General features: G+C 40.5%; 2 protein-coding genes across 2 annotated transcripts; one reads left to right on the forward strand and one right to left on the reverse strand.

Moving 5' to 3' along the window:
• Positions 1 to 5,233: 5,233 nt before the first annotated feature.
• TEX9 (testis expressed 9) lies at positions 5,234 to 59,531 on the forward strand (the record flags this gene model as incomplete). Its single annotated transcript, XM_082005075.1, has 13 exons — positions 5,234 to 5,299; positions 34,964 to 35,236; positions 35,364 to 35,455; positions 36,423 to 36,486; positions 38,021 to 38,091; positions 41,783 to 41,831; positions 42,811 to 42,896; positions 44,396 to 44,571; positions 48,429 to 48,511; positions 50,918 to 51,091; positions 55,272 to 55,406; positions 55,892 to 56,026; positions 59,197 to 59,531. 13 exons carry the CDS (start codon positions 5,234 to 5,236, stop codon positions 59,272 to 59,274), a joined length of 1,482 nt encoding a protein of 493 aa, XP_081861201.1. The 3' UTR covers positions 59,275 to 59,531.
• Positions 59,532 to 60,522: 991 nt separating this feature from the next.
• Positions 60,523 to 69,160, reverse strand: MNS1 (meiosis specific nuclear structural 1; the record flags this gene model as incomplete). Its single annotated transcript, XM_082005076.1, has 9 exons — positions 60,523 to 60,853; positions 62,448 to 62,573; positions 63,479 to 63,736; positions 65,221 to 65,328; positions 65,407 to 65,623; positions 66,378 to 66,607; positions 67,453 to 67,555; positions 68,536 to 68,663; positions 68,957 to 69,160. 9 exons carry the CDS (start codon positions 69,158 to 69,160, stop codon positions 60,755 to 60,757), a joined length of 1,473 nt encoding a protein of 490 aa, XP_081861202.1. The 3' UTR covers positions 60,523 to 60,754.
• Positions 69,161 to 72,089: the final 2,929 nt, after the last annotated feature.

The following is a 72,089-nucleotide window of genomic DNA, read 5'->3' on the forward strand; positions in this document are numbered from 1 at the left end:
AAGGAAATAAACACACTTCTGATCATACATAGACTGAGACTATACAACGACTGGATCCCACATGCCTGTCAATGATAATCATTAGCTCTTCCTCACAATAGTAATCTTTTATTGAAGAATTATAAGCTTTGTCTCCCACCTCTGTCAATGACTTAACCAGGACAAAGGGGGGAATGGTGGCTGGTGCATTTTGGGCTGGGGGCACAGAAGAACCACAAAGAGTCTGTAATCAGTTACAGGAAATTTTTTCTCCACTCAATTTTGACAGGCCATTTAACAAAACGTATAGGGTGTTTTTTTCTTTGCTCTTATTCCCTGCCTCCCTCTCCCAAGCTACAGCAAATTGAAAAAGAGTAAACGCAGATGGACCGGTCTACAGATTAATCCAACCTGACTCAAAGAAATCTGTGTTTTAAAAAAATACATAAAGGGTGTTGCAGGAATTTCAACTGCAGAAGAAAACTACCAAAAAGGTGTCTGCACCTGCATTTGCGAAGAGCCTGAAACACATACCTCTAGAGCTTCCCTCTTCATTGCCAGGTGTTTTATTAAAAATATCAAGACTGCCAATCATTTTTTCTGCTGATCTGACCACACAAATAAGCAGCAATTCCTATTACGAAAAATTCTTAATGTCATTTCCCAAATTGCAGAATATTTGCTCTGCCAACAGCTAAGTGACGATCTACACTTGCTGACAATGCCTAATGAGGAGTGATGGATGCAAATGCAGGAGGGAGCACAAGTGATGTGTGGTGTAAGAAAGAACAGAGCCTTCCAAACGTTAGAAAATATTGGTGTTACGATCATCTAATCTGTTTTTTTAGCATGATACCAAGAGCCCAAAACTAACAAGAGCACAATTCACCTCCTACTCCCCCTTCAACATGAGACAAAGTGGGCCTTAGGACATACTATTTTGGCACTGCGTGGCCTCGCTCATGTGGTTTTCCAATACAACTTCTGGCTAGAAGAGCAATTTGAGGACAAAAATTATGGATCTGAAACCCACACCCACATCCAGCTGAAATGGCTGCAAAAGCAACAGTTTGTGTTTACCACTCCATGCCGCCTAGTCCTCAGCTCAGTTTACACATGAGATATTGGGGAGGGGGAGGAGAGAAATTAATCTCTTGAGCAGAATTATTACATTCAAATCCTAACAGATGCCTTTAGGACAAAAAGAGCTGAGATGCAGGCAAGGTGAAAGAAGCAGGGGAAGCACCAGATAATTATTTACAACAGTAAACAAGTACTCATTGAAGAATCATCACCAGTTATTCGCAACAGCGGACAAGAAAACAAACCCATCCGTTCCTTTCATGTTCACAGCTACGGACTAGATTTTAGATTAATACAGCAAGCGGAGGGATTACATTGCCCAGAACTGTTGGTCGTCTTCTTTCACACCAGTGAGAGCAGACCCTCAGCCAACACCTTCCTCCCTCGGCCATCTCCGCATCTCAAACCTTGTGCCACACTGTTTTTACATACATACATCGCTGGCTGTCTTCAGCTATGGGATATTATTTGGCAACTTAACATAATATTGAGTAGACTCTATCTTCACCACCATATGTTTGGATACAGAAACATCATATACAAATAACATGTTTGGTAATACAGTACCCTCACCCAAAGAAACTAATTGAAACCCCATTAGTCTATATGCTCAGACAGCTGAGTAGGGAGGTTTTCCCGCCTCAGGCTCTAACGTCTGGACAAAACGCTATTAATAAATACGAAAGCTTTAATGAATCTAAAGGGAAATAAAAACAGGCAGATTAAGGCCCAGTGTCCAGCGAAGACCAAGGCAATTTCCAAACCCGCCCAACCTGACACTAATCAGCCACGCTGGGCTCCCAAAGACGTGTTCTCCCTGTCTAGACTTCTAATCCGTCAATGGGAAAAGACATCTAATATTATTTCTGCCCATTTCATCAACACCGTAGGAACACATCTGACTGCCTCAGCAACTCACATACACAACACGAAACAAAAACAGACGCCACTTTGCTCGATGTGTTCAAGTGGGGCAGACAGGAAAAAATACAGTTAGGCAGTGATGAACTTTAATTATTGTAACCAAACAGCAGTTAAATACCTGTATGTGGTGTTGTAATGCAAATAAATACTTCCTGATTTCTTTTTAAGCACAGCTACGTAACTCTTTTATCTTCCCCTCCTCAGTCCAAACTAATGGTCACTTTATATGCAAAAAAACAACAACAAAAACCCCACAAGAAACAGACTGGACTCCTAACAAGCACATTTTTAAGTCTTCAGTACATACGTTGACCATGTCTGCAATATTAACCAGCAAGATTTAACCTATTGTTTCATTTTAAGGGACTCCACATGCTCACAATTACTTGAGTTACTTTTGTCGAACTACATTTTAATTTAATACACAGAATAAATTAAGTATGAGTTGAGATAATGAAGAACTCATTGTCCCACTCGAGGCCTACATCACACACTATATTTATATTTGTCTGTACAGTGGAAGGACAAGCACAGACTTGTTTATGATCACCAAGTCCAATATTTCAGTAGCTGCTATATTTTGCTATACTACTTTTTTCATTGACAATACAATTTGAAGACTGAAACACTTTAAAAAAAAAAAAACAAAAAAACAACCAAACAACCAACTAAAAACACCCACTATGCACAAACATGTGTAGGAGAAAAGAGGCGGGGGGGAAACAATACATAAGAGTACTAATCTAGATGTGCTAAACCCTTTGAGAAGTAAAGGAGGAATTGAACACGCCAACCTGCCAGCACATACAACTGGCACGGCAGGGGAAGAGGGGAGGAAGAGGAGGGAAGGCAGAAAAGAGGAAGCTCTCTTCTGCTCGTTACACCTAGTCCTGTTAACAACGGAGCACTGCCATTTTCACAAGCAGCCCTCCACAACCTCTCCCACTGTTTATTCAGCACCAGCACACAGCACCTGCTGAACAGAATAGCGGATCCGAGACTGTAACTACAGAAGCAGACTTTCCGCTGTTTACTCCAAGTGTGGTGTGCACAACTTCCCTGGAAATGCTCCTCATCCTGGCTGCTCAAAACCAACCACCACATCTACAAGAAGATGCAAATTAACACTGAACTCCAGTCTCAAATGAAGGGTGCCTGATCGCAATAAAGAAACACAGAATTTCTAGTAGTCCCAGACAAAAGATTTGAAGATATCAAAGAAAAGGTTTTATTATAAAAAAATAACCTTATATTCAGTTACTGCATTTCAACAGTATAACCCGCAGGGAATGGATACTGTCTGAAAGCAGGAGGGAAGTCCCAGCCCGGTGCAGGAAGCAGGCAGCCAGGGAGGAATGCTCGCGCGGAGGTGAGGAACATCTGTGGAAGTACCAGGAGACAGGGCTGCGAGGTGCTGGCAAAACCTCTGCTGGTCACAGGCACTTGGCACCAGGCGAGCCACCCACACCGAGCAAAACGCTGCATTCCTTCGTACCAAACGTGGGCTCAGGCTACTCATCAAGTTTATCTGACTCAAATAAGCAGCTTTCATTCAAAAGGCTAACATCTGCACTCTTTTTCCTTGAAAAGAAAACCCATAATACATGCAGAGGTTTTACTTAGTAGCCATTTTGTCTTCAACTTGGACATGATACTTAATCTGAATGCAATGTAAACATACTCTCCGAGGCTCATTTACAAACAGCACGTTCATGGAAAGAGAAGAAAATATTAAAAAGCTATCACTAAATACCGTAATAAATTAGGAGGGTGTGAAGATTTCATGATCTAAACAGACAGGAAATTCTGCAGTTCGTATTCCTTCTCTAGGTCACATTGCAGAGAAAACCAAAACAAAAGGTAGCAAGTGTGGATTAAGGACAATGAATTATTATTTACTGTTTAAATTTAAAGAAAACCAAACAACCACCAAGCAATAAATGCAATTTCAGTATTCCATAGAATAAAAGAATCTGAAGAAAAAAATTACATTTCGATTCTCTTTCTTGTCCAGCTACCTCAATTCAAGCCATAAAACCTAACTATAATATTAAGTGATATGCAAGCTAGATCAGTATGTTTTTATTAGGATGAGTACATGTATATATACACACACCATATATATATATTTATAAAGGGAAACATTATATATGAGTAACCTATATTTACAACTCCCAGCTTTCACAATACTTTTTCAGCCCCCTCAAGTCAAAAGCAGTTTTTAAAAACATACACAAAACATAACTGCTGCAAGTGACAGCCTCTTGCAGATTTTTTTTTAAAGCAGAATATTTTATTTGCAGGGCAAGCTAAACTCAATTTATCTCTTTCCCCAAAATGCACACAAAATAAAAATTCTTAAGTAAAATGTTGGTTTACTATGAATTTTAATTTTTAGGGAAAAAAAATGCATTCCTGCGCAGGAACTTGCGAACTATCATCACAAGTTTCAGCCAAAATTGCATTTCACTTGCCAGATTGGAAACTCTGAAGAACAGAGGTTTACAGGGAGGCTGGAAAAATGCACCCTTACTGCAACACTCCGCATTCCCTACTGCATCAACCCTCTGTCCTGGGGGTCTCATGTGAACGTTAAAAAAAACAGACGTAAAAACTGAGGGCCGAGTAAGATGCCGACTAATAATTAAAACGCCTTCAGCAGGTGAGACTGGACCCATGCGCCTGAACACAGCCGCGCGGCAATTCCCATTACCGCTGCACACAGGCGGGCAGCGCCGCTAGCCCACCCCGGCGCACGGGAGGCTGCCTCACTCCTGGAAAACAACAAGCACCAGGCACGGCAACAGCCAACAGCCTCCCGACCGCCTAACCGGCACACCTGCCCACGACCACGCGTGTGCTCCGTACGGCCGGCCGCGGTGCGCGTCTGGGGGTGCAGCCCCGCGGTGGGTGGAGGAGGGGTGACGGGACGACGCGCAGGCAGCTCCGCGCGCAGCTCCGCGCTTCCAAGCACAAAGGGGCCGCGCCCCCCCCTTCTGCGCCAGCGCAGCGCCCCCCCCCCCCCCCCCGGCGTACCCGAGCGCCGGCCTGGGGCGCAGCCGACCCGGGCGGCGCGGCGGCGGCAGCGGGGCCTGGCCCTTACCAGATGGAGCTGCGGATCTTGTGCTGCAGCGCGCTGGCCTCGCCGCCCTGCAGCCCCGGCACCAGGGCCGGCAGGGCCCCGCCGGGTGCGGGGGTGCCGGCGAGCCGCCGCGGCGGCTGCCCCTCCGGCTGCTGCTCCTCGGCCATGGGGGCGCGGCAGCGGGGACGCGGAGCGGCGCTGGCCGCACTAGGCCTCTGCCGCAGCCCTCGAGTGAGTTGCCTTCCCCTGTTGCCCGGGGGACATCACGGGCGGAAAGCCGAGCCGCGTCCCGCCGCTACGCCGCAGGATGGCGAGCCCGGCCCGCGGCACGGCGCATGGCGGCCCAGCCTCCGCCGCCGCCCCCGCGCAGGGTCGCTCCGCGCTCCCCCGCCTCGCAGCACCTGGCCCGGCCCGCCCCGCGCCGCTGCCGCCGCTCCTCGCCCCGCGGCCGCCGTGCCCGCCCGGGCGCCGAGTGCGCAGGCTCGGCGCTGCCCGAGCAGACGGGCCGCCCAGCGCCGCCGCCGCCGCCGGGGAGGGGGCCGGGGGCGCGGCCGGCGGCGAGCCGGAGCCGGGACTGGGGGGGGCGGCCCCTCCGATAGCCCCGGGCTGAGGCCTGCGGACCCGCGCCACGGGGTAGTGGGCTCGTCCTGGAGCGGCCCGGCTCTGCGGGGGCGGCCTCCACTGCGCGCCGGCGGCGAAAATAACACATACGTGTATGTGCGTACGTTTTTTGTAGATACATATACGGTAGAGGTGCATGATTTATATAGGGTGCACCGAGCGCATTAGCTGCGCACTGGAGACACGTGAACCCCCTCTCCTGCGGCGGCAGCAGCATTACATCAGCTGGCTGCACCACAGCCGCCCGGTGCCCCTCGGGATGCTGCCTGCATCTTGCCCTGCCTCGCAGTGCTCCCGAAATGCTCCTTTGCTAAAAATAAAATAAAACAAAATTCCTCACTGCTCACACGTCCCTGAGGAAGCCAGACATCAACACGGGGCCGTGGCAGGCCGGGCCGTCCCTTGTCCTCGGCCTTCTTGTGTGTCCCCTGGACATAAATGGGCCGTGGGCCATCGGCCCCACGGGCCTTTACGCTCGGCTTTCTGTGAACAGCAAAGACGGCTCAAGCTGCCCCTGTGTTGCCTCTCTGTTCCCAATCACTCCAATTCTGGTAATCTTCTCATGGGGATTCACAATTTTCGTGCTCAGCCTGCCAGGGCAGAAATTGGCAGGGGGGTGCACGCGCGGGTACCTTTTCTGACAGTGGTACGCAAGGATAGAGGAGTGACTTCCTAGTCTATGCTGATCACAGAAAATGTGGACCTAAAGACGACTAATAATGTAAATACGTACATGGAGACACGACATTGCTAAATTTAGGAGATGAGTATTTGTAAATTACTATGTCACCAACCGAAGCAAGACTTTTCCAAAATAAATCTTCACTTCATTTTCACTGCTTCAAAATCAGAATGGCTCCAAAAAGACAAATGGCTATGACAATGATGGTGATTTTCTTCTTATAAAACCTCTCATCAGAACCACAAAAACTAAGCCATCTTGTTCCTACCTCTTATTAAAAGCACTTTTTTTAAACTTCAGTTGGAAATTTCTGAAGGCCATCCAAAAAAAGAAGAGAAAAACACAAGTAAAAATTGTAATCAGAAGTAAACAGAAAAGTGACCAATTTAAAATCCCTAACTGCTCTGCTTTTTGCAGGAAAACTACATCAATATGCACATAAACTGGCACAGGAACACAAAGGTGAATGTCCTTGGTGATATTTTCTAATTTTGTGGCAATTTCCACTTAATACCAATTGTATCAACACAGCCAGGGTTGCCTCTGTTGAGAACTTTTGTGGACTCTGTGACATCTGCCTGGCCAGAGCTTAACCCATGGGGATCCCAGTTGTAAAAACATTCTGGCCAATGCGTATCTATCAGTCCCAGACTGAACTCGATGGGCTTACACATCGGAATAAAGTTCAACAGATGTGCATCATGTTTGCAGAATCGTAGACTATTACAATAAATTGGAAAAATACACACCATTTCAGTGTTGCTTTCACTATAAACCAGCAGTTGGAAGCCAAACTTATTATTTAGTTCCTCATGAATTTAGTTCCTAGCCATATCAAATTGTAATTACACTTATTTACAGCTGCATGGGTTTCATGGGTATGACCAAAAAAATAAATTAGTCACATCTCTTCTGCAAAATCTGCAGCGCCGGGCACAGGCTGGCACTCCAGACCCACCTCTACCACCCTGTAATCACACCAGGTGTTTTAGGGCAGAATGTGATTCAATTGGCACAGAGTAAGTAGGCCAGACTCCCAGGTTGCATTTTTGTGGTGGAAGTGGTCAGCGGGCCTCAGAAGTACTGTACTCCCATATCTCACCATCAAGTCACCTTTTTTTTTTAAAAAAAACCAACTTTTTTTTCTGTGCTTTTTTGGTGTGAAGCCTTCCAGCTGTAAGCCGGTTTCTATTGCTGGGTTTGAGTAGTAGGCCCAAAACAAGATTGCATAGAGGCCCAGAATGGGTCAGGGTTCTATTTTGTGTAAAGAGATTTCCTTCCTCAGGCCTAGCAGTAAAGAAGAATTTAACATTTTTTCCTAGCATGATACTTTACTTGAAAGAAATGGGGCTGCGTTGCGTAGAGCTACAGCAGAGCCCACACTCTGCTCTCCAAGAGCCTTTTCCATATCTGGCGTGATTTCCCCTCGGTGCTTTCCTCGTGCTCCCTCAGTGCGACTGAGCGTGGAGGTTGGCACAGGTTTGTTACACGCCTGCTTTAATACCGAGTGAGGATTTTTTCCCTTTATGCAGTAGATAGGCCCATGAACGGAGGCCATTTTAGCTGACTTCTACACAACCAGCTGAACTTGCCTTGTGTTTTGTACAGTCTCTGCACCTGTGCAAAATGAGTGAAAGGCGGCATCTTATACGCAGTTTACATGAGTATATAAAACTAAAGCAAAGAATGAATAACTGTGTAAACAAAGAGCTTGTGCTGACAGAATTAACTCGAAGATACCGAGGTGAATTTTCTGACGGCTAAGAAACGAACCTGAACTCCCATGGGCTAACTGGAGACCTCCAGTGAATATCCACTGAGGACTACTACAACCGCCTGCTGAATTTCTTGTACCTAACGGCTCTGAACACCTTTTGTTTGTCACAGAGATTGCGCTCCTGATCAGCACTGTATTAAAAACACAGAAAAAGTAATACAAAGGAGTTAATTTTAAGTCCCATTGCTGTAAACGAAGGCATGTGTGGAAGTTTAAGCATGTCAGAAACCTGACCAGTATTTGCAGGACTGAGATCTTACTTGCTCTTCCCATTTTCCAAAGGTCTGTTTTTATTGAAAAGTGCAGGAGCTAAGCTCAGAGCGGGTAGGCTGAGGGTTTCCAGTCCTCTTCTCCCTCTCTGCAGACAGATTTTGTTCATCTAGAAACTGATGTTGCTGTATTAGCACTAAAATTCTTGTCTTTTCTAACTCAAAAGCACTGGAAGCCTGCTGCGTCAGACGGATATTCACTAGAGGATGATCTTCAAAAGAGAATGAAAGAGACATTTTGGGGAAAGATCTGGCCATCTGCATGAAGACAATCTCCACCATGCAGTCCTGTGACAGGCGGGAGCTAACTCCATTTTGCCAGGTTAATTCCAAAAGCTGTCTTTATTTTTCCTCCATTTCTGGAGCTTAGGATCTGAGGCAAGCCCTCTCTGCGGGGAAAAGTTGTGCTTAAATACTGTCTAACCTATTTTCCAGGATTTTCTCTACTGTACTTTAGCATGGCTTTGTTTTGTTTTTTCTGCCGTTATGAATTGTCTCCGACAGTCGGGGAATATCACATCTCATGCTTTCAAGGACTGCCTCACTGCCCTTTCTCCAGCTAGCAGCCAGCACTGAGGGGAAGGTGCTTTTCCCGCTCTCCTGTCAATAGAGAGGGATCTGCCACCTCTTGTCTAGCACAGGGCCAGAGACCTGCACGCTCAGAGACTAACCTGAGGTGTGAGGCAGGTAAATAATGAAATTGCACTATCTTTATCCTCAAGACAAACATAAAACATATTCTGTGAGGATAATTGACTTTAAAGGCTTGCTAAAAAAAGACACTTTCTAAAAGCTTTAAATGCTGGTTCGGTGAACTCCATTTTGATGCCTTTTTGCAACTCTCCTTCCCTAGGGATGTCTGTCTCCATGTATCCTGAGCTATGCCCAATACATCTCCCTCTGGTTCTGTTTGTTTTGTTATCTCTATTCATGTGTAGCACCTGTAAAATGAAAGTACAATAACTAGTAATTCACCTAAATCAACTTTTATGGTTTCAATTATTTAAAAAAAAAAAGCCAGCTTACCTAGCAAACCTTCAAACTCTCATCATACCAACTGACAGGAGAAATGAGGCTGTGTTCAAACCTGGCAGTGAAAAGGGGCCTATTTTAAATATACTGAAAGCCTGCTTGACCAGAAGTCTGCCAAGCTTTGCTGGGTCTTGCTGCATCTCTTTGGAGCGGGTGCAAGCGTTGTGTGGTGGGCAGTATCGCAACCTGGCAGGTAACAGGAAGCATTAAAAAAATGCTAGGGAAGTCTGAGATAGGCCCCATGATCATGAGTCTTTCTCCAGCAAAAAAAGAGTATTAGCTACCACTCCGACTACTCCTGGAAACAGTTTTCTGGGCAACCACAGCTCCAGTTCTCTGCTTTGCCATCCATTTAGTCATTTATATCTCTGCAAGGCAGTTTTAAGGCACTAATGAAATGGGTTTGCAGCCCTTACTCTGTGCAGATGTGGATGCGAGACAGCAATGGCCCAGGCTCACACAAGCCTGGCTGTAGCTTGCTGTAGTCAGTCAGACGAGCAGAATGGCATTTTGCACGGGTAATACACAGATCATTTGCATTCTGTAAGTCACGCTAACCAGATTAAATTCCCAAGATCCATCCAGGTTCTTTGATGACACAGACAGTTTGAAACTTTTCATTTCTGTAGTCTGCCTCCTTTGTACAGTACAATAAATTTTTGTCTCAATGTTATGTCAAATGGGCTCAGCTGCTGAGCTTGAAAAAGTTATGAGTATGGTGTTCCTATATACTGCATGCTTGTCTTCAAGCTGGAAGAGGTCAATGAGGAAGAAAAAGGCACCAACTGTCTTAGGCACAGCCTTAGAAGGGGACAGTGGGTCATGAAAGTGGTGATTCAGACTGTCCTGTATAAGGCTGGTGAGTAGGAAGGAAGGGCTGTCACAGAAAAAAATACCAAAGTTTGATACTTGACTGAATGAGGATTTAAAAAGAGACATCCTTCCATTTTCAGTGTTGTTGAATATTTGATGCTCCTACAGGTAGCTAGAGGAAAAATATTTTCAGTCAGACCCCTACACAGATGCCCGACCTTGTTAGCTGTCTCTTGTGCTGAGGCTCAGTTTTAGGGAGATTCTGACAGAGTCAAGGCCAAGGAAAGAGAAATAGATACAAGTTTAATGTAACAAAGCAATCAACACTTCAGTCTTTCCTTGTTTTTTTTCCTTTTGAGATCCAGTAGTAAACTGGAAAGGCACAAGCATTCAACACTAAGCCATACCTACCTGCAGAATGGCTCGAGTGCAAGGAGGGGGCCAGTTGCTTTTTGCAAGGGCCTTGCCACCTGCACAGAATCATGACCCAAATAAGCCTCACATGGTAATGCAGTGGCTCCAGGTATCTGATAGCAAAGGATAAATCCCCAAATACAGAGCCATGTGGCACAGGAACATTTCATATGTTGGTCCAAGCTCTGGATTCCCAGAGAAACTATGGATGTCCTTAATCTTACTGCTGCCTAAAGAAATCCTGGAGGATTTCCAAGTCCTACGGCCTCCTAAGAAATTTGTTTGCATTTTCTCCTGTATGCAAATTGGCAAGGCAGGGATCCAGCGATACACAAGTGCTTGTGATTATGGCATTGCCCTTTGATTCCCCATGTTGCGAGCAGGCAGCGTCTTGAAAGATCAAACACCAGCCTGAGGACACATTAAGGATTTTTGTTCTCAGAGAAGTTGCGCCTCAGCAACGGGGGGAAAGGGAAATGCTACCTGCACATTATCACTGTAGAGCAAACAGGTAAACCCACACAACAGTACGATGCCACAGCCCCCCCATTTTGTCTGTTTTCTTTCAGGTCCCTATCCCTGACAAGACAGTGGGGTGTCCTGTCAAAGATCAAAGCAATCACATCTCATCATTATTGGTTTATGTCCATCTGGTTTTAACACTTCAGTTCTTCTTGATCAAAAATCCAGGCCTCCCCCTGCTCATCTTCTGGCTGGCAGCTCCACCACCTCCGAGCACCACGTCAGGACCCTCTTGACCATGAAGGTTTTCACCCCAAGGGCTGCTTCATGGACTCTGCACAACCTGCACAACCTTTCCGCCAGCAGTCCCTGCACCTCCAGCATTGGTGGCTGCTGAAGGCAGCGCTGCCTGTGCCTGGGAGTGGTGCTATCAGTGCCTCGTCAGAACGCAGCAGGAAACGTCTGGCCTGTGCTCCGCGACCATCTGCTAAAACCAGGCCTCCTCTTGGCAGGAGTCCAAGGCAAAGTAAATAGAGTTTCACAGCCAGATTTCAAACAACAAAATAACTTAGAAATATGGCTCACTGCTCCTGGTTTTCAAATTCAAAACATGGAAGTCCCTAGAAGCAAAAGGCCTTTATGGATCCTCAGACCTTTTGGTTGCCAAATGGGTCCATTGCAGCTAACGCTAAGGAGAAAGTGCAGTGATGTAGCAATTTTAGTTAGCTACACCTAATTAGTTCAATTTACGCATTTGCTAATTTTTAAGATTATTTATTTCTCCAGATCAGTGATGGAGAAAAATTAAATTGTCAAACTGGAGACTTCAGCTTGCAATATTTGTATGGAAAACTGTACAGAGAGAGAAGAATTCTGAATCTTGCTACTGCATGACATTTTTCATGGTATAGGAGAGAGAGAAGGACTCAATGAAGTGTGACTGATTTTTTAAAAGAACAGATTGCCATGTCTTTTAAAATAGGTCAAGTTTTTGGCCTAGTTTCCTTTGGAGTGTCCCTTAAAGCAATGGGGTTTGAATATCCATGATAGTGCCATTGCTATTTTGTTTTTAGCCACATCTATGTGTGGCTCTAGCTGTAAGGCAGAAGTGTTCCAGTGTAAGACCATGTGTCTCAAGCAGTATCTCTGAACAAGTTAGACTGAACAGTAAAATCTCAGCAGTGGTCACATTTCATTCTTATGTGTAATGTCATTCTGAAACAAGTGACTAAGAAAAAACAAACTATAAAAAAAGGTGATGGCCAGTGAAGCCAACACCTGCAGACCCAAATCCAGTCAAACTTGATCTATTAAATCTCCAAATCTCAGGAGGGTTAGCACTACTGTTTGCTCTCCATCTTTAAATTGATTAAATTGATTGATTAACTTGATTTAAGTAGAAAGTAGAATTACAATAATGACACTTAGATTGAAGATACACAAAACTACTTACAGGAACAAACCAAGGCCACCTATGTTGAATGGAGATAAAATACAATGGTCAGTTTTCAAAGCAAAAAGAATCTGTATGTGTACATTTAGATTCTAAAAAAGGATGTTCAAGATATTTAAAGAGGAAGGAAATTCTGCATGCAATGTTAATTAATATAGAATAAATACCATCTGTCTTCTATCTACTGAGCAGTCTGGTACATGTATTTATGGATGCATCATTGCTCTATGAACATAGCTTAGGTGTAATACAAATGTATTTACAATGTTACATAGACTTAATTATCAACATAATACATATACCAGTAATTGCAGGTGGACTTAGTGCAGCTATATGAAGTGAGGCAGGACATGAGGAGGATTTCCTCCATCCCAGAGCCCTGGAAAAAGGCCAGATACAAAGCAAGAGTGGTTGTGCTTAAGGGATACAAGGACAGGACTTGTCACTCTACCTACTCTCCCCTGAAGCTGAGGTGGAATCTCAGAACATCCTTATTAAGATGCAGGTTCTTCTCCCCACTAAGCTGATCCAGAAGGGATAGTGCCCTTCAGGCACAACCCATTTAAAATGTACCTTGTTGTGGTGAAAGTCTGGATTGACCTAATGTGCAGCCAGTAATAAACATTAGTTGGCTCACAGTGTTATGCAGTAATAAACATACTGAAGAGCTTGTCAGTGCATGCTTCAGGAAAGAAGTACAATCTGGAACAACAGGGTCTACGCATATGCTTTGAATACAAATCTTTTTCAGGCTGTGGACTTTTTTATGAAAACTGTTCATGATTCCAGTTAAGCTGTGAGTGAAAGCAATGCAAAGGCTTGTCCACTATTCATCCCACTATAAAGTAGAAAGATAAATCAGCCTTTAATAATGGAGACAGTTTTCAGAATATTTTTGTTTTAATGATTAATATTATTTTGCACTGAGATTTGTAGTTGTAACCACCATCATGGACTGGAACCTTTGTTTTGTACCTGATCCTACTCCGCATCCTTTGCTGAAGAACCAGCGTGAGCTGTTACACACATGGTGCTGTGTGCACAGTTTGTGACATAAAAAGGCTCAAGAAGGGAAGAGGATCTTTCTTTTTGCAGAACATCACGAAGTACAGGAAAAGTCATCTAGAGAGCTCCCAAAGATCCTTATTTGTGAACAACTCTTTTTCACATATTACTCCCACTACTTCCTGCGAGACGAGAATATTATGCACACAGATCCGGTTTGAGTTTTCACGCTGGTGGTTCCTCCCAATACTGCTCACACATCAAAACTGCTTTCACTTCATAATAGATCATAAACTCTTCCCATAATAATTCTAAGAATATTATCTTTGTCTGCTACACTCTAAATAATTAACAAAGAGGCCAGGCAGATTTGTGCTGCATTTGATGAGTAGCAGGAAAATATTAGTATCTCTGCAATGATCCCACTTCCAATAGCTGGCAAAGACTTACCCTGCAAAGAATCGCATTGAAAGGTCTTCCTCAGCATGAATGTGTGATTTCAGAATTACTCAGTAAGGACTGGTGGACTAAATCTCATTGATTTATAATCTGAATCAAGTTGGGGAAAACAGTCATATTAGCTATTTGCATTGAATAGGTTTATAAGCATCACAGGGAGTTTTCCTCACCAGCATAGAGCTCAGTGGAGCACGGATATTATTTTTTCTTATTGGGTGAAATATAAGAACTGAAAGACTGTTTATTTATGATACTACACATAGGTCCAGATTCTTAATGCCTTCATCTACCTTTGTAAGGAAGTTCACACTGTGTGGTCCTGAAGTCAGCAGCACATCCAGATTTCAGGTGCAGAACAGAAGCTGAGCGGAATATCTGTTATATAGAACATATAGGATAATTACATTGCATGCTAAAGTAAGGCAACTGGCTCAGCTGCCTGAAGGATGGGATTTTATTCTATTGGGCTGAAGCAATCTTGTGTGGGGTTGGAGCCAAGAACATTGAAAAGAAAATGTTGTTCATAATCCATCTGGCTGAAATCTTATACGTATCCTATCTAGGCACTGGATCTAGCTCAGAGACAAATTTAGGCTATCAGGAAAGGTACCACTGAGATGGGGATGAAGCCAGAGAGCTGTTGAGGGAACCCAGTCCATCAGCAGATAACAACATGTGAACGGGGGTGGGAGGGAAAGGCTGGGTAGCGGTTCCCATGTTGGCTAAGTGTGGCAGTGAATGAGTCAGCAGTGGTGATTATAGTCTTCTTAGTACCCACAGGGATCTTTGTGGTCTTAACCAACATGTTTGAGTTGGATGCTCAACCTAGCAAAAGAACACAATAGCAAATCAGTTTAGATAGGAGAAGAATAGCATCCTTTATCAAGATGCTTTATCAATGTATTAATTAGCTGAACAGTTACAATGTCACTCCTCTTACAAATCAATACTGCATACAGCCAAGAAACAGCCATTCCCATACTATCAGGCTTCTAACATCTCTCTAACAATTCAAAGGAAAAACAGACCAAGGTATAAACTTCAGTACAGGAGAGCACTTCCATGTCCTCTGCTATCTTTAAGTGAACCTAAGAGATGACTGATGTATTTAAATAGCTTTGTAATAAATATTATGTGTGAAATTATGGAAATTTAGATGAAAGCTACTATTTTACAACTGATACCATCTGGGGATAGGAGGAAAGCATGGGGATTATAATAGATAAAATCCTGGACTTTACTGTTTGGGATGGTGCTCAGAGTTTTTAATCAGTTTTAATCAGAATAACCTCTAATGGAGCAGCTCAGTTTACAAACCAGTGCACTTTGCAGCTGGATGTTTTATACCACCATGAGAAGAGTAAAATAAATGAATCAATAGGTCACCTTCCCAATTTGATTTTCCTGAAGCAAATAATTCTCTTTCCTTCACAAAGCAAGGAACAGATATCTTTCAACATCAGGAGGAAAGGAAGTAGGGGCTTTTCATTTTCATGTTAACCCCTAGAATGAGTTGATCACATTTTGTTCATTAAATTTTTCTATGCTGGGGGGGGAGGCATTTGTTTGTTTATTTTCTTAATTTCTTCCCTTTCAGTTTTTAAAAGGTCCTCCCCCAGAATTCTAGCAGATCCCAAGCTCAAAAATCCAACTAACCCCAGTTTAAGAACATTGCTATTTACACAATGCTGTAAGGGCCAATTAACCAAGTGTGACATCAGTCCAGAAGTGAGCCTCTTCTCAGATACAGGCTGTGTCCTGCCCAGGTTCAGGAGGTAGGAGAAATAATGTTTAGTCCTTTTATTAACATAGCAGGCACCCAACTTAGAGCTGTGCCTATTTAGGCTTCTAAAAACAGTTTGCACTGAACATGCCCTCTGGCTTCCTGGCAGGGCTACTCCCATACCAGTAACTTGATATACTCACTCATGGTCACCATAACACCAGCCAAGCACATGGAAATAAGACCATCTTTAGAAAATACCTCAATGGGTTAAAAAAACAGAGGGCACGGCTACCAAAGCCATGTCTGAGATTCTTCCCTCTGCAACACAGAGAGGGGACTCAGTACCTTCAGGCTGTTTGCTACTTGAAGAGAAGAAGGATGATTGTGCAGATAGCAACCTCTTGCACAGAAAATCTGTTTTCAGAATTGCAGCAGTTGACTAGTTTGAGTTGCTTTATTCCTCCAGCACTGAGGTAGTGGAGGGGGCAGAAAGGTATCAGTTCTACTGATGGCATGCGGAATGATTAACTAAATGCTACAAGCCCAGATTCTGCCCTCATTGTACCGGTGCAGCTTATAGCAGATGATACAGTTGCACAACCATGTAAAAGGACAAACACTGTCATGGCAGAGATACAGAACTTTATTACTAGTAATCTAACTGTCAAAAAGGAAACAATATACTGCATAAATGCTTGGTAGATGGTTAGAAAAGATTATGTTTTTAACCTTACCCATAGTGTATTTAATCTCAAATTACAGATGCAGACATAGAACACACTGATGCTACTTTTAAACATACCAGACTTGCCTCACTGTAAGATGTTTTTGGGTTTTTTGTTCTGATTTTTTTTCTGATTTTGAGAGATTTCTTGAATAGAAAATTCTACAATCATGGCACACAGTTGCTTGTTGTAAAAAAAATCCTACTCTGCTTTTCAAATTTCATCCCTTTCTGAAAGCATAGACAAATTAACGAAGAATAATCATAGCTTAGTTGTAAAAACAATCTGTCAATATTTACATGGTGCTCTTTCATTTCTTGGTCTTTCTTTGCTGGTTTAATACTTCAGCTAGGCCCAGGATGCATCATCAAGCCCTGGATCTAACAACTTGGGGAAAATGATACTTTGAGATGCATTTGCATTAGCAAGGGAAAATCCAAAGGGAGTGAGGAAAAGTGTCCTCAGCATGATTCAAAATAATTGCTGAATGAGAGGTCAGGATATAATAGGATGAAAAAAAAAAAAGAAAGGAAAAATAAAACAACTCAACTAGTGAGTTGAGGAGCTATGTGCAGCAATAAGAAGGCCTGTGGGTGCATTTGCAACTTCCTCAAGACACTGACTGTAAAACTTTAAATTGATTTATACTTCTGTTCAAATAAAGATGCAGCTAAGACATAGTTATGTCAGGTCCATTTTAAACTCTTCTGCTCATCTGTGGTTTTTTGATACCACTTTTTAGGGGTCTAAGGAAATCCTTTTGCGAAAGAAGAGAATTGGGGCTTGAAAACTCCCAGCTACAACAGCTGGTGCCCCAGGCACTGTTGGGAAGAAAGAGCAGTTTAAGAGGTATCAGATTGCTTTTCCATCTCACTGGCATTACAGCTTCATAGTTCTGACTTACTGGGGATCAAACGTGGATATTGATAGATATTTCAGCATAAATGTAATTTTTCACAACAGAAGTGGGGGCTTTTAGTGCAATAGGAGCAGGCCCACTGCTTTAGGAGGGGCATCGGAGTGAGGTGAGTGAACGCTCTGACTCTTGCTTCTTTTTTGTTGCCAAGTACATAAGCGCTGCTGCTTCTGAAACCCAATTGCTGACGTATTGCAAAGAATAACTCAGAGCGAGTATGAAACCAAAAGTACTGCAACATAGACGCAGCATATTTCTTTCAGAAGGCTTCTACCCAGAATTGTGATAGTTAGCTATAAAAGTCTCTCTCATTCATGCTTTTTTCTTTTTTTTTTAGTTTTTTCATCGTTCTGTCAAACCTGTAGTTTCAGAATTAAGCAAATAAATTTTATACCTGGAACAGTTTTATCACAACTAATTAAATGAGCACCCTCCCTCTTTCTTCACATTGAAAATCTCTCAAGATTTTTACAGTTAATGGGGCTGGTGATATTGCACAGTCAGAGAAGGTATCTGGAATACAGCACGATGGAGGTGCTTTCAGGCACAGCATACCTGAACTCACCTAGTGAACTGGCACCTGAATCCTCCAGTTCAGGCATCCCAAATCCCACAAATGGTTCCAAATAGTTCATTTTCAAAACATTTCCAAGTGGTTTGCTTATTTTGAATTTCTCAGACACTTATGGACGACATAATCTTAGCATCAAATTATTGCCAAGTGTGCACAAGCCTCTTCCCAGAAGATCTGGCCTGGGGGTGAATAATGTACTTCGTGCATTTGCAACACAATTACCAGGCAGAGCACAGTGCATGCATGGCCCTGCTCTGCAGTTTCCCTCAATTCAGACACTCTCACTCAAGCTACTCCGGTAAAAAGCAGCAGCTTTACAATTTTCCTCACAGTGCACTTCCCTCCTAAAAATCTCCCACATAAGTATTCTTAGTCCTGCAGCTCCACCAATCCTAGCAAGTGTGGGAGGGCTGGCATTTTTGGTACAAGAATATTTGGACCCTCTCTACAGTGTCTGCTCTGCTCTCTTGAATACATTTGCAATTAATCAGAGGAACATATGCCAAAGGGTGTTCTGCTGTGAAAGGTGGCCAGTGCACTTGGACTTAATATCCCCTCATTTCATGCAGATAATGATGCTCCCTCTCCTCCCCCTTTTCCTCAAAACTGCTGAGCGAGGAAGACTAGAAGTTCTGTCTGAGGAAACTGAAAACAACAAAAGCTATGATCTACTTATGAAAAGTGCTGTAAGAGAGCCAGGTTCTATATTATTATATTGTCTCATAAACTGTAGTAAAGCATTATTAAAAGATGATGTGTGGAGATGAATATTCTTCAGATTATCCTCATTAGTGCTTTCATATATGTTACACTGACTTTCATATAAACATTGTATGATCTTATGTGGTATGTAGTCAAATAGCTGGAATCCATTAAAAACAGGCTCCAGCTGTGCAATCACTGTCCTCACAAAAATACATTTTTACATGTGGTTAATGCCAGGAAGAATCCACAGCTTCAATTATGAGAACACCAAAATATGTTGTTTATTGCAGAAAAAAGCATTTGCAGCAATTTAAAATATCCAGTCAACACCACACTGCTAAATCTAGATAATAGAAATCCTGGAGAAATTTGAGCTAAATCTGTCTGGATTATGGCTGTGGGATTATCTGAATGCTAAATTACTGTATATGTTTTACTCACAAACATGAGCACAGACAGTACAGCAAGATGGATGACTATGCAGATCGCAATAAAACGCACCCCCAAGAGACTTTTTCATACACTAGGTAAACAAGCCCTCTCAATTTATCAAGCATTCTGGATTGAATTAATGCTGTCATTTACTTTGCTGTTGCTGTGTAGAGGAATATGGTTTAACTTGAACAGCTCCTTCAGCACCAGAAAAATAACAAAAGGTTTTCTCTATGCACCCTTCACAACACACAGGGTACAGGAATATTAATTGGCTGCTGTGTTTGTATAACTGAATTAAAGAAAATACAACTGTAGCTTAGCGTGTAATCAGAAAACCAAATTATACGCAATATTGAAAGAAAAGATTAACCCTGGCTGTCTTGCTAAACTTTCCCTTCCCCTCCCCCGTTGTTTACACACCAGTTTTTCTGGCTTTCTAAGGACATACAGTGAAGGAACCTGGACCGACCTGACACATAGCATCTCTCAAACTTTCCCATTGAATGATTCACAGATGTGTGAGCTGTGACCAACAAAAGCAATGAGGAAAAATGCGGAGTACGGTACAGGCCGAGTGAATTTGAAAGAGGTGATACTGTCCGAGTATGCCATGTCTGAGTCTCACCTTTGCTGCAAGTGCACAGCTACTGACTGTAAATACACATTGCTTCGGTTGCCAGTTTAGCTCAGTTTGACAACTGCAAGTGAAATTACTTTCAGTTACGTTCACGTAGGAATTATTCTAATTCCTATTACTCTACTCATGTGTATTAGTTTGCATTGCTCTGATGCTTTTTCGATATTTTGTGTGGCAATGCTGCATGTCCACGCACCATGCAGTTAGGTGGTACATGAAGCAATGGGGAGGGCTTTCCTGGGGAAGAAGGCTAGACAGTAATTGCCGTTTCCTGTGAACAGCTACCAGCTGATGTAGATATAGCCACTTTCATTTCCTTATTTCGCATTCAAATAACATATGTAGCTGTGTAAACAGATTAAATAAAATTTTGGATCCTGAGAAACTGTCAATGTAATCCTTTGGTCAAAGTACAAACAAACAAAAGAATCGTCCTTAGCAGGAGAGTTCAGCTGCATCCAGATTTTAAGATACAAAGTTTTCAGCAGGAGACTAATTCAGAAAGGGCACCAAATCTTTCCTTTTTTACTGAGAAAGAGGGACTATTATGAATAGATGCCATGGAAATTTCAGCATGATAGCTGTTATTCTTAAACTGTGCGCATGTGCTAACAGATTCAAAGTGTCAGCACTCTGGTGTTTGAGATAACGAAATGCGGGTTCCATTTTTCAGTATTTCTCCCTCAACCAAAGGAGTAATTTCTCACCATTTCTGCCACTATTTTGTCTGCTTTTGTGATAAATGTCTGAATACTAGTTGACCTAGAACACAAAAGCTTGGTTGTTGTATGAACTGTCTGTAGACTAGCACTCTCATGGGGCTGAACTAGAGGTGGTAACAATGAGATATTTTAAAAGTAAAAGGTTAAAGCCACCTAGACACAAATATCACAGCACCAGTGGAAAGCTGAGTTAATGAGCTCAGGTCTACCCTGTGTCAATGACTGCAATACACGTTGCAGACTCCAGACCACACAGTATCAGTCCCAAAGGTGGACTCTGCATCATGGTCTCTGCCATAAAAATAATACGCAGAATAGAAAAACTTGAAAAATAGGTAAGGCAAGTGAAGGAGTACAGGTTGGAAAGGGCTAACATGAATGCTTTTTTTTAAAATCGAGCTAATTAATGTGTAAAAGTAAATTCTAAAAGAACTTGGAAAGAGACAGTACTATTTCATACCATGTTACTAATTTAAAGGGTAAGTACTTCGGGGGATTGAAACATTAGGAAAAGATTTAAAGCAAAAGAAGAAATCTTATTAATCTCAAACAGTACAGCATAGCCATAGATAAAACAATAGAGTGCTTCATATTACATGCAGAAATGCTAGATATGCTTCTCCCATCTCTTATATATATATTATGAAATTTGTTCTACTGTGGCCCAGACGTAATTTAAACTATTCCCTGTGCCAGGAGAAACCAAACTTTAATGGCAAATATTAACTCAACTAGCATGTCTTTCTGGAAAAATAAATATGTTTTAATTAGCATGAGCAGTATTTCAGAAGATGGATCAATTTCCATTCAAAAGGAGATGAAACAAATTTAGAAATCTGATTCAGCAGTGTAGTTAGATAACAGCTCACATGCTTAGCACTATGTGTGAGTTTAACCACTTTCCTGAAACAGAGTTCCAACATTAGAATAAATCTCCAACAAAACTCAAATCTTTGTCAGATGAGATCTACAAAAATATTATGCAAGTTGAGAAAAATATGTTTTCAGTTTTACACAAGTAGCGCTTTCTTCAGTGTAGTCCCCTCGGATCAACAACTTCCATTGTCACATAGGTAGCTTTGTAAAACTCCACTGACACAAACTTGGACGCTGCTTTATAAAACACTGAATGCTCAGACACGCAAGTGGTCAGCACTTATCTAACAGTTGTTCAACGTGGCCCAGGAAAGTGGCAGTTTATTTTAATTTCCTATTGGACAGATGACCACATAAAGAAAAATACAATTATACATGGCATGGAATAACATTGTGTGCAGCTTTATGGCGAGATGTCAACACCGTCAGAAAAGCTGCATGGAAAATAAACCACAACCTTAGTGAAGGTGGTTTCTCTACTACAGGCCAGCACTTAGTCATGGTACTGGAGTAGCACAGGGAAAGGATGCATGATTGCTGTTCCTGCTGTACTGACTTCAAAGATAAAACGGAACTTTTTTTTCACTGCCATTACCTGCTTTTTTTCTCTTTCACAAGCAATACCTTATAAAGATTTTTCCAGTCCTTAATTTCCCATTGTGTGCTGGTTAAGGGATTTCTTCTCTTCATCTTTCCAGGTACTTGATTTGAAAGTCAGTCATCAGACAACCCTCCACTAACTCTGCTCATTGCTCTTTCACAACTGATGTGCTAGACTCTCAACAGCTCTCTCTTTGCTGTCCCAGTTTGACTTCGGAAACCCTTTCTTTAGGTGCATGCTCAGGTGCATCTACACCAATGCACGCAGCATGGGCACCAAACAGGAGGAGCTGGAAGCCATTGTGCAGCGGGACAGCTATGACATAGTTGCCATCACAGAAACATGGTGGGATGCTTCTCATGACTGGAGTGCTGCAATGGATGGCTATAAGCTCTTCCGAAGGGATAGAATGGGAAGGAGAGGCGGTGGGGTGGCTCTGTATGTTAGGGAGTGTTTTGATTGCATAGAAATCGAAGATTGTGAAGACCAAGTAGAGTGCTTGTGGGTAAGGATGAGGGGGAAGGCCAATGAGGCAGACATCCTGCTGGGAGTCTGTTACAGGCCACCCAACCAGGATGAAGAGACGGATGAGACATTCTATAAGCGACTGGCGGAGGTCTCGCATTCGCTGGCCCTTGTTCTTGTGGGGGACTTCAACCTACCGGACATCTGCTGGAAGTATAACACGGCAGAGAGGAAACAGTCTAGGAGGTTCCTGGAGTGTGTGGAGGATAACTTCCTGATGCAGCTGGTGAGTGAGCCCACCAGGGGAGGTGCCTTGCTGGACCTGCTGTTTACAAACGGAGAAGGACTGGTGAGAGATGTGGTGGTCGGAGGCCATCTTGGGCTTAGCGACCATGACATGATAGAATTCTCAGTTGTGAGTGAAGTAAGGAGACGACTCAGCAAAACTGCTATCATGGACTTCCGGAGGGCAGACTTTGGCCTGTTCAGGTCACTGGTTGAGAGAGTCCCTTGGGAGACAGTCCTGAAGGACAAAGGGGTCCAGGAAGGCTGGACAGTCTTCAAGAAGGAAATCTTAAAGGCGCAGGAGCAGGCGGTCCCCATGTGCTGTAAGAAGAGCTGGCGCGGAAGGCGACCGGCCTGGCTGAACAGGGAGATTTTGCTGGGACTCGGGGAAAAGAGGAGAGTTTATCACCTCTGGAAGAAGGGGAAGGCAACTCATGAAGAGTACAAAGATCTCGTTAGGTCAAGCAGGGACAAAATTAGAAAGGCAAAAGCCCAGCTAGAGCTCAGTCTGGCCACAGTCGTAAAGGATAATAAAAAATGTTTTTACAAATATATTAACAACAAAAAGAGAGGCAAGGAGAATCTCCATCCCCTACTGGATATGGCGGGGAACATTGTCTCCAAGGACGAGGACAAGGCTGAGGTACTTAATGCCTTCTTCGCCTCAGTCTTTAATAGCCACTCCAGGTATCCACAGGATATTCAGCCCCCTGAGCTGGAAGACGGGGATGGAGAGCACAATGTACTCCTCATAATCCAGGAGGAAGCAGTCAAGGACATGCTAAGCCACCTGGACACCCGCAAGTCTATGGGGCCTGATGGGATCCACCCGAGAGTACTGAGAGAGCTGGCGGAGGAGCTTGCCAAGCCACTCTCCATCGTTTATCAGCAGTCAGGGTTAACAGGGGAGGTCCCAGAAGACTGGAGGCTTGCCAATGTGACACCCGTCTACAAGAAAGGCCGGAAGGAGGATCCTGGGAACTACAGGCCTGTCAGCCTGACCTCTGTTCCAGGGAAGATTATGGAGCGGTTGGTTTTGAGAGTGCTCACAGGGCATCTGCAGAACAGCCAAAGGATCAGGCCCAGCCAGCATGGGTTCATGAAAGGCAGGTCCTGCTTGACCAACCTGATCTCCTTCTATGACCAGGTGACCCGCCTAGTGGATGAGGGAAAGGCTGTGGACGTTGTCTACCTGGACTTTAGTAAAGCCTTTGACAGCGTCTCCCACAGCATTCTCCTGGAGAAACTGGCGGCTCGAGGCTTAGACGGGTTTACTCTTCGCTGGGTGAGGAACTGGCTGGATGGCCGAGCCCAGAGAGTTGTGGTGAATGGCGTTAAATTCGGCTGGCGGCCGGTCACGAGTGGTGTTCCCCAGGGCTCGGTTCTGGGACCAGTCTTGTTCAATATCTTTATAGATGATCTGGATGAGGGAATTGAGTGCTCCCTCAGTAAGTTTGCAGATGACACCAAGCTGGGTGGGAGTGTTGATCTGCTGGAGGGTAGGAGGGCTCTGCAGAGGGATCTGGACAGGCTGGATTGATGGGCAGAGGCCAACTGTATGAGGTTTAATAAGGCCAAGTGCAGGGTCCTGCACTTTGGCCACAACAACCCCATGCAATGCTACAGGCTTGGGGAGGAGTGGCTGGAGAGCAGCCCGTCGGAAAGGGACCTGGGGGTGCTGGTTGACAGCCGTCTGAATATGAGCCGGCAGTGTGCCCAGGTGGCCAAGAAGGCTAACAGCGTCCTGGCCTGTATCAGGAATAGTGTGGCCAGCAGGAGCAGGGAAGTGATTGTGCCCCTGTACTCGGCACTGGTGAGGCCGCACCTTGAATACTGTGTTCAGTTTTGGGCCCCTCACTACAAGAAGGATGTTGAGGTGCTGGAGCATGTCCAGAGAAGGGCAACGAAGCTGGTGAGGGGTCTGGAGCACATGTCTTATGAGGAGCGGCTGAGGGAACTGGGGTTGTTTAGTCTGGAGAAGAGGAGGCTGAGGGGAGACCTTATCGCTCTCTACAACTACCTGAAAGGGGGTTGTGGCGATGAGGGTGTTGGTCTCTTCTCCCAAGTAACTAGTGATAGGACAAGAGGAAATGGCCTCAAGTTGCGCCAGGGGAGGTTTAGATTGGATATTAGGAAAAATTTCTTCACTGAGAGGGTGGTCAGGCATTGGAACAGGCTGCCCAGGGAGGTGGTGGAGTCGCCATCCCTGGAAGTGTTCAAAAAACGTGTGGATGTGGCACTTCAGGACATGGTTTAGGGGACATGGTGGTTTTGGATTAATGGTTGGACTTGATGATCTTAAAGGTCCTTTCCAACCTAGTGATTCTGTGATTCTGTGATTCTGTGATTTAGATCATTCACAAAGCTAAATCAGTTCTGACAACCCTTTCTAGGGATCTGTTTTCCTTCTCCTCAGTTCGTGTGATCTCTAGCATCATCTCCCAAATAAGCCAGAGAAAGTTCCTTCTCTGATTTCCTCTGCACATGGGACAGACACTATTTTACTGTGCCTCAGGCCAGTGAATGGAGCAGAACAACACACGTGAGTTACTACAGCAAATTTTTTATACAGCAAGAGAATAGAAAACAGGAATGCTGTAAGCAAACCCCCAAGAGTTTGATACTGTCTCAGAAGCCCACAGTCCTCTGCTAAGAGTTAGCTTATTAGAAAATATTAAGGTGATTTTATTGTATTCAGTATCTCCTTAATGTGATTTCTAATTGAAACTATTCCTCTCTTAATTGCACTAATTACTATTCCTCTCTTAATTGCACTAATTAATCTTCTAATATTCAAAATAAGGAGAAAGATTAATTAATAGACTTCAGTAACTTTACATGACCAGCATCACACATTACTTTTAACAAGATGGTCCCTAAGAAAAGAGCCTCAATATGTTTGTTGTCACTGAATGCATTAAAATTCATGTCAGAGATAATGACTTGCTCTGCAAATAATGCCTTTACGGTGAGTACAGCAGCTTTTCAGTATCAATTGTGTGGGGTTTTTTAGTGCACTTTTGGACTTCAAGTTTGCACTAAGACTACCATCCACAATATAGCTGTTAATTCAGCCTGGTTAAGGAGTCATAGGCAGGTGACCCTCACAGAAATGAAGTCACCATTCTGGAGGTATGACATAGGTTTATGACAATCTCAGTCTAGAATTTTATCATTTTAAGTTTTAATGCTACTTAAGTACCTTTTAAGAATCAATATACAATGAAAAGAAGCACTACAGAATCATGTTTATAACCATGCTGTTTAATATGCTGATTAGGCTGTTTAGTCTGGAGAAGAGAAGGCTGAGGGGACCTTATCAATGTCTATAAATATCTGAAGGGTGGCTGTCAGGAGGATGGAGCCAGCCTCTTTGCAGTAGTGCCCAGTGACAGAACAAGGGGCAATGGGCACAAACTGCAGCACAGGAAGTTCTACCTCAACGTGAGGAAAAACTTCTTTACTGTGAGGGTGACAGAGCACTGGAACAGGCTGCCCAGAGAGGTTGTGGAGTCTCCTTCTCTGGAGACCTTCAAAACCCGACTGGACGTGTTCCTGTGCAACCTGCCCTGGGTGATCCTGCCTTGGCAGGGGGGGTGGACCAGATGATATTCAGAGGTCCCTTCCAATCCCTACCATTCTGTGCTTCTGTGATTTTCACATTTAAAAATTATTAAATGTAACTTTACACTTAATGCCTAAGTGTAATTTTTTAAATTTACTGATACCAACAATAATTTTACAATTAATATTTTCATTATTCAAGCTATCTGTTTACAGTGAGAATTCAGCTTTTCTTTGATAGCAAACGTTTGCTTTCATCTCTACATTCCACTTTCTGCTTCTTACGCAGTGGCATGATCTTGCAAAATCTGAGTTGCCAACACCGGAGAAGAATGTCCAAATCTAAGTAAACAAATTACCTGTTCCAGTGGATCTTTTTCTTTTGATCAGGTACTAGGGAAAAGAACCCACAACCTAGTCTTTGAACTTAAATGCATTTGGAGTGCTCTTTTTACTCAGGACAGCCAAAGGCATAAAAGCTGATTCATTCAAAATTAACATCAGACAGTTTTTCTTCTCTCCTACCTTGCTAACCAAAGGTTCAGAGCATTTGAACACAGACATTCATTTAATAACGCTAATAAATTAGTTGACAATAAATTTAAAAGGAATGCACAGCCTTTCACCTGCCACTATATTGCTTGTACATCTGCCCTATAACACTCAATGAATATACAACACCTAAATTAAAGTAGGGATTCAACTTTGCTTGGGAAAGGGGACAGTAAGGAGTGAGAAGACAGAAGCAAGGGCATTTTTCCACTTTGTTTGCATATGCAACTAATACATTTTGTATTTATGTTTTTTTTTTTGCAAGGATTTGAAATCTTATGTGTTTTGTTTTGTTGGTTTTTTTTTTTCAGAACGCTGCCTTAGTTATCTGTTAACTGTTACCTGCTGAGGCGTGAATCTGGGAAAACCTTAGCTGCTCTAAGGGAAAAAAAAAAGGTTGTGACCACAGAGCAGAAACCTTTAAAGCTCTGTCAGATGGACCTAGCCTGGGAATTTAGCTCAGTATTCAGTCCAGGGTTATTTTTGCCATTGATAGTTTCTTCAAAAGACAGATGTTTCGCTGTGCTAATTGTCCCACAGTAGTTATGTCCAAATCATACCTCTGCATTCCCTCTCACAAAGCAATTCCCATTAGAGAAGCCTTGCTTTAGTTTAAGCTAACTTGCATATTACTACTAAGGCTGTTGCTGTGATGATACCTTGGCAAAGTCTATGACCACACTCCATACATATACCTTTCAAAGGACTCCGTCCAATTTGAGATTGTGTATAGAAAACAAAAGCTCCTGTGCTTTTCCTGGTGGCTATCCTCACATCAGAGATGTTTCCTAATGTTGTATTTGGATCTTGAATCTGAGAGACTCCTTAGAGTGCTGTGAGGCATCTGCAGCAAGAGCCGACTTCAATAGCAATTGTGGGGGCTCAGCATGCCTAAAAATTAGGCCTTGTATTTTTAAAAGCTATCAAAGATTCTGTTGTTAAAATAACATCTCTTTTTTTGTGTGGCAGAACAACAAAAAGAAAACCCTTATGAATTTCTGCTGGCTCTGCAATAACAACAATTGCTGTTGGCATTTGTTTATGAAAACAGGAAAAAGATAACAAACTAACCTTCTCCCCCAGCTGACACCGAGCTACACATCTTTTACTACGGTTAGCAAAAAAAGCTTGTACCTCCCCTAAGATGAAATAATTTTCCAAAGCAGTTTAATGCACTAACAAGTCAAGTCCATTTATACCGGTGGTTTACACAGGGGCATGTAGGTTGACTTTTATTCCATTTTATTAGACTGGAACAAGTTTTGTAACAGAGAGTAGGCATGAGCAGGGAAGCCAAGGGCTGAACTGACAATATAGACTGAATTAGCATTTCTTTTATCAAGCAACGCAGAATGAGCAAATGCCAAAACCTGCCTTATTCTAGTGTAAGGCTAACTTTGAATGCTAACATTGACACATTTAAAATGTTAGCACTTGTTCGTACTTGCTACATAGTATTAATTTGCTTGGCAAGGCCACACTATATTCACTGAACATTTTAGAGCCATTTTGTCTTACTCTGCATGGAATGAAAAATTAATAAAAATATGCAAGTTGAGAGTAAAGGCCAGATCTGTTGTGATGGTGTCAACACAGCGAAGTAATTTTGAAAGACCTCATCTGCATGCACCCTTGATATGCATGCTCAAATATACATGTGGCAAGCCCCATGAAAGTAACAGTATAAAAAAGTGTTTTCTAAATGAATTTTACCCTATGTAGCAGAACATAATCTCCCAAGTGAAGAGGAATTGGATACAAGTGACAACACACCTATGCGAATAAAATATTCATGAAAAGGGCCGAAAAGCATTTGGCTCTTTCAGGCTCTAGAGTTTTTGGTACTAAATACACAATTGGATTTCTTACTGACAACTGCATGGATAGGAACAATAAATGCAGGCCAGTAATGAAGGCTGTGATGAACAGAAATAGCATGGATAGATTTGCAGTTGCTCCTGTTGTAACTGCGGGGCTCTGCATCTAGGTGACAAGACTGTTTCTTTTTCAAAATCTGCCGTGTCAATAGCATGCCTCTCTGTTGAAAAGTGAGTGATTTCTTCTTAAAAGCATCTTGTTACCTCTCTGAAATTTAAGTGAGATGGGGTTGTTTTCTTCACATGTGAAGTGACAGTCTTTAGGAGCCCCAGTGATCAAATACAGGGAAAACTATTTAGCCCAATTTTATTTCTAGTTTTCATTAAGTAAAATGAAACCTGGGGAGAAGGAGTCACTGATTTGTTTCAGTTTATGTAGCCTTTGTCTGAAATAGGATGAAGAAATAATCTCATTTAGGAAAAAACCTGTATAGTTCCAGAACAGACCAATGAACATTTGAAAAAACTATCTGGTAGTAGGGTCTAAGGGAATGATTTTGGTCTCTGGATGACATGCAAAATTCTTTCTTTTTTCCTAATGTAACTTCACTCATGACAGACAGTATTTCAGGTAGGAAATGGTATAAGATTTCTAGTTTCAGTAAAATGAATTACTACTTTGTAGCTTTGGGAACAAGCCAGAAAAACAGCATTTGTATCTGTTGCAGCTGCCCTTTAAGGGTACCCTCCATTGGAAAATGTTGAGTCTTATACAGTAGGAGGAATTTCCATCATCAGTGAAGGTTATTTCCCTTTTACTTTGACATTGCTATGTTCTGAAATCCTCTGAACCACTGTACTGGAGGACCATGTGCTTTTTTATTAATTTTGAATGTGGCAGGCTGGTGCATTGATAAACTAACAACTTCTGTTTTTTTTCCAAAAATACCAGCTACTACTACAATGAAAAATCATACAATTGTCATAACAACTTAGTAATATTGCAGTGGCCACTTTGAAGAGTGGTCTGAAGAGCATTTGCCAAACCTTTTGATCCCTAGTAATCAGAACAGAAGTGCCCAAAATCCAAAGATTAAAGGATTAGGCCTCAAGAAAGACTTGTGGTATTTCAAGAAAATGTGACTGATGCTCACCACTTATTTTTTACAGTGCTGATGAGATTTAGTGTTTAAGGTCCTTTCCTGTTCAGACATAAAAGCTGCTGTAATCAGAGTATTACTAGGGAAAACTACTCTGGTTGGGGATTCAATATGTTTAAATTGTTGAGCCAAGGTTATTGTTTGGATTAGGTTAGGAAGGATGACACTGAAATAAGTAAGCCCCAATAGTGCAGCGAAGCAGAGAAGAACAAAGAAAAATGTTTGTATTTTTAAATAGCAATCTGGATAGCCTAAGTATACTGGTTATAGCTATATATAAAAAAATGTAGGCTAGCCTAGAAACTAGGTATTGTAGATGTCTACACAGCTACTAGAAACAGAATAAAAATTTCCAGTGCACTGAAATCCATACGAAAGCAAAACTGGAGACACTGGAGATGGAAGAGACTTATTAGGTCAGTTTGCCCATCCCCCATCCCCACTGTCCCTCAAAATCTGCCTGCTCTGTTCCCACACACCTCCCCGACTTCTGCCACGCAAAACTTGACACAAGCAACTAACATCCATCAGGGTCATTTGCTAGAAAACAAAAGATATCAGGCTATACTGGTGGTAAACCAGCCTAGGATATTTGTCAGTAAGGTCTGTGGATTTTTTGCAGATTTCATATACCCAAACAGCTAGCAGCTCTTTTATGAGAAAGACACTTGGTCGTCTTTGTATTTTACAGAGCCGTTAGAGACACATGAGAAAATACCAGCACAAAAATACATTCCGATATACAATCATGCCATTTCAAACATCATTGGATTATTATTACTGATTAGGGGGAAAAAATCCAACAGCTGTTTGGGGAATTCCCTCGACGTCTGGATTATTGATTTAATAGCTACACATTGTCTAGATCCTACCAATCCACTAATGCTTGAAAATTCTGTATATGAGTTTACATTATTTTTTTTCTTATCATTGCACAAAAATTACGTATTTTAGTCTGATTCTAAGGTGAATTCAAGATTAGCTGTTACTTCCACTCCACACAATAGGAATATGAAATAGCAATTTTATCTTTTTAAGCAAAAACTAAGATGAGTAGTTAGAGCTAAAAAAAAAAAATCCAAGTTTTCAGAAAGCTGCTAAGTATTAAATTTCACTTACAATTCATTCCAAAATTCTGCTCTTCTCTCTCTTCCCTCCAGGAAATTGGAACTAGAAAAACGAAGCAGAAATTTAAGGTAGGGAAACTATTCAACTGTGAAGGGGCTGTAATTGATACAGTTGCTTAGGTTACAGTGGTATGCTTTGGATGCAAGTTTGACATCCTCTCTGGTACATTTAGAACAAACAAATAAACAAACAATTGCCTGTTACTTTTAAATTCTTTGCCTTCATCTGTGAGTGCTGCAGTCAGCCTGTCTCTGGTTTACCTCCTTATGACTGGGTTCAGCCTGCACAGGCTGTGGTTGTTGTTCTGCATGAGGCTCCCTGTGCATGCCCTGCTTGTGAAGCACACTGATAAGAGGCATGTTGTGAACGGCAGTTTATGTTACGTGGACCACAATATGGCAGCACTGTGTGGCACACTGTTGCAACGGAGGCAGCCCTGGTGGTAACACAGATCTCCTTTGAGTGTGGATCGGATTGGTTTGGATTCTTGTGCCTAAAAACACGGGTGTTGACTGAGAAAAGCACCAGCGTTCAGGCCTGAGAGTGTAAATGTGGTGCAGTAAACAGTCTCTCCATGACTGCTTAACCTAGAGCAGGGTAGTCTAAGCAGTACAGACTGTCCTGGTCAAATAAACTAGTGTACAAGGAAGAAACATTGAAACATCCCTCTTTCCCAGGATGGAGGATACAGCAGGCAGCAGCAAGTCCTGTAAAAGACTTTGGCTTCTAGAGGTGGAATCAACACAGGTAATATTTTACTACAGGCCTCTCTCATATATATAAGTTTAATTGAATATCGTTCTACCACATACCAAAGGCAATATATAAGCCTTAACATGATTCTTGGTCTAAAAATGGTAAGCATTTTTACATATATGATGCTATTTATTTGTTTAGCATGGGCCTTATTTAAAAACAAAAAACAAAAAACAAAAGAACAAAAACTTAATCAAGGGTATCAGCTGTTGGCTGTTTGGCTTGATACATTTGCAATGATTTTTATGGAAGAAAATGTAGTCCTAAACCACTTTTATTCCTCTGTTTCTGACAAGTAATGTGATATACAGTGAAACCCTGTTGGCTGTTGATAGTATTCTAGGTCTCTACTCAATGTCACAACTTCTGTAAGAAGCATGGAAAACTCTGTATAATGAATCTTTAAGCCAGTAAGAAGATGTGTCCAAAAGTGTAAAGATAATAGCTTAATATAAAAATCTCATGCTTTTACATTTTTATCGGGGGACAAAAGGGAGATCTCAAAATTTGTGCCTGCAGAAGGAAGAGGGCCATAGGCAACAATTAAATAACGCATGTTGTTCAGTCTAATCAAAGGTAAACAATGCACATTGATCCTCAGGGCTCTTCTGCAATAAACTATTCTAACATCATACCTATGCACACCTTTCTGTCCTGAGCCACTCCTACCAGCTATACTGATTGAGCTCTTTTGTTCTGTGATCTACCTCCTCCTTCACTGGAAGAGAAGCAAAGGCAATGCAGTGAACCACTTCATTTGGAACCTAACATTTCTGTTAGAGCTATTTAGGTCTGGGATCTTATAATCCTCAAAAAACCAAAAATTGAAACACTTGGAAAATACAGAATGATGATGCACTACTCTAATCATGGAGGCTTCAAGCAATAGGTCCCAAGTACAGTGTATTATGATCACAAACATCGACCTGTTTGAAATCTGCATCTAATCTGATGTACGCTTTGTTTCAAAATGACAAAAACATTTTGATTTCACAGTCATGATGTTTGAGTCAACTTTTAAAAAATTATTAACTGGAAAATGCGTATCTGCTAACAAATAATGTTGGCTAAATCTTATACCACAACAATGCTACGCTTTCAAATGCTTTTTCGTTCAGATAAATACTGAGATAAATTTTCCTAGCTCCTTATGTATCTTGCTATTGGTTGTCATCTCTAATATAAGCCTATTCTCTACCCAGTTACCAACTATGTATTAGAGAATTAACCACAACTGTTAAGGTCCCATCAGGTCAACTTTAAAGTGGTAAAACCTTAATGGAGTAAGGGATCAAGAATATAACAAAATCTCTTATTTCTGTTTTCTATGTCTCTGGAGAAATACTTTAAAGTTCACTAAGAAATACTTATCAAAAATACTAATCTTTTCATATTATTTCAAATATAGGTAGTTGAATTTTAAATCCAGTTGATACAATATTTCAATAAAATAAACCATATTAAATAAATCATGTTGTGGATCTTACAAAAATTGTGCAAATCTGCAACCCTAATATATATGTATGTTATTATCACCAGAGGATTCTGAACAAGAAGAACCTTGCATTGCTGTGTTTGTTAACACATTTAATCATTTATGATATAATAAATTACCTCTCTTTTGTTTATTAAGACTTAGCTAAAAGCTGGCTGAAAAAACAGTGGCTCTAATCTCTCTAATCTCAAGCAGTGATTTTGTTGCCTCAGTATCTAACTAGCAGAGATCCTCTATCCAATACTTTTGGCATTTTTAAGGTGTCATGATCATGTCAAGCTGTATTGGACAAGAATTTTAAAAACAGTAACAATATTACTAAGACGGTATTTTAGTTCTGCAAAAAGAAATAGTACTTTCCTTTTGAAAAAAAAAAATTGTTGCTGTTTGGAAAGAGCATGTTTCTCCTTGTAGCTGTCATCCTGCCAACCTTGTTTCCATTCTCTGGCTCCTCTGTTTCTCTTAAAATCCCCCAGAACCTCAATAAACCTCACTAGGGAGGTTTCTAAAACCTCGCTTTGGTTATGCTGCTTTAATCTCCCATGGAATCTACAATTTTTTTCTTAACAAAATCTGTCTTTCCCCCGTGGAGGTTTGGTTTCTACTATTGACCTCGCCCTTTCTTGTTTCTTCAAATCAAAAATGCAACTGATGGAGTTAAATTCTGCATATCTTTTTTTGAAAGGCCACCATTAACCTTTTGCTATTCTTATTAGTAAAAAAGATTTAAAAGTTATCATAGTGGACTGACTTCTTGTCTGACAATTTTTTCAAAATCTCTGTAACTTTTTTCATAGGCTCGCTCTTTCCCCCCTTTGTGTCAATACCTTTGTATCAACATTACTCTTAAGCACTTTCATTTTCTATATTGATATTTCTATTTTTTGCCTTCCACTAATCACATTTATCCTGTCTTTCATTTCACCTCCATTTATCCCATTACACTGCATGTCTCAGTACTCAAAGTTAATCTCTTCCAAGCATTTCTTCTGTTTTGCAACTGATACTTCTGCAGAATTCCTTTAACTATGCACAGACCTTCTACTTCCAGTCAGCTAAGCCCTTCTGATTTCCCCTGTGCAAATCTTATACGGTCCATGTAACTCAGGGTATACATTACTCTTGTTATATAGATACTCACCTACCTATATCGGCGCAGGATGCCAAGGGTCATTGTCACATAGAGAGGCAGTGTCCATTAGAAACCTGGGAAAGGAAACCAGAGTGAATGAGCAGGTGAGTGGGAGAGGGACGGATGAGAGAGGGATCGGGGATGTGGGTGACTGGGAAGGAGAAACACTGCAAAATCAAACAGTGCGGGGGCAAGGGACAAGGCTAAAAACAGCCAACAATCACAGAAAACTGGGAACAGAAAATGCAGAGAGACGACAGCACAAGACAGCCAGCAGTAAATAGGGTGGAACAGTTGCCATAATGCTGCAAATGTCTAATACACGTAGATGAAGGGATGGTGGCAGCACAATATGTAGCAAGGCCAAAAGGCTCAAACAGAAGGGTTGTAATAAATGTTTCTTACAATAAGTTTAATGCCACCTCGGACCTTATCACTTTGCCCTCACCCAAACCCACAGCGGCCCAGCACCATGCCAGGAGCAGGCTGATCCCTGGCCTTTGGTCAGCGGTCCTGGACACCCCTGTGCCCTTGGACTGCACCTGCTGTCACAGAGGTCCTGACATGGCATCACTCTGGCACCAAACTGTGTAAGGGAAACGGGGACGAAGCGTTTCAGCTTCCCACTGCCCCGCAGCAAGGGCTGAACCGTGGCTGTTCCTCTCCTCCACACCCAGCAGCGCCAGGAGGCTTGGCCAGGGCTACAGGCCGCGGTGGGGAGGAAAGCAACCCGCGTGGGCGGCCGTCCCTCGGCCCCACGGCGGAGCAGGCGACGGAGGCAGAACCGGCACCACAGCGGCGGCTGCCGGTTGCCCTGGCGAAGGAGACGCCACGCAGAAGTCTCCGCGCGAACAAAATGGCGGCGGGCGGCGGCGGCGGTGGGGTCCGGCGGGACGGGGTCCTGCCCGGGGTAAGGCTGTGGCTCGGGCACGGGGAGACGAGGCGGTGGGGACGGGGGCTGGGGGGCAGAGGAAAGGGGCGCGGGGCAGGGTGGTTGTGGCGTGCCCGCTCCGCACAGTAACTCATCCTCGCTGCAGGTGCGGAGACCGCCCGGCGGCCCCCTGCCGTCCGCCGCCGCGGGGACCGGCGTGGTGAACGGCGCCTTGCTGGCCAAGGAGGAGGAGTACAAGTAAGGAGGCGGCCGGGGGCGGCGGCGGCGGCGGCCAGGCCCTGTCACCTCAGCGTTACCCCGGTCGCTGCTGGCCGTTCTAACGGAGCTGAGAGTTAATGCCTTGTATCAGAGTCCCTCAGCCAGTTCCCCCAAAGCGTACAGACCTGCGTACCAAAAGCAATGTCTCGACTTTCCCCCGCGCGGTACAGTCTTCCTGCCGCCGTTCTACACAGGCGCCTGAGGGCAGGCTGGGCGCTGCCCTAGGCCTCGCTGCGATCCCGCAGCATTGGGCATTCGGTTCTTCCGCATTTAAAACACTGACATTACTTTTATATTACGAATATATAAGTGCTTAAGCCTGCTAAAAAATAAATCTTAAAAGCTCTAAAGCTTGTGACAAGCGCAGTGAAAGCCCATTTAAAAGTACTCTCCTACCTGTCAGTTCTCAGACCCTGTGAATGGTGAGGATGTACAAGGAGCCATGTCTCAAACCCAGTCACACTGCATGAAAAGCTGTAAAGTGAAGCGTGCAAGAACACAAGCTTATTTTAACCTGTACACATGTATAGCGACACATTCTAGTTATGTGATCAAGTAATGTCATTGTACACGACTCCTTCCCCAGCTCCTGTGGCTAGGTATACCTAAAGTAAGGACTGTGTTAAAAACAGAAAGAGTTAAGGAAATAAAGAAGTAAAATATGTATTAAGCAATGACATGTCCAAAAACTAGGACACCCTTTACCTCTCAGAATTATAATCTAAACCTTACTTTTGATGGGTAGAAGTGTTTTATTGCTATTGATTTGACAGAAACCCAGGAAATTGTTGAAACTTAGATTTTTTAATACCCTGAAGTACATTTCGGTGTTTCTTCATAGGATTTATTAAAATTTCACTTAGTTCAGGCAGAGATACTGTCATGCTTACATTTATTTATTTTAAATCTTTCAAAAACTCCATGACCAGCATTCTTACTCTTTCAGGCGACTGAATGCAGAATTAGAAGCAAAAACAGAAAAGCTGGTGCGTGAGGCTGAAGAATTAATGGTGAGTAGGTTATTCAGGCCGTTACATAACTTAGCCTTGGTTCACATGCACACAGGGTCAAATTTCAAAAGAAATTATTTAGACCATGACAACTAAAAGTATTTTGGTTTCAAATGCAATCTAAGCTTTTCATTTATTTTTTTCAAAATTGTAAACTTCTACTAAAAACACATCCAGAAGTAGTTTTTATATAATTTCATCAGGTAGGTAGATGTTCACATAGATGCGTGGAGCATTTGTGCAGATAAATACATAAAAACACATTAAAAAAACCTGTTTATGATGTTTAAGAGAAGTATCTGTAGGTGATTTTATGTCTCAAATACTAAAAAAAGTTAGTATTTGAAAACCAGATACTGTTGCAATAACATCCTAGTGAAATAGCATCTACATTGCTCAAGTTGAAAGAAATACAAAGAACAACCACTATAAATAGAAAATATGTAGTTACTAAGAAGGAAACTTTCTTAAAACAGAAAAATTTCCTGTTTATTGTCAGTATTATCTCTTAATATTGGTGTGTCTGTGTACCAGATACAGTCAAGTTTTTATATGAAAGTCGGACAAATTAAAAAAGGGAATGGGGAGGTATGGTTTATACCCAAAACAGTTTGGAGAAGGTGTTCTGTTCAAATAAATAAGGCTTAAATATCAAATTATTAAGTCTTCTGGAAAGCTATATTTATATGCACTTTTCCTACTGTTGAAACTTCATTTTTATGTCCTGTGAAAACATATTCTTATCTTGAGCTGTGGCGAGCTGAGGCTAACTGCTTGGCATTTGAACAGAAGCAGATGAAGCGTCCAAAATAGCATCTACTCTCTTTCCTTTAAAAAACAGCAATAAAATACCCACTTTTTTTTTTCCTTCTCTAAATACGGCAGAAGATCACATATTCTTAGGATACTTAATATACCACATGGCACTGCCAGATTGTACAGATATACATTTAACAACAAAAGAAAAACAGTCTAAGTTTTTTAACAAACAAACAAAAAATACCACCAAACAGGACAATGGCATTTTGTTCTGGATAAGGCTTTCTAGCTGTAACTTAGCAACATAGAAGCTATCTGAACATTCAGACTGAATTGTTCTCTAAAGTACATACACCTTATCAGTGTCCAATTGTGATCATATTGCATGAATAAAGATTTATTTTTAAGGCTTATTGCACAATATGCAAAATTGAAAATTTGTTCCACCTATTGTGCATTTGCTACTCCTGTATTTCAGAGAAAAAGGAGGCAGGGTAACAGCATCTTAGATGACATTAAGCTGGGCAAAAGTTTTACAGGCAAAAGGCAATTACATGTTGTGGAGCAGAAATAAATGTTGGGGGATAGCAATGGCATTTTAATTTTTAGTCATCTTTTCCTGTGTTTTAGAAGTTTTTTTCCACAGTGGACTATATTTTCCATTCTTTTCCATAGTAGACTATGGTTGTTGTGATCTGTGATTTAAGAATATGTACTTAATCTTGAATGGATTATATTCCTGGCAAATGGATGACTTTTTTTTTTTTTAATAAAGAAAGGCCAACAGGAGATACTGTCTAGGCCAGTTTCAGTACAGACTAAGTCATGTGAAGACAACAGACAGAGGTATGTGCTTTACAACTGCTGCATATAATTTGTGGGGAATCTTTCACACTGATCCTGTACACCCTGACTTGCGCCCTAGTCACGGTCCTGTTTTATCTATCTTTGCAGCATGCTAAATTGGTAGAGTCTAAATTTTTTCCTATAATTTAAAAAAAATGATACCAAGTAAACATTGTTCCTTGTTATTTGAAGGAAGTCTGAATTTTGCTGAAATGTTTTATCTAGGATGCTGAGTAGTGTTGACATCTGTAAAAAAAGCAAGGTAAGGTAACAGGCTTCTTTGCAGGACAAAACTGTAGACACTCAGCGGTAGATGGTTTTTAACCAGTTCAGCTGATAAAGTGAAGCAGTAGATACTGGTTCACATTTAACTTGCCCTAAATGTTCCTGGGACAGGAAGTGCATGATAAAAAACCCAAACGACAAACACACACAAAAACCTAAGAGAGACAAACATTCAGCTGCCACCCTCTGGAACCTGGATATCATTACACTTCTGAGGCCGACATACCTTTGGCCTGTATGACCATACGTATGGCTGTGGGGTTTGGCCTGTATGTTCAAACCCGTTAGCTCTAGAGTGGATACATAGCCGTATTTACTTAGTTGTTCAAGGGTTTGTGTATTGATAGTACAGGAAGTGGGTGAATTTAAGATAGACTAATACATAGTTTATCAAGGACCTGATCTGGTAGGTTCCTAAATTTATGATGCCACTAACCTGGATAACAAAGATACAGGGCCAGACTACAAGGTGCTTCGAATGTTAAGCTGCAGTTGGGAAACTGTTTTGAAATAGTATATATGAAAGACTGCTAGAGATGATCAAATAGTTGCTTTTGTGCAGAGTAAAGCAAAAACAAAAAGTGAGTTTTTTTGTGAATGTGAAAGGGTTTTTCAGTACACAGAAGGGTGTGACAAGAAGTCTGTGATCGAAGCCGGGCTATACTAGCAAAAGTTTGCTACTATAGTTAAAATTATTCCTGAGTTATTTTAAAGCTGTATCTGTCAGTTGTAGAGGGGGAAAAAAAGACCCAAATCAAAAAACCCCTCCATGTGTTATCAGTATAGTCATGCTTTGCAAACAAATTCTGGATCTTGCTTTAGTTTTATGTTCTGTTAGGTGGATTTTGAACAGTAGACAGAAGATTTTTAAGAACTTCAAACTGGAGTTAAGGTATAGGGCTGTTTGAAGTACGTATATACACACACACATAGATGAAGTAATGTGATTGGAGGATTCAGCCCCACAAAGGGTGTTAACAGGTTTGATGGTATATATTTGAAATAAATGAGAGTGTTGGAAGAATTAAAAAAGAAATTGGCAATTAGCATGTCAGAGTAGCAGCTGATCTACTGATTACCGACATAAATTAAAACACCTTAAAACCACCACAGTCTGTGTTCTGATAAACATTTATGTGCGAGAAGAATTGTAATCTCATGCTGTAGTGAACAAAATTAGAGATCTGTGCTAAGAATTAGGCACACTGATTATCCATGAGTGAACATTGAGGCCGTTCAATTAGATTAGTTCCAAGTGTTTAATATTTAAATAAAAAAAAATAATTCAAAATTGTGGAAGCAGGCCATAAATCTAAAGGAAGCGCTTGAGATATTTTTGAAATATCCATTTGAAATTTCCATTGATTCCTTTAAGAAGAATGAACACTAAAGCAACTGGAAAGAAAGAGAGACATTGAAGCAAAGAAAGAGGTAGTATCAGGGTGAGGGGGCAGAAAGACAGCTTGAGAGAAAAAAAAAGAGTAAGCAAAGTTAAAAAAAAGGCAACAAATATTTTAAGTCACTCTCCAAGTCAGTGTATGTTTTAAAATAAGTCGCTCTGGAGGTTTCGTGGCATTACTTTTGCATAGGAGCTTGAATTACTTGAGTTACGTAGAGACAAAGCAGCTCCAGTGACACTACATTGAAATCAGCTTTTGTTTACACTTTCACTCTTCAGAGCATTGCCAGGCTCATGGCGATGGGAACCGTGTGCGCATGGGCAAGCACTCCATAGGCTTTGAATAGGCTTAGCGAACACAAAGGGTTTGCTCATGCACATGCATCTCTTGTTTACATGCAGAGATGGAATTGTTAAACATTAGCTTCTGTTTCAGTGTTGCCACAATCCTCTAGCTACTTATTTGTATACCTTTTCATAATTTACGCATTAATTTCACTTACCAAACAAGGATAGAACTGTATTATGAGGTTTTAAAAATGAGTTGTCATGTATGGGGAAAAGGAAAGAAACCATTAAGTTTGAGGAATTTAGTGAACCATGAGGAGTTTGTTTTGTTTTGCTTCGTTTGTTTTTTAAAAAAGGCGGCCCTGAAACAACAGTTATAGTAGAAACAAATTAGTCTATTGATGGAAAGAACATTATTGTCTTCTTGAGTATAGAAAGTGTTGTATTTTCATATTTTTTAGAATAACATATAACTGCTATTTCTGTGGCAGCAAATCCTCACCCTCTGCATGCTTCTAAAGCTAGCCAATAGGAAGGAAGCATGAGGAAAATAGGCTAAATAGACAAAAACTAATCATCCTATTCTTGAAGTCTGTTGCCAACCACACACAGATGATTTCTCCAGGTTTTTTTTGGATTAATAAAATCTGGAGCTTTGTGCAGATAATTCTTGTTGATGAATGGATGTCTGTGAAATTTTTAAAGGCAAGATCTAAACATTTGCTCAAATCAGCTGGGCAAAAAAATTGAGGTGACTTGGCGTGCCTGAAATTTAAATTTTATTCCAAATCTTTTTTAAAGCCAGCATTTTAGTTGAAGTAAAAAATTATAAAGGGTAGTGCAAAAAGTAGCCTTTCAGTGCAATGACCAAGATTCACGTATCTCATTCTGAAAACAAAAAAGTTGCATATATGACAAGAAGCTTGACCTGAATAGTACACAGCATGCTAAAACTTTCTGAGTGTTGCCAGCAGATTTTAAAAATAATCATTTAACCTGAAGTTCAGTTACTTAAGAAGCCTCGTTTTCAGCCAAATAAGCAGATAAGAAAGCTGCTTTTTTTATTCCTGTTTTTTTAATCTGTAAAATGGATACAATATTTGTAATATGTATTTCAGAGAAAATGTTGATTAATTTATGAATTGCTCCCACCTCATATTCACTTGATAGTCCCTGTCAATTGATTTGACAACAGTCAATCTGAGCATGCAATTGCACTCCCTCTTAGGATGTAGAAGACACTGGGTTTTATCTTCATTTTCTTTGTATTAATTCAGGGATTTGTATGTCAGGTAGGCGTATTAACCACTGAGCTGTTGGTGATCTTTGGTAATGGACTGTCAGTCTCTCTTGTTGAAGCTGGTAATACTCTGAATACTGGCTAAGTATTCCCTGGTACAGGGACTCATTGATCTAATAAGCCAGTAGTTGCAGCAGTTGCCTGAATTGCAAGAGATGAGATTCAGATTCTGGTATATAAGTAGACTATTGTATTAGATACCCTAGACCCATCAGGTGATATAGTTAGCAAATGAGGTAGAATGGAGAGACAGCGAATGAGACTGAATTTATGATTGAACTTAGTATGTTCCCACCTTAACTATACTGTTTATTCTAGTCATAGAAAATGTTCTTCTCCTGACTGATGAGGAGGTTGAATTTTTATTGTAAAATACTTATTTTGTTATACATGTTCAGTGATTCTTTTTTCTTCTGCAGAGGTCTGCTCTGTCCTGAAGTGTTGTCTCTTACAGACTCACATGCCAAGGTATCAAAGTCAAAACTGTCCTGGTTAATTTATCTTCTAGTATAATTTCCACATATTGCTTCTGGTTTTGAGGCTGTGCTAAACTGGGGACTTACATGGGTGGGAAGCCAAAAGGAAATGATGTTCAAAGCAGTGCTACAGGGACGGTGTTACCAGGGTTCCTCAGTGCCACTGGTGGTGAAGTGAACTTGCATCGTGTTTAATTTTTGTGTTCTAAGTTTCCTCATCTGTAAAGTATTGGCAGAACTGTTCAGTGTTTTGAACATCAAATAAAGAATTCCAAGAGCAAAATATTAGAACATAATTAATTTCTTCCTTTTTCCCCTTCCTTCCCCCACCAGTATAATACTAAAGGCAGTACTACTGTCTTCTAGGTGTAATAATGAACGAGTAGTCAAAATAACTGAATACAGGAAGGGAAATACAATTACATTGAGTCTTTCAGGAGGTGATCTAAAGCTTCCAAAATACTGTCTTCAGTTATTTATCAGAATATGGTAGAAAAAAGCCTAATTTTTGAAGGGTATTTGAGTGGAAGTAACAAAAATATTGTTAGACCTTCCTTCTACAGGGAATTTATAAGATTAAAATAATGCAAAAAAATAGCATGTTTTTGAAGGTATGATAAGCATTTTTTCAAAGAAATGCACTCTGTTGACAGTCCAATAGTTAATATCTTCATAATGCATGTGATGCAATGCCTTGCATGAGCATGAATTTATTATGTGTGCAAAAACTCCTACAAGCAAATGACTATTGGATGTGTTATAATTTGAGGATACGGACATGAAAGTTGCAAGATAAAGACAAGTGCAAATGAAACTGGAAAACTGTGCTTTGAAAGTCTGAAAAACATACTTTGAAAAGTATCCTTCAGTCTGAATGTATGAAAAAAAAAAAACCCAACACGAAAACCACTAGAAAAAAGTAATTCCTAACTAATTAAAAACCTCCACTACTTTCTGAAAAAAATTTGTAGCCAGCAAACAAGAAGAAATGTGCTTCCATGCTTATGGCTCAGAACAGACCGGACTCTGGAAGTAAGGGAAAAAGAACAACTTCAAGGTATATTATAATAATCTCCTTTTGTTTGTAATAAAATATGTTAGTTGCTATTTTTGTCTATTAGGTTATTTTTATTCATGTATGCTTCTACATTTATATATATTTGTATAAATAAATGTATCAAATTTTTGGTCCTCCTCAGTAAGCTCCACCATGTAGCTATCTGTTTACTCGTGGAGAGCACAAAAAGTTTTAGGCAATATATGTGATTAATATTGCAACACTGAAACTGTTGCTTCCTGTTCAAGCACTTCTCAAGGCTGACAGTTAAACTGTTAAATCCTACAGGGGAAGGATGCCTAATGAGCATGCATGTGGGAGATATATCATCTGAGGCAACACGAGAGAGCACACTTAAGTGGTGCACTCACTTGTGATCAGACTTCTGATGGGAAACATGAGGCCCTCGAGGGTCTTCCCTATTTTGGTGAATTTTGGGCTCACAGGACAAGAGAGTTGCTAATAGTACCACAGCTTTCAGGGGTTTCAAGCTGAAAAGCTTCAGCTCTGTAGATCACAAAATTCAAGGTCGTAAAAGCAAGACATTGAGATATGGACAAAGAGAAAAGAAATGCATAAAATCCTGGGTGGAAATTAAAACTGCCACAGGATATGCTCAAATACCAAAATAGGATGAAAATTGTCTGCAAGGTGGCAGAACACAGAACTGACACAGGCCGAGGTTGTCTTTCAGGACTTGGGCGTCACTTGTGAACCCCTTGGACCTCCACTGGGCAGCTCAGGGGAAGCTGTAATGCAGGCACCACATCATGAGATTTAGAAGTGCAGATACAGGACCTGCAGGGTGAACCCAAAGTTGTGGGAGAAAGTCGGCAGCTAGAAGGAGTTTGGAGGCTGCACTGGGTTGAGGATATATTGGAATAAGAACTTGGGAGATCCTGTGGGAACTAATGTAATCTTTTTATAAAAGAAAGCTGAGGAGATACCCCGTGTAGCAGATGTGTCACATACCTTGTGTTTTGGTTTTATGAAAACTTTGGTATCTAGCATCAATTAAGTTTCCTAGACTAGGCATAAAGACACAGATATTGTGGTAGTGAGGTAGGAGTATAGCTAGAGAGGACAGAGTTCTAGAAAAGTTGTCATGCAAGGGGGAAAAATAGCAGAATTTAAGGCAGAGGACAGTAGCTAAAGGCAAGAGAACATTCCTCTGTTTCTTTCTTTTACTCTGATTTAGTTACAAAGTTGTTGGATGAGAAGACCATGCCAAAATCTTCTCAGTAGAAAATGGTACTGTTTCTCTGCCTCCTACATTATAACATGTAAAATCCGGTAATTGTTTATGTGGAATGTGGTAAAGGTATCTTACATAAAGAAAATGAGAAATTCCAATCAATGCATCTTTCATACAAATGCAAGCAATGAAATTACATTAGGTAAATAACCCTGTATACTCTTAAAAATAGCAAATATGCTATATTTTTGTAATTTTTTTTTTTAATTAGAAATTTAACATCTAGGGTTTGGGTTTTTTTTAGTTCAAAAATAAGAAACCTAGAAGTACACAGTGCTGATGATGTTGCAGTACTGGAAGATTGCATAGATTTTTCTTTAGCAAAAACAAGCAAAACTGAAGAAAAACTAGAGAGAGGAGGCTTACCAAGTTGTCTAGATGATGATATTATTCCAAGCGTTGGAAATAAAATTGGAGCAGGTAAGTTTCCTCCCATGGTTAAGTACTTTTATTCTTACTTCCTGACTGTTAGAAATGGGTTCTCCTTGGGAAAAAAAAAAAAAAAGTTTCTGTAGGAATTACAAGGAATGTTCTAAAGCCTTTTAAGTTAAAGGAAAAGAAAAGGAAGGTTTTTCTTCTTTATGTAGTCCTAGAGGAAGATCAGGTCACATATCATGGAAAAAGTGAATTTTTGTCTTGATTTCCACCTTTGTAGGAAGACATTTGGATGGCTAGATATGTTGAATATGTACATAACATTTGATTAATTTCACTGGGGAAATAGAAATACATGATGCTAAAGTTTTATTTCCAAAAAGATGAGCTTCAGTACTTCGCACAGATTCAGCCTTTGAAGGACAAAGCCTTTCCTCAGATCAGTGCTGTGGATCTTAGTAAGTGGCTTAAATGAAGTAACATTTTGGCTACAGTGCTTGAATGAAATTCCTCCAGATACTTTCCCTCTCCAAATGGTGTGTTTATGTTTGTCCTAGAAATACGGTAGGAAAGGGGATTGCAGCATTTGCCAGTGAAGTTAAAGGCATGATGCACATCTGTCTTCTTGGCTCTGGTGTGATAAAAGTGGGTTTATGTAGTTCCTTACAATGCTAAAGCAAACATGAAGTCAGATCCACTGCAGTAATACAAAGTGCCCAAAACCTCTTCTTTTAATCGAACAGCTTGATGTCAACAAGCATACCAACAGAGAACTAGCTTGATTTCCAACCTCATGTAATTCTGGGCAAGTCTTCTGTTAGTAAGTCTCCCAAAGCAGATCCTCGGATATCTTTTTATAGTTCTTGTTCCTGAACTAAAAAGAAATTGCTTTGGACTGCATTTGGAAGCTTACACCAAATAAATTCACAGTAACTCAAGAAGAGCTGGTGTCTAGTAATCAGATCTTGTGGACCAAGGGCATGTATTTGAGTGTTGAGAATTGTTTCAGTAATGATAAAATGAAATGAAAATACTCTGGATTGATTTTGGCTTTTTAAATTTGATATTGACTATTTAGAACACTCTAGGCCTCCTTAATATGCTAAATAAGTTATTGCAGAGCATGCTAGTAGTGTCAAATTCGCAGAACAGTTACAGTTTTCACAAGGAAGTAGCTGTGGGTACCAAATAGGTCCTATTACAGAGTGGGCTGATCCCTTAGTGGAAATCTCCTAGTAAAGGATTCCTTAGATTTATGTGCCTGTTGGACTTTTTAGGCCAACATGCTGATAAGGTTCCATAGCATTGTCCTTTCTCTGAGCTTCTCACAGCGCTCTTGCAGGACTTCAGTTCAATATCTTTATGTCATGATCACAGGTTATCACAGTACAGCCATTTTTCTGCCAACACAGTAGCTTACGGATTATTTTTCTGAGGGGCTGTTTTTGTGGGTTATAACTCAACACTGCAGTAACAAGCAACGATGAAATCACATAGACATGTAGAAGGCTGAAGATGAAGGTCTATTTTTATCTAATAGACCCTCACACGTATGGACAAAATAACTGAAGACGTTGTCACGCTTCATGTTAATCTTCAGATTATCTCAGAAGTTCAAGACCTTTTTTTTTTTTTTTTTTTTTTTTTGGTAGGGTATCGCAACCCCTCAGATGTCCTTTTCTTATTTACTATTCCCTCAACTGTTGGTTACTTTATAACCAAGCCAAATGATACCCCCCCCAGCCTCATCAGGTGATAAAAATTGACCAATTAGGAAGCTACTTGTTTAATTATTTTTACCTCCTGTGAGAATTCAAACTAATTTTGGATTCTAGCCACCTCTTAAGGCTGATCTGGTTCTAGTTGTGCTCTTGGATTTTCAACAAGATTTGCTATTAAGTGCTCTTAATGACACAGAGCTGCCTAAGGCAGAAGAGAAGTTGTTTGTGGACTAGTAACTGAGTAAAAGAGGAAACAAAATGCTAAAAAGAAACAACCAGTTTTTGCAAGTAGTGGTATAGTTCTAGAGTGATCTGTAATGGAGCTTATGTTGTTCAATATACAGAAAATTAATCTGGAAAAAAGGAACGCTATCTGTTAAAGAAATTTGTATATGAAACAATGATTCTAGGATAGTCAAAGCTGACATTGAAGTGTTGTAGAAGAATCTCGTAGTACTGAGTGAGGTGATAGAATGGAGGTTTATGTTCACCATTAAAGAGTGCAAAGTAATGCCGACAGAAAAAACAACTCCAATTACATCTACTTCTGAGTGGGGTTGTTCAGTTATTACTAATTAAGGCATCTCCAAATAGCATAAGCCTGCTGCTTGTTTACAGTGGGCAGGGCAAATTGATTGTTAGAAATCGTTCAGAAGATAACAGAAAGCACAATATTGTACTGTTATCATTATGCTATTATATAATTGATGCTACCCCTCTTGAGTATGACACATGGTTCTAGACACCCCATCTCAAAACCAGGATGTAGAACTAGGAAAGCTACAAAAAAGAGTGCATAGTAGCAATTAGAAGCGTGGAACAACTTGAATTTGAATCTTGAATTTGAAAACAAAACAATTGAGGGCAATATGAAAGACTCTGTAATGAAAACAGTAATGGTAAAGGGAAAGCTATCTTTTTGTAATGCACTAGTAAATGCCACATTAAATTGGATTTAAAGCAAGCTATACAAAGTGGTTTTTTTTCACATAATGCATAATTAAATTAGCCAACTCATTGCCACAGGATATTGTGAATGCCAAACTACAATACATTTTATGAAGAAAATCAAACAACTTAGAAGTACATGAAAAAGAGTATTAAACTTGATGGCTTTAATATGGTCTCCATCTTAGGATAGCCACTAGCTGCTGGAAGCTAGCAAGGATATAACAGGGGGGGAAAAGTCAGTCTGTGTCTTATTTTTTCATGGTGTCTTCCTAAATCCTACTTATTATTGGCCTCTGCAGAATTGCAGCTTAAGCTGCATTTGACAGTTGATAAGGGAAGGTGGGTGAAATAAAAAGAATTCCTTTTACAGCAGAGGAGCACATGTACCCATCCATCCTTTCACGTTCAGCTCCAGATACTCTTCCTCCACTTAATTTTTTTCCCCTTGTACCTACTGTGAATAATGGTTATTCCTGTGTTGCTCAACTTGATCCTCGTACTGTTTCCATGCTTTGTGCCTGTTCAGGGGGAGTTCCTTGTGAATGATCTGGGGAAAGGGTGGGGAACAGGGAGTAAACGAGCGTACTGTTCACACACAGCTTGTTTTGTTGTGACAGTAGTATGTTTCTTAGCTGTCCAAGAGCAAGGAAGTACTTCATTTAGAAAAAAAATCTGATTAAATTGGTTTAATTTTAAACTATTAATTGAATAATGTTAGCAGTGTACTTGAAAAAAGCACAGACTACTGTGTGGGCGGGGTATTCACCTATTAGGAGGGTTTTGCAGTCTACATTTAATTCCTTGTGAGCAGTTTAAAACTAGTTTGGGTGTAACTACACAAGTTACAGCTACAGATTGATTGTAATGTAGACATTCCCTACAATATAGTTTTTTTGACTTTAGTCTCAAGGAATGCTGTGATGTATAGTGTTATGTGATGAAAGTTTCCAATAAGTTTCAATTTTAAGAATTATGAGTCTCTTACATTTTAAAGATGTCTAGTTCACTCATTAAAAGGAAAAATCTATATAAAACTTTGCCTAAGAATGAGAAACTTGCAACATTTATTTAGAAATCTGTGTTTTTATTTGCCTATTTGTCTTTAATACAAAAAATGTAGTGTGTTTTTAAAAACAAGATGAAAGTCAGTGCTTACATCAGTCTTGCTTCTTTTCTGCATTGAATAATGAGTACTTGTGGATATTAAATGTTAACTTTTTATGTTCACAGAAGCTGAAATCAGATTTCTTAAGGCAAAGTTACGTGTTATGCAGGAAGAGCTGAATAGCGCATTGTGTGAATGCAGGAAAAAGGTAGGAGCTGAGGTTTTTTATCTCTACTAATAGAGTAGGTTCTCCTTCAAGAAATAATCACAACAGAATTCCTCTCACTTTTCCTTTTCAAGTGTTAAGAGCTAAGGTTCTATTTTTTCAAATTTCCTAAGAATTTAGAGTCAAGAATAGCAATTTCTGTATAAATGTGACCTTGGGCTAAAAGCTTGTGAAATATACTTAATGGAAAAGAATTTGATGCAGGAAAGAACCACTGGGAATGAAGACTTGCCCCAGCTGTAGGGACACTGTGGTGCTGCAGGGTGCCCTAGGCATCACTGCTGGGAAGGAGAGCATTTCCAGAGCCTGAGAAAAAGGAGGAGGATACGGTAGCAGTCAAATCCAGATTTGGGTATACAAAGAGAAGATTGAGTGGCGCCCAGAGCTGGGTGATGGGAGGAGAGGGATGTTTAGGGCAGAATGAAATTAAAAAAGCTTGCAAAATTTAGTCAGGTGCTTTAGGTGTCCTTGGTGGAAAAAACTCTGGAAACCACTGATCCGTGATCCACTTTAAGGGGACTGTTGTGATCAAAACAGAAATCAGGCTTTCTCCGTTCTCAAGATTACACTTGCTGCAAAGGACTGTGTTTGGAATTATATATTTGGGCAGATCAGACTGAAGTTAAGGCAATATGAAGCTCCACTGGTATTTTAGAGTGTACTACAAGTGAATTTTATGATCTGCACTGTCTGGCAATATGTTTTCAGTTGATGCTCAAACATCTCTTGAACTGTAAAATCTTAAATAGTTTGTGTCTGTCTGCCAGAGGGATCACATCTTTTTCATGCATTTGTAATCAAGCAAGGCTTTTGAACTAACTTTCCATTTTACACAATTAGATTATTCTTGGTTATGGTCTTTTCACTTCAGAAGGCCTTTTTCCACCTACTCCCCAGGCCCAGATCTGATGATGACATTCAGAACATATGGCAAACCACCTATGTGTTTTCTCTCCAGCTTTTAGTGTAGAATTAAGGAGCAGGGTGATATTAAATACGTTTTTAAGATCGGTACCTGGAGAAGATCTTTAGAAGGAATTAGATTTTTATATTTTGTATCTGTACTTTACTTCATTCTTGTCAATACAGTTGTTTCTGCATTTCAATACTTTTTATGCTGTGATCAGAAGAAAGTTGTTACATTAGATTTTAATGAAATTTTCATTTTCCAATCAAATAAAATTTTGTCAGTAGCTATTGAACTTCATCATTTCGTGCCAGAAGTACTGCAGATTTCAGTTACTATAGCTGATGACAGAAGACAACCTTATACCTAATCTTGTCCTGCTCCCATAGCACTCAGTATGTAAATGTATCATTTTGGGTACTAGTTTCTCTGGTGAGTAATTAACTTTGTTACATTCAGAAGTTCACAAAAATTTCATATTGGCAAAGTCTTGAGATAGATTCTGGGTTTTGTTCCAATGCACAGTCCAATTATTATAAGAAAGCAGTAAATCTGTTTTAAATATAAAGAAGTGGGAGTTTCTGAGGTGCCTGCGGTCGCATGAAACTTAGGGTAAAGCACATATATTTCCCAGGTGAGAAGCAGGAATTCTTAGGGGTTGAGAAGACAGGAGAGAGAGACTTGTTTTCATAGAAACTCCCTTTCTGTATGTGCCTTGATTTCTTTTTTTTAAAGAAATGAAGGGCATAATGTATCTCTGAAATAACCTACATTAGTACTCACTTATAATGTTTAAAAGGTTATAAAAGAAAAATGCCTTGAAATTATAATGCTTAATGTGGGATGTAATTGCCAGTAGGTCATGAAGCTAATACAGGATTCACTTCATCTTAAGAGAATTTTGAATTTGAATACTTGATGTATCCTGCATCATTAGCTTGCTTTTAAGTCAAACCCAGATAATCTCCTAAAACATAATGGATTGATTTATCAGTAATTATATTCTTTTCTTTCTTCCGGAATTTTTCCTAATGTGTACATTTAGCTATTCTCACAAAAAAGTCACAAAATATCTATGTGCCACTGTTACTTATATTGCTCTATAACATTTCGATAGTTAGTTCTCAAAACCTTTGAACTATGAGAAATTAAATGTTTTACATGCTGCTGCAAGTCAGTTCCAAGTAAAAGGCTGCAGAAAATTAAATGAGAAAAGTGTTACTGGTTTTGAAATATTGTCCTGATAAATTGGTGTTTTGCTTTCTTAGTTTGTCTTAGTTGTTTCCTTTCTCAAAATCATTGTAAAATCCATCATGAGGGATCTAAGCATTTAAAAATAACATAAATTAAAAAAATTATCTCCATACCTACAATGCATATATTTTTTTACTGCCTTTTATTACAAAATATTACTATCGCATTATCCTATTGCTTCCTTGCAATAATTTAGTTGGGTTTTTTTGCTAATTACTGTCAAACAGGATGATGAAAATCAGAATTTAAAATCTCGGCTTAAAGATACTGAAGAAGAAAACACCAGACTGCAACGAACAATCAGTATGCAACATTCTCAGGCTGAAAAGTACAAAATGTTGTCACAAGAGGCAAACAAAAAAAGTGAAGGGCTACAACAAGAGGTCATTGCGCTAGGAAAGGTATTGCAGATATGTCTCATTTATCTCACAAAAGGGAAAAAAAAGCGTCGAATCACCCTCTGTACCCTAGTTTGATAGATGCATATCCAGTGATCCCATTAGCATTTCAATCTCTGATAACAGTTTTAGAAACTGTATTTTTTAAAGGTCTAATCACTTTTATAAAGGAAGAAGTAATATAGTTTGCTAATTGCTTTTCTTTTGCTTCTACAATCATATATTTCTGTATTTTAAAATTAAATTCTTGTGTAAAAGAGCTGCAAGAAACAAAACAACCTTTTCAGAAACTGCCATCAAATTCACAAGGGAATCTTGAAAAATACAAGGAAATTTTATTTTTCTGGTTTTAATTATAATTGTTTAAAATGACTTCTGGTAATGAGTGTTATTGTAAACTGTAGAACCTGGTGAACATGTTAAAAGAAGCACCTGGAGCTTATATTAGTATCTTCTACAGGTAGAGGAAGGGATGTGTCTTTGTTCTTGAAAACGGACTGTTTGAAAACCAGCCACTCCAATTTGGATGAATCAAAATTAACCTGGCTCCTGCTGTAGGCCACATATGCAAAATTGTATACGTGCCTAGTTATAGCAGATGGCCCGCATACACAGCTTGCTTTGTTTGGAGCTTAGTCTAAGAGCAGCATGTGTTTTTCTTTAATTACTCAGAGCTAGAGAGGTTGACTTCAAAATCATGCAATACATATAGTATTGCGTAGTACGCATAATATAACCAGGAGAATGTTTCACTTAAAAATTTTTGGGAAAACAGAACACAACTCAGCCTAACAAAGTCTCATTATACTTCCGTTAAAACATACTAGGCATTTACGTAGGCATGCTTTCATCTTAACGTTATGTAGTTCTGGCATTTGAAAACTAAAGTGTTCTAAGTTTGTGTGTTCATTTTATGCAGACACTTGGAGGTTTTAAGTTCCCTTAAATAAGTACACTGATTGTTGATTCTGTCAGGAAAAATACTGAATAGTAGCACTCATACTACTCATCGGCTCACGGTAAATCGAGCTAAGAAACTTAGAGAGTAATTTAGTTCACTCTCTTAAACCAAGACAGCATAGGTTATATCCAAATCATCCTGGACATAAGTTTGTTTAACCTGTACTTACAGCCTTCTGTGATGGCAATTTCCATAATTTCCTTAGCCAGTCTATGCTGGTTCTTGTACACAGTCACAGTTAGAAAGTTTATGTCAGAGGTTAGATGGCTGTTGTGATGAAAAGTTTATTCGCTTCTGCTGTACAGCTACCATATCCAAAATATGGTCGCTTTCCTCACTTGTCTTTGCTCTAGATCTGAGTTCCTTCAATTATTCGTAATAGGTTGTGTTTTCTAGAATTTCTCAAGGTTACTGATTAGACATGAACGTGACAAATAGTGGTAGTTCTTTAAAATACTCAGAAGGTAAAAAAGGCAGGTATATGTCATGAATGGTTCTCTGCTAATTCAGAAGTTATTTTACGTATTTTTTCTGATATAAAAAATTACCTAACTGCCAAAAACATGCATTTAAAAATCTTTTTGCAGTAATTGCTTAAATCTCCTATGGACTTAGCAATCTGAAAACTGTTTTATTCTTTAGGTATGAGGTATTATTCAACACTATGTAGTTAATGTAGTTGTAGGTGAGTTCTAGACAATGTTTAAAAATAATTTCCTGTGAACATGGGCCCAAATTTGTACTGTGCCACTAAACTCTGAAGACTCATACTTTCAGTCTAGAGAAAGTTTTCTGTACAGTTGAGATAGCACAAATGTAACCTTTGATTTTTGGGCTTTTATTGACTTTGTTGTGATTTCTGTTGCACATAAATGATAGAAGACTTAAGTTGTGACAAGTGCTTTCCCAAGCTTCCTTAGATTTTCAACAATTTATGCAATTTCACTAATCCCCCAGCTACTTTTTTTTCTGTGTGCCTAGGCAAAGATTCTCACCTAGTTTTCACAATTTACCTGAGACATGGTAATTAGTCTGTGATTTTTACATTTCATTTTTTTGGGTGTTTGGTCTCTGTGAATGTTTCTGCTGGAACACCCACCTCAGGCAGCAGCTGAATTTTGATGCTCCCCCAAAATTCTATCCTCTTCTTTCCAGCATTCCTTTTTTTCTCCATCTAGTTGATCTAATAAATGGTATCACCTCTCCTGTCTTTTTTCACCACCTGTGTACAAGAATGTTCCTTCCTCTGTGTTTTCTCTCACTTGCTAGTTCAATCTATTCAAGCTACAATGTTGGGTAAAGGTCAGGGAAACACCAAAGTTGTGCTCTTACTCCTTTTAAGCCTTTGTGCAGGAATTGTATAATTTGCCTTGAAGAAGGGCTTGATGTTCTCTCTCAAGTGTTTTTGGGGTGGGCAGGTGTTGCTGAGCTTTCTAAAGATAGAAGTGCTGTGTATGCCTGCTGCTGGGAGGGTTCCTCAGGGATGAGCTCTCTGGTGTCACTCCCCTACTGGTATCCAGGTGCCCCAGCCATGCCAGAACAGTGGAGAAAGTCCAGAGATTGAAATAGGATGCAGTTTTAGAACATAGTGTTTTTTTCCCCCCTCTTAGAGAAACACATGAGACAACTAATCCAGCTTTTACTTAAAGTTTTGAAGAATTGGCAGAAACCTTGCCTATTTACAAAATAAAATACTTATTTCAGGCATTTTTAAGATGAAAAACATGGGGTTGAATATATTTAACAATATACCCTCACTGGATGACTTGCAAAAAAATCCTTGATAAGGTATTATATATGGCAGCAAGTGTCAAAAAGCTCTAAAAGAATTATTAGAATTCTTTCATTAAATGATATAACTAGCTGATACATAATTTGCCTTGCATGCAGGCTGGTTTTTTGGTCATTAAATGCCTGAAAGCCTGTATTCCAAAGCTTTTCCTATTAATGCAGAATAAAATACATAGCATGAAATATTTAGTTGACCCTATTCACAGCTCCATCCTCTTGATACAAGACAAAGAGGTTTGCATGCTGTGCAGCTTGTTTTCTGCTGCCCCACTAGCCAGGCTTTTACCCACTTTTTTTTAGTCAATCAGATGGACAGGTTAGCAACGAAATTAAAATGTGAAGCAACATCAGGTTTTGTGAACTCTTGGAGGAGACACGTTCCCCAGTAGAATTTTGGAGGATTAGTGAGATGCATCTTGTTGTCCTATTTTCTTCGTCCATTTTGGAGAAGATTCAAAGTTTCCCAGAAATACCTGCTCCGGTCATAACTTTACCATAATGTTTTTGCTGCATATACTTGTCAGTTAGTATGTATTTCTTGGATAAGTGATGTGGAAATTAGAAGTAACCACCACAAGAGCTGGTGTGGAATTGAGAAAATGGAACAATTACTCAGAAATAAGGCAGTCTGAGGGTAAAAGTTTAACAACAAGGCCCCCTTCTCTACCCTGATTTGGTTAAAAGAATCTTTCTGTGCCCATTACTAAAAATTTGATAGTATTTAAAAAAAAAAGTCTCTTTTTCATAGATGACAAGATGTACTCTTTCTGCCAGAATTGTTTATTTCTTCTACTTTGTCTTTTATCTATATTCCCTGATCTTTAATCTCATTATTCTGTTCCTCAACTTGGTCTCTTTTTCTTATTTCCTCACTTACAGCACTATGAAATACTATCATCAGAGATGAGGAAACTGTTTTGATTGTTGCCATAAACACTTGATGAACTGGTTTCTGCCAGATGAAATAGTTACTACCCTCAGCCATCTTCAGTAGTCTGTTTTAACTTTTTGTTGCTATTTGCCTGTAGTAATCTCTGGGAAAAAAGGGTAAAAGGAACAGGTGGGAAGAAGCAGCTGGCAATACTAGTCACCATTCCAAAATCTGGCACAGAGGGGACATAGCAACATTTTTTTCTCTTTTTCTGACTGAGCATACAAGTTTTTTCAGTCAGTCCTGTGGTCTTACGTGATCATCTCCACAATTATTCTAAGAGAAGTTTAAAACAAAGGTGAGAAAGATCCCTTTTCAAGATTTCAAAGGAGAAGGGGATGTTTTAACGGTGGAATTAATTGTCTTTGAGACAGGCCAAAGAAGTCCAGAGACTCTTCAGTTTTCAAGGGCAAGCTTTGCTGTAAATGTGTTGTCTACATGGGATTCATTAAAATACCATTATTGATAATGTTTGTTTTTATCCTTTGCTTCTTACGTAGGAATTGGGGAATCTAAAGCGTGTACAAAAGCAGGCCACAACCACTCACAGTGCAACGGAGGTTCGCTTAAACAGGGCCCTGGAAGAAGCAGGAAGGTATAAAGCGGAGCTGAATAAACTGAAGCAAAGTAACAAGGTACAGTGGCTTAGGAAAACAAGTTTCAATCTGTAATCACTCAGTAAAGCTAGAATGAGACAAAAGGCTTGATCAGCTTTGTAAGTGTTGTGTATCTTACAGGCAGTCCTAAAATTAACTTAGAACAAGTCAGCAAAGCGCTTGATACATTATCTTGGACAACGCTACTGCAACCTATGCAGGAGGAAGAAATGTACAGAGTAAAGTTATAGCCTTTCTGATTTTCCCCGTTTGTGTGAAAATTAGATGTGTTTAGAAAAAGGGATAAGTACATGTACACACCTAATACATACACAGGCAAACCATGGCTGTTATCCTTGAGATTTTATTTTCTTTTTTTAAGTTTTCATGTGGGAAATATGTTGATTAATGGCATTTCTTTTCAGAAATGTCATGTATGGCTACTGTTTGTCATTTTGTTATGTAATGCCAAGTTTCACTGGTTAAAGCACCACATAAATTTTCTCCTTTTCTTCCCATGGTAGGATGTAGCTGACCAAGAACTTAAAACAATTGAAGAATTAAAAACAGAAAACAAGAAACTGCAGAAAGAAAAAGGAGAGCTAATGACAGGTTTCAAAAAGCAGTTAAAGTTAATTGATATTTTGAAGAGACAAAAGGTAAGGACCAGAGTACTGTTACATTTCAGTTAACAACCTCTAGCTAAATGTGTCTGTCGTCAGGTAGGGTAATGATGTAAACTAGAGACCCAAGGCTGGAAAGTTTCAATGCAAGGGAGCAGCACTTGTTTTAGCGCATATAGCTAATGTTTTGTTTTCTAGCAAAGGCTGATCTTCTTTCCAATTGACTCCATTCCTAACTTGGAGCATATCCTGTTACAGTGAAGGATTGCTACTGACATGCTTTAGGATTGAGAGTATCTATTTGTTCAAGAGCAAATACTGTTCAGGTAATAACAGCAACTCCCTTTGGTGCTGTGTCAGTAGAATCCATTTTAGCACACAAGATACTTTTTTTTTTTCCCTCCCAGCATATTACTTGTTGTATCAGCAGCTGTAACATCGTGCTCTCTCAGGAATGAGCCATTACCTTTCAGATCTACATTCTTGCCTGGGTTCTCAAAATGGGTCCTTGTCTATTAGCATTGTTTATTTATATTCTGAGTTGTTCTAGACATGTACAGTTCTGTCCAGGTGCAGATCTCCTTGGTGCGTCCGACAAAAAAAAAGAAAAAAAAAAAAAACAAAGAGAGAGAGAGAGTCCTTATCCAAGCTGTGAATTTACTAGATTGAAGGAGGGGAGTTGCTCTCCATCCTTTTGTAATTCCTGGAATGTCATGCATACTTTGAATCACACATGACATAGTAACATCTGCATGGGTGTTCCCATCCACACTGCACTTGCAGCTAGCCTTATTCTGAAAGTCTACCTTATTTCATTCTACATTCATTTCCTATCTCCCTCAGGGCACAAAACGGAGGGCAGGGGCTACCTACCACCTTTTAGTTGCTTTAGCAGCTGAAGCTGCTATGGAATAGAGGGTAGATACTTGCTGACAATTCATGCTGAACAATTAGTGATACAGCTTTCAGAGAAGGGTGTTGTAGTGAAAAGGGGATTAATACTTAATCTGATCTTAACATCATCGAGTGCTTCACCTCCAATTGCACACTCTGCTGAATCTAGCACGATTCATTTAATTTCGGGATGGAGTTTAACGCGCTGCTTTTTGCACTCTCAAACCAACGCTGTAAGAGAGTTAAAGCAAGCAATGCATGGTGACTTGTTGAGCAGAAGCGCCTTAGAAGGGCCAGCCTTTGACATAAGAAAATAGAACATTGGGTTTATCCTTTGAGTGCTGCAGTCATTACCAGACGTTCTGTAAACACTCTGGAAGGTAACTAGGCCCCCCTAGAGAAAGAATAGTTCTGTATGAAGTAGCAACTTCATGTAACAAAACACACATACCTATCCTAAGAATTGGGAATCGCGATATGGAAGTACACCCTTCAATCCGGAATACCTCTCCAGCACAGGACACAGGAGGATAGGTAACTGGAATATGTGGAACTGGGGCTGGTCATGCATTTCCAGTGGAAGGGAATTTTTCTGGCAGTAACAGGATGCACAGGAGATCTTGGGGATTCATCTAACAGAAAGAGTGCTAGCTTAGCCTTTGGCTGGCCTTTCTAGCCCTTCCAAGTTTATTTTGAGAAAAAAAACCCCATACAGCATTCACTCAAAACATACTCTATACATGAGGTAGCTCATTGTCCTCTGGAACATGAGTTCGCTGAAGTGGGTGTCAAAGAGCAGTATTTCTGTTTGGCTGTGAACCAAAAACATAGTATCAGATAAACTTACAAACCTTCATTAAATAGATTTTAGAAAAATTAAAAATACTGTATCAGAACTGCAGATAGTAGAGGAAGCCACTTAACATTTTTTGTAAGAAAAGGTATTTACTCACAGAAGAAGGATGCTGTTAGTTCTCCTTTCATAACAAACTACAATGGGAAGAACCTGAAAGAGAATGGCACTAACTCTGCCTTTTATAACTTCTGGCAGAGGGGAGGGGCAGCTAAAGCTCACAGGCGCTCAATATAGATCATCACCTCCAAGCCTGCTTCACATGAGCATTTTGTTGAATGAGTGAGGGAAACCTGATTTGGGCCATTTGTGTAGCATTGGGGTGGTAGATACAGGTGCATGTAGCAGGTACAGCCTGAAGGTGAGGATATGGTACCACATGAAGCACAGTAAGAGGAAAACAATCCCAAAAGGTATTAAATATCAGTAGTAGGATGAGTTACAGCCAGCAGCAAGTAGTTGGTGTTCCAGTTCGTCTCTTCAGAGCATTCACCACTTGTCTTGAGAGAGAGAATTTAATAGAAAATCTTTGTTTTAAAAGGGATTACGGGAAGTTAGTCTGAGCTTTACAGAGCTGGAGGGTGTTACACTGCCTGTGGGAACTGCAATATGCTTTGCTGTCATTCTAAGCTGACAATATGTTTATATATAAAAAACCCCACAACAGACTCCTTGTGGACATGAATTATTTCCTGTTCTTCAAAACATAAGCATTTTATTAAAATTTGCAGTAAAAACGATTTAGCTGGGACACTTTCCACTGTGAATGATGATAGGTAGAGATTATACTTCAGTGTGGTGATGAGGACATGTGGCACAGCTGTGACCTCTGCTGTGACATCAGCTGGAACCCAGGGAGCTTTCAGGCTTTCTGGCTGCTGTGCCTTTTTGATTGGTAGTTCCGTGCAAATACACTGACCCTTCAGTACTTTTTTCATTCATCCTGGTTGACCTGATGTAATTTTTCCAAGCAGTTGCATTATTTGAACAGAAAATACCCTTGTTACAAGTTTGTAAATGAAAAAGTTCTGTTTGTTCCTTTCAGTGTTTCGTTTAAAGTAATGTGCTATATCCTTTGTAGTGGACATACAAATTCAGACTGCTGTATGACTTTTAAACATATACATATGTACACGTGTGTGGGGGGGTGTACGTGTGCCATAATGGACCATCGATGGTCCAGGTATGGTGTGTGATACATGGCAACACAGCTACCAGTGGTCAGCTCCAGGTATTTCTCGTTAAGGTATAGTACAGTTACTCTTTTTATGCTGATTATTAATGGTGTTACATTATTTTGTTAAAATCCTCCTTTAGCATTAAATCATGCATATTAGAAGTGGTAGCATGCTGAATCTTAATGATGTATTGGATTTGTCATAGCTTTAAAGTTAAGCTGTATATTGATCAGTTTGAAAGAACATATACATATATATATACATATTGTTTTTTTTTTAAGATGCACATGGAAGCTGCTAAGATGCTTTCTTTTACCGAAGAGGAATTCATGAAAGCTCTTGAGTGGAGAAATTATTGATTCCATAAAAAAACAACTTCTGCTTGAAATACAAGTCAGATGGAGATGGTACATTATTTTGGCACTGTATATGAATGCTTGTTAATAATAATAGATAATAACTGTATATCCCACTGAATTGATGTTTTTGATTTTGCTTATGTTTAAATTGTTTAACTTTTATAAGCCTCATAGCTTGTGTTGTAATACCATATGAAATGGAAATTTCTGCTGAAGTTTCAAGCCAAACTGGCCACTCTGTAATGAGTGGAAGAAGCACAGACCATGCAAGGAATATTCCAACAAGTGAACTTTGTTACCAGTTTGCTCTGTTTTAGCATTTAAAACTATACCTTATTGCAGATAAGATTCAGTCCAAAGAAGTCAGGGTTTAGTCTTAGAAAATTCCTTGTTGCAACAGAAATAGATTAACCAGTGATCCACAGTTGAGAAGAAAATGTCATGTCCTTTTTAAAACACGTGGGTGGAAAATTGGCCTTGTCCATTCTCTGTAACAGATCTCCCCTCAAAGCTAGCTGGTCTCATCTAATTTAAGCACCAGCAGCTCTTTTATAGAAATGGTCACAACTTGTTTTAGCTATTACATCTTACACACGTGGCTGGCAAAAACATACATGAGACTCGCCCCTCACTATCGGGATAGACTCCATGTTCTGATACAGTTGTATCATGTAAAAGTGCTACTTTAGTCAAAGTGAAGATATTTAATCTTTCCCTGGCCATCAGCTGCTGCTTTGGGATACAGTCAGGAGCAATGGCTCCATACTCACAGGTGCTCTACGAGGATTACATCCTTAAAGATTTCATTATGTCATCATTAGAATCAAGAACTAGATAAAAGTTTGAGTGTAGATGAGCTGAGAAGCAGCAAGAGCCTGTGCTGCCATGCACCTCTGTCAGACTTCAGCTATTTCGATGGATTCCTTCCTCAGAGTAACTGAATAGGAACACAGCACATAAATACTAAGTTTATGCACTGAAAGAAAGGTATAAACAGTGATTCTGACCTCAAAATGGAAAAATGTCTCTGCTTAGATCCTACTAGCAAAGTAACACAAACTAACAGCAGAACAAGTAACCCAGAGCTACCCCTTTGAGGTGAGACAGGTTACATTTAGATTAGTATTTTAATAGTGTAATGTCAATGCAGATAAATCTTTAAATTACAACCATAAATAGTGCAAAGAGAATCTTACACTAAGTTTAGGTTTCTGCAGAGCTGCTGGGAAAAACATTTTTAACATGGCCACGTCACTAACTGAGAAAAATTGAGAAATCCGTAACAGTTTATTGATGAAAAATGCGAGTACAACAGACACTTAACTAAAACTAGCTGCTCATCGGTTTAGAACTCCAGTCTCAAAATGGAGACTTTTTATGATATTAAAAAGAAGTTCCTCCCTGTTGACAGCAAATGGAAATTTTCGTTAGGAATCAGATGACACCTAGTGGCAAACCAGGACATGAGATGGAGGAAATTTCAGCGCTCTTCTGAAAACACATTCCCTCTTCTCTTCTGATAAGCCGATTTAAATTCCTCTCCAAGCATGTTAATGTCATCTTCACCTTTGAGTATTCCCTGCAATAAGGGGAAACACACACGTGTCAGAAGGTAGAAAAAAGTAGAGAGACTATTACGGATCTCTGAAATTTTTGATGGAAGCGAGTGTAATAGCTTGCGTCCATGGTACCGGTGCAGTGCCAGTGTTACCTTTAAAACAAACAGCCCTGAAAACTGTCACAAAACCTCAAGAGATGAGTCTCCAATTGGTGTACTTGGTGCTAACCTAGACCCGCCCCTTTTCTACTCCACACAAATGATGACAAGAACCCCATAAAGATTCCAACGTGAGCATTTATCTGCATTCTCCTCCTAGTAAAAGCGATTATAGTCAGAACAGCAGAGCACAGGTTTAGTAAAATGAAGCAACTGCACTGAAAAGAGGCAGTGGCTGGGGTGGGGCTCTAGATCCACCTTTAGTTGTGTTGAGATGAGCCCATGCAAAGAGATTATTTTGAAAATCAAGTGATACAGAACAACTTAATCAGAAACTGTGTTTTGGGGAGGAGAAGCAGGGGAACCCAGAAATTTAAATCTCCAATTCTAAATTAATTTTAGGGCTAAAAATGTGTATGACCAACAGCACATGCCTGGCAGCATTTAGAGTAAAAACCGATAAATTACAAATTGCATTTACAGCGTTGAAACCAAGAAAAGAACAAAGTGCAACATCAATAACATGGAACAGCCTATGAGCCATGGACACTCTCAAATAGCCCAGACTTCCCACAACAGTAAATTCAAACCAGAGAACTACATCAAAATATTGCCAATTTGAGTTATCCCTTAATGAAATCTACACTAGAAAATAACTCACTCCAAATTTTACAAATTCACACACCAAATTAGCATAGTAATATTTGAATAAAAATTATACTCTGCTATATTTACAATGCTTCCTAGTATCGCAGAAAAGAATTTCTTCAAATAGTTGTGTAATTCCCTCTCTACTGTAAATGCATTTTCACACCCCTAAAGCAGCCCTCTGTTCATCTGCATACCATCAGATGATCTTTCCGATTATGAAGTATAACACAAAACAAATTGTAGTTTGTTCCTATTACAATAATTGCTTCCCTCTCTTTCACTTTTAAAAACACAAGGATGAACAAAAGAGCTTTGAAATGCTTCTGTAGGCATTGCGGTTCACTGCACCGCCACAGAGACGAGGCCCTGTTTCCACGGTAACAGAAGCCATAGAAGACGGCCAACAATGTAAGAAGTTGCTCCCAAAATCCCAACTGAGAGATTTGGTGGAAACAGGGTTTAAGATACGGTGGAGCCCCTTCTAGCTAGAAAAGCCTTGCTTTAGAACTTACATTCCATATGCCAAAAACTGGATGCGCAAAGCACTGTGGAAGCTTTCAGCATGTTCCGTACGAGGCATCAAAATTTTGCAGTAGAGCCCACAGCCCTTCATACAGAAAGGGTGTTTTGGTAAATTGCTTCCCAACTCAAAAAGAAAAACCGGTGAGCACAGGAAAGCTGACACAGTAAGGACACCCACTTACTCCAGGAATTCACACAGTTCTGCAACCTCACCTTAACTTATCCAAGAGAACACTGATTTACAGCACAAGCATTTAAAGCACTTAAAATACAATTCACTTACTCGAGGGAGATAACCCAGTAGTTTAGACGCATGCTCTTTCAGGAGTTTCTGTCTCTCTTCTTCAACAACTGCACGGATCTTTTCTTGTCTTCTCTCCTCTAACTGTCTTTCTTCAAGTTCACGCTCCTACAGTAAACAAGCAAGTTTTATAACTATTCAGTTTCAGCTCTGTGAACATTTGCTTCCACCAATATCCACCACAGAATAGAGACACCTTTTTTTAGTAGGAGTAAATTTTGAACTTCAACTTATTAACTCCTGGTCAGGGAAATTAATTGGATTAAAACTGAATTAAAAGGATGGAAAAGTGTACATAAAAAACCCCAAAGTACTGTTTAAACAATACACGTTTGGTAACTAGAAAGAAAAATCTCAGACAAAAGAGAAGGGTGAATAGCAAGATGTGGGACTAGCCTGCTATCTAAGTGTTTAGTCTCATCCTAGAAGAGTAGTATGAGAGATCGTTAAGTGACGCTCTGGTTCATTTTTGGCCCTCAGACAAGTCAGTCTGTTCCTGCCCTACTGTTCTAATCCAGGGAAAGGAGAAATAGGCATGTATTCTCATGCTGATGACTAGAAATTGCAGCTCACATTACACATAAGACTTGTGCTCTGTAAACAGGTCTGAAAACCTCAGTATAGAATTCCATGACTTGTTTTCAGTTCACGACTTTTCTTCCTCAGATGATAATTCAGGAGACTTAATCTGAAACCAGGGCAGGGACTTCCCCTTCTCATACACCATCATGAGGGACAACAGTTGTGTCGCTGATCCCGTGGCTCTTGCAGAGGTATTTGCAGAGCATATCAGGTATACAGGGGTCTAGGGATGTTGCTGACTCTTAACCTCTTGACCTACAAGAAAAGTTAACTAAAAAAGACTTTTTTCTTGTTAGCAAATCGAAACAAAAGCCTGCTTTCTCTCCAAATTTCTCTGCAATTCACCTGTCACCTTTCCCTAGTAACCCAGAAGTATTCTCTTATTGAAACCTTTTGGCTAAACCAGAGGCAAAAGTGGAAACTTCTCTTACTTTATTTGCAATAAACTGTTTGTGACGGTCTTCAATAAGCTTTTCCACAGCCCTTCTGTGTTCTAGCTGTTTCATTCTCCGCTTCTGAGCATTCATCTGTTCAACGCGATCATCCTCCGCGAGCTTGGCTAACATCTGTTGTCTGAAGGCTTCTTCCTCTTCTTGCACAGCTTGTTGCACTACCTTCTTTAAAGCAAATTGCTCTTCGTATGTTTGCCTTAAGTCTAGGCGCTGCCTTATTCTCTTTTCAATTTCTGCCTATGAAGGAAATTCAATAAAATGCTGTATTATTGATAGTACTCAGAAAATTTTTATCATCAGCCAACGTACCCGATTTATCTTGCAATGAATTTACTGTATCTGTTACCTTCTAGCATAAATACCTGGAGCAAACACTCCACATCTGACAGCGCTCAGTATTAACTGCTTTGGCAAATTGCTCAAGATTTTCAAAATTAAGTCCAGAACAAAAGGAGATTACTTTCTTTCCATAAGCATGAAGTGAATCAACAAGACAGGGCTCCCTGAACAACTCTGTAAAAATACGTACCTGAGCCTGTGTTATGTTTTGTTTGTTGCCCATAGCAAGATGAGACAGAATGTGGGCACACACATAGAAAACAACAAGCAGTTAATTAACCTGTTTAACTTAAACCTGAAGGTGACAGTTACTAGCATTCTCCTTCATGAGATAAACAAACATATAAAGGGGACAATAAGGGTATTCAAAACCTTCAGTTGTCTTCCTGGTTGAAATGAAAACATAAATACACTAGGAACAGCAAAGGAAACTCAAAGGACAGAATTTTCCCTCCAAAAACTAAGTTAGTCAGACAAGCAGTTTGTATATTAAGAACATTCAGGAAATAGCGTTCAAAATAGACACTTTGTGCCAGAACAGAATTGAAAACAATTCAAATTCATTTAATACACCTTAAGCAATGTCAGAATTAAGCATTTTGTTTGGAGACAGCTCACAGACCAAAATGGTCCCAAGAATGTCACTCAGAAACACCCCAAAGAACACATCAGACAGCAAATCCAAAGTGTGGGAAAAAATTCAACACAAAGCAGTCCAGGAACAACCCTGCCAGCATTGTTAGAGGAAAAGTGGTGGAAATGGGAGTTACTTAGCCCCTGAAGAGCATCCTTTCATGCAGGAGGAATTGCACGTGGGATACACTCTCACTCTCACTAAGTGTTCTTCAAGCATCACAACTCCAGTGACAACGTCCAAAGACTGCAGGAGCACTGCTCGTGTCACAAAGGCATCGGGAGAAGTGAAGGGACAGAGGAAGGCTAGGTACAATACTGCCCCGTGCATTCACTTTATTACTTATTTTCTAGATCAGTGATTCAAAATGGTTTCATTTTCTCTTCAGATTTTCATATCTGGTCTGTTTAAATTAGATTAGTTCACCCATAGCTACAAGTGCTCCATAAATTACATGTTTTCCTGCATACAGGCTACTATTTTTATTTTATAAAAGTTTCATCCAGACCAGTTCCGCTAACCTGAATGTTCTGCGGGAATTACGGCAAAGTCGCAATACGCCTCTCCGCTTGCATTTTCCCATACGAGTTTATGCACAGGAACACAAAACATACATACAACATATAAAAAATATGGTATCTGACAGGTACCAAAAGAGCCATACATGTATCTGCACGAGAAGTCATGGGAAAGTGAAATATTGCCCCCCGAAACACAGGTACCACTTCAACTACCTGCCACCACTTACCATCTCCTGCTTCCTTTCTGCCTCCGCTTGTTCTTCCCAATACAGCTCTTGGCGGATTTGTTCCAGTTCTTCACGCTTCCGTTGTTCTCTTTCCAGATTTTGGGCAATCTGTTACAAGAAGGAAGGATTTCTAAATGAAAGGCAAGACAGTACAATAATTTTTTCAACAATTTCAATTTTTGATACCATGCTTTGAAGTCTTTGTTTTTTCTCTTCAGTGTCTCGAACTTTAGCCATCTGATCTTCTTCTCTTTGTCGCTGAATGTTGGCAAACTCCACAATTTTCCTATTTTCTTCTTCCATCTCCTCCTGTTTCCTTCTCCTCCAGATAGCTTGTTCTTTTTTAAATTCTTCAATATATGCCTGAGTTGCTCGCATTTTATCTAACTTCAGTTGTTTTTCCCTGTAGAAAGAAAAAAATGTTTAGATAGTTACTTAGCATATTGCAGAGTAACATTAAACAGACTATATGCTCATTGTTAACCATATATTCCAGAGACTGAGATTTAAATGACTCTCCTTACCCATTCAGATAGAAAACAGGTGTCTAAATTGAAAATACTTCCTAACGAATTGCCTTCAAAAGGGAACCTCATGTCTAACACCTTTCTTGAAAAGGACAGACTGTACACAAAGGTACTAACTACTACTCCATTGTATGCATGCTCCATCAAAACAGAAAGAGAAGGAAGCCCAGTGGCCCAATGGCACCAGAATCTCCTAAACTTTTTATTTATTTATACTAAACTCTCCCCCACACACACCATCACTCTGCCCTCAGATACCTCCTTCCCTATCCCTGTCCGTAAGACAGGCATGCAACTCATCTCACAAAGAGGTAGGGACATGAGGTGAGGCAGAAATCTGTGACATGCAGTCGTGTCCAGCACAATGGGCCCAGCGGAGGCACTCCTTGAAAGAAGCTGGATTTCACATGTGGGGAACAAGGACATGAGATTGACTGGAATTACAAGAACATTCTGATGTTTAAACAGCAAAATCCAGGCAAGTCAGTCTCTTGTTAGTAAAACGTCATTCAAGGAAAATTAAAATGGGCCTTGCTCTGTGAAATAAATGTATACAAATTAGTTTTCTATATAGTATTATGAGTTGTTTTGTTTCAAATTAATAAATAATATAAATTCAAAGTAACTAACATTTGGTCTTCCTCATAGATCTTTCTTACAATTTCATCAATCATGAGTTTCTCTCGTAGGAACTCTTTGTAAGCATCCTGCTTCTTCCTCTCTTGTTCCTCAAGCTGTTTCTCCAGTTCTTGCTGATACATTATTTTCTCCTTGTTTCGCCTCAGTTCTGCAGAACTTTCTTCTTTTATTACCCTTTCGTACTCTTCCTTCATCTTTTGGGCTATTTCAGCCTCACGTTTCTAGGGGATGAGAGGGGGGAAAACAATGCCAGATTCCTTTTTACTCCCACTAATACAACTTGTAGCAAAAAAATACACAGTACAAAAAGGAATTATACTGCGTTACAAAACCGGCGTGTTTTCCACCTCGGTCTATGAATATAGTGCCTTAACGTGCTTAATGGCTTAATTCAGTAAGTAGAACCCTTGAAGAGGACCCTCAATATCTAAACAACTTGAGAACTAACGATATTTAAAGGAAGCTATGTATTGAATGAAGACACAGTAGAGCATTCAGCATGAGTGAAGCTAGCTCACATCAGCGTAACGACTGGAACGTGGCCTAACTATGTAGAACATCCTCAATAAACGTGTTGTCTTCACAGCAATTTGGGTAAACTGAATTTTGTATAAAATGTTAACTTGACCAGAGTCATCTGTCTGATCACTAATATTATTCTATACATAAAGAAAAGTTCACAATTCTTTCTGAAGTATTTCAAGTACATGCTTAATAATAGTAACAACATTTTCAACAATCTGCTCCTGAGGTAAGGATTTACCACAATAAGCACTTGCTGTACAAAGCATATCATAGTTTTAACTTGGATGAATATCACAAAATCAGTAATAGCTTAATTCACTGCTATTTTGATTGCAATGGCAAAGTAAGCCTTTTTCTTATAGCTGGTTATTACCAGCTAATTAGTCCTCCATAACACAAAACATATTTTTGACAAACACAGAACGCCTAAACCCAACAATATTTTAGATAAAAAGGCCAGCTTCAAAGGAAAAATTTTCAGCACAATCCGTACAAAGAGTTACAGCACTTGGGTGCTGAGATACACCGTGAAGCTGATTACCATCGTCTCATACTGTATAGCTTCTTTTTCAGCAATCTGTGCAGCTCGCTCTTTATTCATGTAAGCGGATTTTAGCTTTTTTTCTAACTCTCGAAGTTCAAGACTGGGGAAGAGAAAAAAATAAATTCATCCTATTACAAGGAAGTAAGTATCCATGGGGAAAAAACTGACATTTCCATCACTAAACACAATTTTAAAAAAATTGGGAAAACCCCAATTTTAGATGAAAAATATTGCTCTAGTGAAAGAGCAGAAAAACAAAAGCTATTTCAAAACAAGAGTTACCTGTATTTGTACATATGATACCAATAGTTTTGCATACTTTACATCTAACCAAATACATGTATATGTAAATAAATAAATATATATGAATATCTAAATTATAAAATAATATATATAAATATCTAAATATATAAATACATGTATACATAAACATGTACACTTACAGATATGTGTAAGTGTACATATCTATATAAGCATATATTTAAAACGAAAATTTTGTGGATCAGAGTGATTTTCTCTTATTGACAAAATTTGCTTAAAATTAACTTTTCTATCATACCTTGATCTTAAAATCCAGGTCAGATTCATTTCCACTTCTGCTACAACTTTCACAAAGTCTGTCTTGTCTCCACTTAACCCGTGTCGCCTTAACCCACTGTTCAGACGTCACACCTCCCTTCCCCTCGTCTGTCCGCGTTCACCTCCAACGCCCTTTTCTGAACCTGGAGCAACCCCTCTGATCACAGCCTTCTCCTGAGCGCTCCTCAATCTACCTTTTCCTATGTTTTTTCCAATTATGATCGTCTCTGCTGCACAAATTCGAAAGGTTAAAGCCTGTTCTAAAAAATAAACTACGTATCTGATTTTAGCATACTAAAACGTCCTCTCCGTTGCCTGGAAACGGCTCACGCTACAGCCTTACTGCACCGAAGGTTCAGTCCAAAACGCGATGGAGAAAAGTAGAAAACGAGCAGGAGGTTCACAACTGATTAAATGCTTTTACAACCACACTTTTCAGGGCGGAGACTGATTGCCGGTAACAGCCAGTTAAATACAGCAGGGAGATTTCTGAAGCGTTACCTGTTCTCTCTTACTTGTTGCCTCATCTTTTCGTCTCTCAGGTTTTCGTGGCTCAGCCTCGCCAGCTCAGCCGCCAGCCTTTCTTCTTGCTCCAGCTGCAGCGCGCTCAGTTTTCTGTTCTCTTCTGCCTGATCAGAACAAGCAGTTTCCATAACGACGCTCTCCCGCACACCTGCACGCACGTTCGGAAGCGGGCAAATCGCAAGGCTCCCTAGGCGGTAGATAATGTCTAACGGAGACAGCTCCTGAACAGCCAAGGCAGGCGGAGCTCTCCGGCAGAGCGGCGGGACCGCCCCCCCCCTTCACCTCCGCCCAGCCCGACGGCAGCGGGACGCGCGGGACACGCGGGTCTGCGGGCGCACATCCACAGGCGTCCTCGGGGCCCGGGGCCACCCCGCTCCCGCCACCCCGCGGCTCTTACCCGCACCACGGCCTCCTCCAGCCGCCGCTCGCGCTCCAGCGTGGCCCGCAGCCTGGCGGCCCGCCTCCGCCCGCTACGCTCCTCCGCCTCGGCCGCCAGCCCCACACCCGGCTGCACGGACTCCTGCGGGCGACAGGAGAGAGGCAGTGCCGCAGGGCGGCGGCGGGCCCCCGGGGCCCCGCTCCCCGCCCGCCCCCGCACCATCTCGCCAGCCCCGGAGCCGCCGCGCTGCTATGGCAACCAGCGGTAAGGGAGGGGAACGGCTTTAACTTCCGGGGGAAACCCGCCGCGCTGATTGGCGGCAAGGGCGACCCGACCCTCGCACGTGACTCGGGGCGGGCTGCCGCTGGCGGCGGCTGTTGTCCCGCGGGCGCAGGGCAGCGCCGCGGCGGCGGCTGCCGGGGGTGGAATCCGGCCTCTGGGGTTTGGGACCTCCGCACGCATTGGGCAGCGCCACAGCGAGAACGCGTTTTTTCCTCAGTCCCTTCTGAACTCCCGTGTAAATGAGCAGGGGCCGCCGCACCTTTTCCTGCATCCACAGACGCTGCAGGAGCAGGAAAACACGATGTCGCAGAGGAGCAGCCTCTGTCAGGTTACCGGCACATCCATCCATGCCCCTGCTTTGGAGAGGCAGCAGGAGGCGAAAGCTGAGCGCAAGGAGATGGAAGAAACACGATTACCAAACTATCTTAAAAAAAAAAAAATCTATTCAAGAGCATTTCTTCAAATATTACTTTAACTTAGTATTACTTTAAGCATTTAATTAAGAATTTCTCTCCTTTAGAACTATTCCAATGGATCCCAAACAAGTATGGGGAATACAGTCACAAGGGAGAAAGCAGAAGCCAGAACATTAACCATGAACATCACCAGAATATACAGTTGCCCATGATTCTGGGTAAGGTTGCTTGGTACCTACTATGCCTTGCTTAAACCTGATAGGCAAAAGGAAAACCCAGCCCTTAATTTTTCCAGGGAGACAGATCTTACAGAGAGCACAGCTCTTCACCCTAGAGAGCCTTTCCAGGCTGGCTTTGTTCCAGGAAGATGAACACTGCAGCATCCAATTCCCCAAACTCTACCCACCCACTTTTACCACTTTTCTCACCTTCATTTAGTTTCACATAACTATATAGAAAAGACATTTAAGCTTATTTAAAGCAGTAGTTAAAGTTCATTCATGTCACCTACTTTATAAAATTAATTAAAATGAATAAAGCTTAAGAGAAGAACACCTCTCAGAATTAGGTAAAAAGAAGCCTGCATACTTACATTGATTCTGTGCTAGATATGCCTATATATTTATGGGATGAGAACACATCAGTTTAAATCAGTTCCAAATCTTTTACAAAATTTCCCAAATTAGTGGAATTAATTTTGAAGCTTTGGTTATTCTTTGCCCTTTCACAAGAAAAATGTTTTCTGACAATGCTTGGGAGGGGGTAAACTATAGGAGACCATGTTTGTAACTCAACTGATACAAGCAGACGAGACAGAAGATCATAAACTTTCCCTACTTCTCCCCAAGTGGCGTTACCACTACAGCTCTACTTAAAAAAAAAAATCAGTTTCTTCAACAGTAGGCAAGGAAACAGGTAAATGTCAAAAAAAAAATTCCCTAATTATTCCAAGGTGTTGATTTAGAAAGTAGGACGCTTTTAATTACTGTGACACAGTACTGATTTTCAGTGCTCAAGGTTTGGAGGTGGCAGGCTGATAAGGGTGCAAAAAGATAGTTTTGCTGTCACTAGTAAACAGCTATATGCATCACTGGAAATAAATGGAATTTTCTTTCTTACAAAAAAAAAAAAAAAGCCCACAAACAAAATCAGGTCCCCTCACCTCACTTCTGGATATAACAGCAAATAATCTCCAGACATAAAATTTCATTTTTGCTCACATGATGTCCTTAATTTGGAACAGCAACACTCTAAAATGAGAACATAAGTATACCTTGACTCAATAGCCAGGACAGCAAGGCATTCAGACAGAAAAGTGGGAGTAAAAATGCTTGAAAAAACCCACACACATATCAAAAACCAACAAGTCAGTTCACAAAGTTATTTTTAAAATTAAGAGATGGCTTATATTCACATGTAAACAGTATTTGTGAGCAGTTTATCTTTCATGGAAGGAACAGAACACAGCACCAGTATCTAGCAAGATCCCAAAGGGAAAATGTTTTGAGGTTTCCAGTCCTCGGTGCCTCATTGTTCTATTATTTCCCATAAATTTCAGATTTGCTGCAGTGTGTTTAAAATGCAAAGAAGAAAAAAAATGCAACCAAAGAATTCTTTTGTTCTCAACAATTTATGGCAATTTGTGCTCAGAAACTCTTACTTTTAATGCCCTGATAGTTTTCCCCAACATAAATTAAGCCACAGGGACAGTTCCATAAACATACTGCGTGTGCAGATTTCCAAAGAAAGGTAAGTAACCTTTCAGCATGTACAGGCACCCCATGTAGGAGAAAATACTCCAGGAAGTCCAAAGAAACACCCAATATATCCTTGTCTGGCTCCGTTTGTTAAATTAAATACTTGAAGTTGGAAAACAATCACCTCCCCTCTATTCAAATAAAACTGCTGCTCTCATCTCTTCTTGAGAGCTCCACCATGAACTGCAGGCTCCTGTCCTAAAGCTTGGTTGTCTTAACTTTTTTTTTCCCCTTACACCCAGCCAGAACTTCCTCTTTTCCAGTTGGTGACCATTGGCCTCTCGGACTCCCAGTGTGCTTCTCGGCAAAGAGCCAGGCTTAGTCTTCTTGCTGCTCTCCCCACAGCAACCATGGGCTGCTGTTTGGTCCCCTGGGGCATTGACTGCACCTCCCTGTTTGGATCACCCACAAATTTGCAGGGGATGCAGGCACACAGGTAGCGCACCTGCATCTGGGCATGTGTTCTGTCCTGTGCCTTCCTGGCACATCCTGTTCTCCTCACCAAGGTCATCTTCCTTGGACAATCTACCTCCACCTGCAGGGGAAGCATCTGCTTTTGCTACTCCTCCCAGCTGTGTGGTCACAGCAAGTCACTGCTCCATGTAGGGGCCTCCCAATTATGTTCTTATTTGGGAAGAAATCAAGTACTGTGTTGAAAACAGACCTACCTTTTCGTCATGTCAAAAAGCAGATCTC

Source organism: Phaethon aethereus (genome assembly GCF_964289735.1).
Source record: "Phaethon aethereus genome assembly, chromosome: 12".
In the NCBI taxonomy this organism is placed as follows: Eukaryota; Metazoa; Chordata; class Aves; order Phaethontiformes; family Phaethontidae; genus Phaethon; species Phaethon aethereus.